Source organism: Tenrec ecaudatus, chromosome 13 (assembly GCF_050624435.1).
Source record: "Tenrec ecaudatus isolate mTenEca1 chromosome 13, mTenEca1.hap1, whole genome shotgun sequence".
NCBI classification, from domain to species: domain Eukaryota; kingdom Metazoa; phylum Chordata; class Mammalia; order Afrosoricida; family Tenrecidae; genus Tenrec; species Tenrec ecaudatus.
Window position 1 is genome coordinate 123,562,693 of NC_134542.1, and position 72,089 is coordinate 123,634,781.

The following is a 72,089-nucleotide window of genomic DNA, read 5'->3' on the forward strand; positions in this document are numbered from 1 at the left end:
ATGAACAAGAACCAATAGTACTAATTGAAGAAGTTCAAGCAGCACTGATGGAATTAGGCAAAAACAAGTTGCCATGAATTGACTGAACACGATGAAAATGTTTCAACAAATTGATGAAGCACTGGAAGTGTCAGTGAAATGATGCTTTGGAGTCCAGGGACCCTGCTGGAATGATGCTCTAAGGGATCTGTGATCCCACCAGAACGAGGCTCTGGGTTCCAGGACCTGCCGGGAAAAAAATTCTTGCGCATCTGAGACGTTGCCAGAAAGATGCTCTGAGAGTCCTGAAACCCACCGCAGAGATGCTCTGGTGGACAAAACACCTACGGAACTATCACACACCCGGAGCATGTTTCTATGGGGATGCCAAAAACTCCCTTCCCCAAAGCACACTTCTTGCGGGATTCCCGCTCCACAAGGCCCCATCCCCCCACTGCCAGCATAGACTGATGCCAACAAAAATTAAGAAAAATTATTGTTTGTAAGCATTGTTCTCAGCCCTCGATAATCTTTATAGTAAAATACTTACTTGAAGCATAAACTCTACCAAGGAAGACAAACTATTTAGATTATAATAAATGTGAAGTTAATGAATAATATGCTGTCATGGAGTAGAGGAGTGAACTTTACATAAGATGTGAGAAGGCTTGACATTTAAACTGAGACCTGAGCAAAAGTGAGCCATGTAGAAAGCTGAGGTTTTCATGGATTGGTAGAATGATTATCATCCAGAGGCAATATTCTACAATTGATGTACAGACTCAACCTAATTCCTCTCAAGGTTTTCATTTTTTCCAGAAAATGACAAGCTGATTCTAAAATTTCTATGGACATGTGATGGTTTAAGTGTAGCCTAAATAATCTTGAGAAACAATAAAATATAGGTGGAGAATGCACATTGCCGGATATGAAAACTTACTAAAAAGCTATAGTAATTAAGACCGTGTATTACTGACATAAAGGTAGCTAGAATATAACTGAGAGTCTTAAAATTCAACCTCATACATCCATAGCTAATTGATTCCAAAAGAGTGTCCAGAGAAGTCACTGTGCTTTTAGCAAATGCTGTCAAAACAACTAGATAACTCACAGGAAACAAGAATGGGCTTTGACTCCTACCTTGCACCACATAAAAACACTAACTCAAAATAGATCTGAAGACCTAAATGTAAGAGCCAAATGTATAAAAGCCTTAAAAGGAAACATATACATAAATATTTGTGACCCTGGTTTAGGGAATGGTTTCTAAAGATATCTTCCATTTTAGGCAATAATGACATCTTAAGTATAAGCAGCCCAAGGAAAATGTGCATAAATTGAACTTTGTCAAAATTAAAGTCCCTTACGATCAGAAAGACACAATCAAGAATTTCGTGAGATATCTAACAATCTAGTATTCGGAATATATAAATAAGTTTTACAAGTCAACAACTAAAAGACAATAAACTAAAAATTATTAAAGAAGTTAGTCAGTAATCTAAAGATATAAGTATTTTAAACATAAACCATTCAACTCTGGTATAGATTTAGTCTAAATTTTTGTACATTGTTTGAAACAGAAGAATATATAAACAAGTCCACGAGAGCCAAAATAATATTTTGAGGCTATCCGATCTGAATTTAGGGAACATTTCAAGAACAGACTTAATGCAATGAACACTAATGACCTGATGAGCTGGGGTGGGTAGGGGGGCCGATATCAAGAACATCATATGTGAAGGAAGCAGACACCATTAAAGACAGAAAATGAAGAAAAAAATGAAAGTGGATATCAAGTAGCTAAGGCAAATGGAAGAAATGATGAAGAGCTGAACAGATAATCCGAAGCACAGCTCAGGAAGACAAAGTATTTAAGAATTCATGATTTGGCAAATGCAAATCAAAATCACAATGAAATGCCTGTGGTAGTCTGGGCACTTTAGAGAAACAAATCCATAGTAACTCATGTATAAGAGAGTTTTATATAAAGGTTAAGTGTGCTTCAAGAAAACATCTCAACCCAGTGCTGCCTAAACCCACAAGTCCAACATTAACCCCTTAATCCTCATGTCCAACACCAATTCACAAATTCCTCCTCCATCTCACAAAACAGACACAATGACACCGACTGCAGGAGGAAAGCTGAGTCAGTGAATGTGAAAACATCTAAGCTCTGGCAGTGGTCTCCACGTGGGTGCTCTAGCACCCAGGGCTGCACTGGGGTAGGTCCATGTGGCTTCTCAGGGATGTCTTGCAGAAAGTGAGCTTGGCCAGCAGAAGCAGGAAACTGGTTAAGGCAGTTGCTCCCTGGTCTGACCATCACAAAGCCAGACACCCAAGAATTAGAAAGTCGATGCTTACTGAGCCATTTATCCCTCCACCCTCCAATTAACTCCACATGTGTTTATCAGCCAGGTTGGCATTATAAACTAACAACCTCAATGACACTTACAGACACAAGAAAGCTATAATAAAACAAATAACATAAATTGTCTAGGATGTTGAAAAATCAAGTGTCCTCATGCACCGAAAGAAGGTACAGCCTGTTTGGGAAACAGTCAGGAAGTTGTTCAAAATAGTAAAGATACCACCACGTGGATGTTGTTAGATGCCATCCAATCAGTTCAGACTCATAGCAACCCTATATATAATAGAAAGAAACACTGCATGATCCTGAACCATTTCATCTTGTTGGGGGTATTCTTTGTTATCCTTCTAGCAAGCACGATGTCCTTCTCCAAGGACTAATAACGTATCTTTCTGATAACATCTACAAAGTATGAGAGAAGTGTTCGCATCCTCGCTTCCAAGGGCCATTTAGCTGTACTTACTCCAAGACACACGTTAGTTCATCCGACACGCTATTGTAATTTCAATATTCCTCACCAACACTTAGTTCAGATGCAGCATTTCTTCTCCGGTCTCCCTTACACATTGTCCATTTTAAACATCCATGAGGTCACTCTAAATACAACAGCTAGGGTAAGGAGCACCTTAGTCTTCAAAGTGGTGTCTGCACTTTTAACACTTAAAAAGATAATTTGCAACACAATTCCAGGCAGCAGTGTTCAGGCAGAAGATAAATGCAATGCCATGCCTCTTCAATATTTAATTCCCAGCATAGTAAACCATGACTGCAGGATTCAAAATGGCCAGTAGCAATCCATTTTTGATGACTTCAAATTTTCCAAGACTTTTATTTCGCACATTCCACACCCTGATTAATGGATGTTTCAATGGTTTCTACTCAGTTTGCGTTATGCCATATTAGCCAATGAAGGTCCCCCAAGACTTGCTTCATCCAGATCACTAAGGTCAACTCTACTTGGAGAGAATATTGGAAGTGACCTGTCAGAAGAATAACCCAAATCTGTCTCCGAGGAAGAACAGCCAGAATGCTCCTAAGACGTGAGGTTGGTAAGCCGTAGTCTCACGTATTTACACATGTTGTCAGGAGAGACCACTTACTGGAGAAGGATATCACACTACGTAAAATGGAGGGTCACTGAAAAAGGGGAAGATCCTGAATAACAGGACTGGCACAGTGGCTGCCACATGGGCTCACGCACAGTTTTACGGATGGCCCAAAACGGACCAGTGTTTTTTACACAGTGACTGAGTGGGAGACAACTTGAGGATCTCTGAGGACCTATCTTTTGAGGAGGCAACTCGTCCCTAATCCTAGTTTGAGTGTCTTCCTACCTGATGGACCATCTTCTGGCACTCTATCAAATGACGTGCTGCTGCTATTTGTGATGTTTTCAGTAGCTAATGGTTCAGAGCTGGTCTGCCTCTCAATCTTTGTCCGTATGAGTCTGAAAACCCTATTGAAGCCTGATTACCATGGGTGGTATTTGAAATACCAGCTGGTCTAGCTGCCAGCATGACACAAACCACCACAATCTGACCACCTGACGGATGAACGGTGACATCCACTCTGATTGTGTATATGCCCAAAAGACTTGAAAGCAGATCCTCGAAGAGAGACGGGAATGCCAGTGTTCATTGCAGCAATGTCAACAATAATCAGCTTCAGTAACATTAATGTTCAACAGATGAACATACAAAATGTGATAAACACAAGTACTGCTCTGACAGTAAAAGAAATGTAGTCTTGATACAGTACAGATAGAGCTTGAGGTCCTTATGCGGAATGAAACAAGCCAATCACAAAAGGGCAGATACTGGATATCTACACTTGTAAATAAGACAAGTAAAGGCAAATGTATAGATATCAAAGTTTATTAGTGGTCACTAGGGTCAGTGTACAGAAAGTTGGGATGGAGGGTAGGGGTGATGGTAAAACTATAAAGATCGTGGAATGTTAGCTTGCAAACAGATTCTTGTAATTGCTGTCAATAAGGCTTAAACCTGTAAATAACTGAACAGGCAAAAGTTGTGAGACAGATACACATGGAGGCTTCAAAAAGGTTGTGGGAAACTTCCATTATTTTCAAATGTATTTAGTCATCACTGGGGCTCTTTCTTGCTGCTGGTTTCTCTGCTGGCCTGCTCTTCCACCTGCATGACCAGGACCGGGGCCTTCTTGAAAGTTGGAATGACATGGTCCACTGGGGTGAGTGGTGTCCCCCAGGTCCCATACTCACCCAATGCACATCTGGCAACACCTGTAGTTGTCCAGGAGCCAGCAGAACCCCACCCCCACTCCCCAGCCCTGAAACCTCCAACCTCCCTGCAGCCAGCCCACCTTGCAGGTACTTGGGAAGCATAGCTATGGTGGATTCTGCTTTGCTCTCAATTTTCTCTGGCTGCTTGGCCATCTTGGGAGAGTTTAAGTCAGGTTGGCCCTTGCTGAGTCACAGAGGGAAAAGACCCAGCCAGTTCATTAACTGCCAGTCAACTTAGCAAGTTATTCCTGGGCCCTTCCTCAGGTAAGCAACACAAATGCCTGCATAAGATGCCCACATCCTGCCTCCTGATCCACATCCAGGAGGTCCCCAAGCTTTGCCTACATCACAAAGCTGAGTGTCAGCTTTTTTTTTGGACCCTATATGCTACCACATCCTGCCAGACACCCCTCTCCACCATTTTGCCCCAACCCAAAATGGCTCTGGTATTTCCTGTCAGCCCCAATACAATCCCTATGCCACCACCACACCTCATTCTTGAACTATCCCAACCACCTCATACCTGCTCTCCCTGCATCCACACCTGCACCCCTTCTCTAAGTACCTGCACCAGGCTCCACACTGAAGCCCAGTGATAAACCTAATGCTGCCATGAGCATGTCACTGCTCTGCTCAACTTCCTCCAAAGGTACCCTGCACTCATCAGGAAGCCAGACATGAGTTCTGGGAGGTCGGTTAGCACCAGAACCTGGCATGCGGTGCCTAGCTCCTTGTCCATTCAAATGCCTGTTCCCTAAGGCATTTGAAAGGGAGGACAGGCACAAACAATTTCCCTGCACCATCATGCTCAGGTTTAAATCTCCCATAACCTTCATTTCCACTCAGCCCATCATTAGGATGTGTTTGCATGCCTCTCGGCAGCACAGACCACAGCAGAAGCCACTGATTGCCTGGCAGACCCTGCCCTGAATCACTTAACCCTCAAGTGCAAACATGTGGCCCACTTGAGAGACAAACCAATAGAGGCCCAGTGAGGCTCAAAGACTTTCCCAAGAAAATTACCTAATGAATAGAAACACAAGAATTTGATTTCAGTTCTGACTGTAGGGCCTATCAGCCTACACAGACATGTTGGAGGGCTTTGGTCTCTACACAGGAGCTGGCATCTAGAAAGTAGTGTGAAACTTCATGGAACGAACAAGAGCACAGGTCTCTGCACATGAATCACCCCCTCCAAACTCAGGCAGGGACTGGAGCAGAACTTCCCCCTGGCCAGGGGGCTGTAGGAAGTCCCGTGTGCTGTGCGTATTAGCTTTCCTAACACCGCTAGATTGCGAAGTGGAGAATGAAGACTACAGTTGCGAGCAGGTGTCCTGGTAGTCTGGTGGGTTGCATGCACAAAGTCATCAGCTGGAAACCACTGACTGGAAAAGATGAGGCTTTCTACTCCTGTGAATTGTTACAGTCTGGGAAACCCAGAGTCAGTTCTACCCTGTCCATATGGTTGCTGGGTCAGAGTCGCTGGCAGGGAGTTCGGAGGGGAGTACTGTCACATGTCCTGCAAGCATGTGGTCAAGGAATGGTGTCGAGCACCAGGCCAGCTGCTCAGTCCCTCACTGGCCAGAGCCACACCCACCTGGATGATCTCCTTGAGCTACTCTACGGCCTCCTGCAGCTCCTGGATCTGGTGGCTCATGGCTTCGTTAAAGCGGGAACTTTTTCTAAAATCTTATTCAAAAACAAAACCAAACTGAAAAGAACCCCCCCAAACCAAGCAACACACTCAGGGAATTCTCATTAGAAAAGGGATAAAATGATTCCAGGTGGGAAAACACAGTTGAAATAGAGTTGGCATAGTTCTAAACATAGGACAAGCTACTAGAAACTTCTTCAGAGGCAATAAAAACAGAAATTTCCCTTTGGGCAATAAGCAGGAACAGCTCCCCCACACTAACAAATTTGCTGAAATAATGGATCCAGGTCAATTCCCTGGCTGTCGTTTACTGGCTACTTTGTTTGCATGAAAAACAATTATTGGTGGCAATTCTCTCCTGTCCCTCTTGAAGAAACCTTCCCTCCAGCTGTCTGTGCTCCAGTAAGAAAGCTTTCCTCCAGCTTCTTTCTCCTGTTAAAATAACAGGGTTTTGTAAAAATGAAAGAAACAACAGGCAAAATTTCTGAAGAGTGTATGTGGGAACGGGGCATCTTTTGTAGTGGAGGGGTCTTGCCCTTCTATGGAGACCTATTAATTTTCCAAAAGAAAGACTGGCTCTCACTTTGGGGGACTTCCTGCTCACTGAACCCCATCTTTGTACAGCTGGGCCTGCCTCATTCTGCTTTTACTTTCCACCTGCCAGACTGCTGACGGATAGCCACCAAACTGGGCCATCTCTGTGAGGTCCCCAGTCCTGGAAGGACTTAGCCCAGCAACCTGGAAATGCCTATGATGTCTCAGTGCGCGGTGGGTGCGCGGGAATGTCACTTCAACACCCTCAAGGCTGAGTATGCTCCCTGCAGAGGCCCAACCAGCTGTGAAGGAGCCAGGCAGTTTCCAGACCTGTAACTTAGGTTCACCCAGCTCCTGGGGGAAGTTACTTCTCAGGCAGTTTCTGGACTGGGTTCACCCTGCACCCCCACCTCCCTGTCCAGCCCCCAGGAAAAGGTGACAAGACAGGACAAACCTCAGGAGGAAGTCCTAACGTTTTGTTAAGGTGACCAGATTTTAACATTGGTAAAGCGGGACACCATTGATGGAGGGTGGGGGTAGGATATTAGGGGGTTCTTGACCAAATATTTGGTCTATATGGAGCAACAAAAATTTCCACAGAACGCAAAAATAGTATTGTAATATATATATATTTTTAATTTCAACGTTTAGGTACAATTTACAAATATAATACATTTTTAAAATTATGCATAGTAGTTTATTCTTTAGCATCTTTCTCATTTGAGTGAATTTTTTTAGCAGATTGTTGTCGTTGTTTAAAAGGCCATGAAATTTTCACAAGAAGTTGTTCAATTATATTTCACACATAAAATGGCTTTCAAAGTCTCAACACTTAATTGTGATTTTTCTGATGTCCACACTTTATTTACCATAGAAAGAAAACACGTTCAGTCGCAGCATTAGTTCCTGGTAAGGACAGCGCATATTCCACAATTTTTAGTGCATTATTGTATGGAACATGGGTTGTTTCAAAATCATGAAATATTTCCAACCATTGGTTCTCTATAGTGATTTTCGCTGATACCCAGATTTAACCTTTTCCTTATCAATACATTTCATGATATCTGCACAATTTATTGCATCTTGTTCTTCTAGCTGGCTTATCCTATTATGGATAGTTAATGGAAGAAAATTATTTTCTAACCGCTCCTGACATTGAAATTTTAAATTATTAACTTCATTTGCTACTTCGATTACCAAAATTTTGTCATCTTCAATAAGTTTTATAGCATTTTCAAAAAGAGCTGCTTGATTGTGTACGAACTCTAGCCAAATTTTTGAAGATTCTTTTTCAAAAAACTCTTCTAAAATTCTAGGACAGTTTTCCTGTGATAGAAAGTAGGATTTAAAAGGATTGTATATTTTCAAAATTATTTCAACAGCTGGCAAAAGACCTAACCAGCGCGTTTTACTGTATACATGGTTCTCATATTCAACTTCTGCAGTTTCACAAAATTCTTTAAACATTCCAATGCACACAGTGTATATATAGAATAAGAATATATTTTAATAACAATATTTTCCACATTTACGGGCAACCAATCAGCAGCTGTTTGAATGGCGCTATGTATTATGTGCGCTGCAAAACCAACACCAATATTTTGATTAAGGTTTTTGTTTAATAATAAAAATATTATTTGTACCTCTTCTCACTTTTCCTCCAAAATTTGCATTTGTGCTGCCTGCACAATATGCAATCATTTAATGTTTTAAATTTTCTCAAAATATTAATCGAACTGAAAAGTATTTCAGAAGTTTGGCCAGACACAGAAACAAAATCTAAAATTCTAATTTTTATTCCAGTTTCCAAATAAAAAATCTAATAATGGTTTGAAATAACTTTATATCCTTATGATTAGATGTGTCAGAATATATGGATATAAAATTAATTTTCTAGATTTTTGTTTAATTCTGAAAATGCAGATGGGGAAAGCACGTTACACAGAATTGCCTCGGATTTTGCTCTAGCAACGGCAAAATTTTGGTTGATTAACTTTTTGACAACTTGTGATGTACAGGCCACAGATCTGAATGATTGTGATTAATAGGCATGAAAAGACCTAAGTCCTTCTGCTAATGCTAATTTCTTCGTCTCCATAAGTTGTTTTCTGAAAAATGTCCCTTATTTTGGAGGAAGATGCAGCAGTATGTTCTATGTTTTATGTTTCCTGTCTCCATGTGCTCTGAAATACCATTCTTCCCGCCGTGCGACACAAAACATTCACCATTACATTTCCCACATTTTACCATGTAATCGCTTGTTTTTTAAAGGAAATCCACTTCTTAAATCATTTAATTTGCATCCTCTTTTCTTACTCATTATGTTAAAAACAAAAAAATAACTTAAAATTATATTATAATTATATACCTATTGCTTCAAAACAAAGCAAGTAGGTACAAAATTACATGAACACATTTTATTGTTAACTTTATATATTAAATTGATAAAGTAACTATATATATTAAATTATTTAAATTTTAATCTTATATTTCTTTCTAAATAATACAAACTTGCATCATTTTTTCTCTGAATTTGCCGTAAACACAAGTCGTGTCACTTTCAAGGCCAGCACCAGACTTTTTGCGGCCACTATAAAATATAGAGCAGTCTGCTAAATTCAAGAAAATGTATGTATTTATGAACTAAATTAATAAAATTATTTAGCTAAATTATCGGATAGCTGATTTCTTGCCATCACTTTTTTATTTTTTTATTTATTTTTTAAAACTTTTTATTTTTTTATTTTAACAATTTATTGGGGCTTCCATCACTTTTTTAACCAGCACTAGCACGCAGTACGATGTGTATCGTCTGAGAGACATTTACAAAATGTTTTCGTCGTTGCCAATGCCAAAAAATGCCATTGTTCATTAAGTCCAAACAATAGTGGCGAACTCTAACAACTGGTCAACAGTGCGAACTTTGATAAGCAGTTCTCGATAATCAGTTCTCAACAACTATTTGTTATTATTAAAGTTTAACATTATAAAATTAACAAAAATATAAAACTCATATCCTGGCGAAATAGCCACATGGCAGACGAAAACCATGTATTTCCTTCCCAGTCTCCCGCCGTTCCCTAGTTTGTTGGCATTCTTTCCAAAAATCGGGACTTTTTTAAAACGCTGCGGGGCGCGGGGCGATTTGTTAAAAATCGGGGCTGTCCCGCCAAAAGCAGGGCGTCTGGTCACTTTAGCGTTGGGCTCCAGCTGCAGCCACTCGCTTCCTGATCGCATTCATCCTTCGTGGTGAGAGAAGCACCTGTGAGCTGCAGACGTGCAGAGACTCCGGGAGGGGGCGCCGCTGTGCGAGAGGAAACAAGGAGGGGGGTGAGGGGAGACCTGCAAGGCGATGAGGGAACCCCGACGCCCAAAATGCCAGTCTGGAATCCCTCTTTCTCCAGCAGGGAGTCTCCCCACAAAGCCCTACCAATCCCAACACTGAGGGATGGGACCAGTCTCTGGGACACCCCACCACATCCCAACACACTGCTGCTCGGGGAGGGGGGGAAGGGCGCTTGCACCCCAGCCAGGCTGCTGTGTGCACCAGGGTCGCCCCAAATGGCCCGGAGCGACCCCCACCTGGGCGCGCCCACTACACACGGCTCCAGCTGAGGGCGCTTCTCTGGCACCACGCCCTGAGAATGGCAAGTAAGACTCCCACTCCGACCCTCACTTCCGGCTAGGACACCGCCACTTCCGGCCCATCTCAGCGTGACCCGGAATGGGAGGAGCACAGTCATGAAACCGTGTAAGTGAAAAATCAGTGCGAAGATAAGACTTCATTAAGCATAGGCATTTAGGAAAACACGTATCGTCCGTGATGTGGAAGAGATTAATGTCACACAAACAGCAGTGCCTAAATTGCCACCACCATATTTGAAAGTTTGTTCTTCATAATACTGGCCATCCAGGAAGGGATTCCAATGAATTGTAAATAATACAATGTGTAGGTCTTAGAAAAAACAAACACCCAGATTCTTATCCTGACAAACGGTTAGATTATTATCAGATGTATGATCAAAGTCACATACCTCAGTGACTGAGCTAAAGGCATCAGCCTCCTTATGTGACACTGAATATCCACGTCATAAAGGGTGACACCGGAGTCACTTTGATCATGGATCAGGATATCATTCTCTTACAACCAGAATCTGACAGCTGTGCTCAGGGTCACGCAAAACAATTGACAAAGTACTTCTACCATATCAACACAATTTTAATGTTACACAAAACAAACTGAATGTTTTCTTCATCTCTGGGATATTCAAGTAAGCTTTAACTTCCATGTGGTGTTGATCCATGTCTGAGACTGAGAAAATAAACCACTACATCACCTGTCTAATTTTGGACTATTGTTTAAGGACACTACCTGCTATGCTAAAGATGAAACCGTATGTTCTATAAAATGGAAAAAACAAAAGCCTAAGGAGCTTTTACTCTGCTCTCTATGGTTCTATGAGTCAGAAATCATATAAAAGTTCTGACTTTATTGTTCTTATTTTAAATACATTTTCTTATTCCATATAAGTAAAACCTTAGAGTGTTTGTGTATTTGCAAACCAGAGGCAAATACAAGAGATACATCGCTTCAACCGTGGTGCTATGTAACATAGAGGGGCAGCAAACAAGAGGAAACCTTTTTAGATAGTCAAAGGCTGAAACCACGGGTACACAGGGAGAAACATGATTTGGAAGTAGTTTAGTGACACCTAACAACCACCTCCCTTGTACAGGGACTCTATGTACAATAAGTACTGAAATGTTAGAGTGTATCTTTTTAAAATAAGCCGTAAAGTAATTATCATTCTAGAATCATTGTTGAAAATATATAATCATAGTTTTAATATATATACCTGCTAGATGAATCAATCGTCAAGGACAAAATTGAACAATGGTCGGTTTGTTTGAGAAACTATATTTATCTATTACGTTAATGCATTAGAAACTTTATAAGAAAGCTTTAAGACTACAGGGGGTAAAATTATTTATAAAATACACTACAACAGGATATATTATACTGGTGTTTTAACAGTAAAGTAATATATTTGATGCTTACATAACTCTATTGCTTTAGGAGAGTGATTGGATCATACATCACAACAGTTTATCTTTAGATTTGTGGAAATGGATGGATTGAGTTAGAGAGCACCTATCTCCGCCTTTGAGTTCATATTTTAATTTGACTAAGAAGGATTATTACCAGGGATGCAAGGATCTTTCAATATTAGTAAAACCAACCACATAAATAGGACAAAGAATAAGAACCATATGATCATATCCGTAGATGCAGAAGAGGCATTTGATCATATCAAACACCCATTCCTGATGTAAAAAAAAACACTCAATAACATAGAAACAGAGAGACCTCAACACATGAAATGTGTTAAAGGAAACACAGTCCACAAAGGACAATTAGTTGAATGGAACTTGCTGAAAAGAAAACACTTATTCACAAAGAAAGGTTTCATCAAAAGAGCAATAGAGAACCCACAGATTGGGAGGAAATAAATCTGTAGCAGTGAGGAGAGAGGACGAGAGCAGGGGAGGAGAAGAGGAGGGGGAGAAGATGGCAACTGAAGGACGGTGGCTTTTTCAGGAATTCCCCATCTCCATGCTCACCTGCACATGCACAAGGAAAAGGAGCCTTGAGTCTGGGTGCTGAGGCACTGGGAGCAGAGCCTGAAACCCGTGTCTGAGGATGAAGCAGGTTGTGAAGGGTCTTCCCTTTGTGGCTCTTGATTCTACAAGGGTCGGGCCTCTTCTTCGACTTGGGTGGTTGAGGAGTGTTCAGGCTGAAGCCAGGAGAGACGTGGTCATGGGGAGCAGATGGCATCAGACGCTGTCAGCGTGGGTCTGTTGTCCTAGCAGCTGGATTGTCTCTTGGTGAAGTTCCCATTTGGGAAGCAGGCCTTCCACCCACCACGTTCCTTTCAGTTTGTCTGTGTGTCTGGGCTTGTGTGTTGTTGTGATTCAAATGCAAACGCGTCCCAAATGCAAGCAAGGCCTCCCAAAGAGGACAGGTTTCAGCAGGGTTTCCAGACTAAGAATGAATGAATCCATTGCCACTCAGGGCCCTGAGCCTCACCTCCAGGCCCCGCCCTCCCCAACTCCCCCATTATCTCCAGGTCCCGCCCCTTCGCACAGGCACCGCCCCACTATCCCCACATGATGCAATTTCCTGAGGACCCCGCTTCCTCCGCCTGAGCAGATCCGAGTGAGCGTCCCACGTGTTTCTACGGGTGAGTGGGTTTCGTGTTTCTGTGCTGGGCCCAGGTGCGGAGTCCCCGCAGGCCTGGCTCCCCAGCTGTGTCCGGGGTCCTGCGGACGTTACGCTTCCCGCACCCCGTCCGCCAGTGTTCCAGGTCGCCGCCAGCCCCTGGGACATTTCCAGTGAAATCCTTTCGGAGCTGGCTACAGGCCTCTGCCCTGGGCCCGGGAGTCCTCTGGCCGCTTTTCTTGCTCAGAGCTCCGCCTGCACCCTCACCCCTCCCTCCCGAAAGGCGTGGGTTCTTCCTGGGGCCGGTCCTTTCCGTGTCAGGTCACGGGCCTGAGAGCATGGGGACCCCAGAGTGGCCTTACTAAGAGTTTCACTTCTCAGCACCTTGCTTTGCAAAATGGTACCATCGCAGCACGGTCCCAAATCCCCGCATAGTTTAAGTCCTCACAGAGATTGCAATCTCCCCACAGAGTAAACCTCCATTGAGTGCTTTCTGCCCGGGAAGCAAGATCGTAGCTAATATGACCGCCAGGCAGAGGGGGCTTTGGAGTGCGGCCAGCTCCAGGAAAGCTTTTCATTTGGACCTTTTCGGTGTGGACCTGAGTAATCTTGAGACCTGCATAGAAGTTTCTTGGAACCAAATTCTAAGTATGTAAATTCTTTTTTCCTTTTGAATTATTTTTTTCATATGTTAACTGTTTCTCCAATTTGTTTCAATTTACTGGGTAAGAACTGTGTCCTAATACTAGCTCCTCATTTTAAATATGTGTCATAATTATTTCTAATACAAGATAACATCCAGATATATAACTCTTACATATCGTAAGATAGGATCTTATTAAAATAAGCTACCATTTTCTCTATGCCCCCACTGCATGGTAATGCTGGAATGCGCTAGCCTTTTATCAAAGTGTTCTTGATAGAGGCTTGTGTGACCCTGTGCACTGCAGTGGATTCTGGGAGTGATGCCATAGCACCTTAAACTCCTCCTTATTGTTTCTAGAATATAATCCATGTGGTACCAGATGGCCACCTCATGGGACACAACTGCTTTCATTTCATGGAGCTGCCAGTCCTGTAACCACTGGAGCAGTAGGGCTTCTTCACAGACTAGTTTAGATAGGCCACGCTGACATGTTTTTCAGTATAGACATGGTGATTCATTTTGGGAATTATTTTTGTTATTTTGATTTGGTCATATTTTCAACATGACATCCATGTGCATACATAGACATGAATATGTGAGCTTGTTAAATTTCCCCTTTGGTTAGGTGCCATGGAGGTAAATCCATCTCGTGGCTACGTCATGTGTTACAGAGCAGAACAGTTCCATTGTGTTTCTGGAGCATCATATTGGTGGAAGCAGATCTGATCTTCCCCGGTAATGCAGATTGTTTACCCCATCAAGGCCAAGGGAGCAGTCTAGTGCAAGCTGTTTGTGCCTCCTGGAAACGTTGATTGTCCCTGACCCACCAAAACAAACTCACTGCCACAAATCAATTCTGACTCATAGTGTTCCCCTGTAGGTGTCTAAGATTAAAATCTACACAGGAGCAACCAGCCTCGTTTTCCTCTTGCAGATGTGCTGGTGGGGTTGAAACTGCCAGCCTGGAGGGTAGCAAAAAAAGCCAGAATCCATTTCTTTCCCCTTAAAATGAGCCAAATCAAGTAGACACCATCAAATCCACACCAACTCCTGGAGACTCCATGTGTGTCAGAGCACAGCGATGTTGCTGAGGGGTTTCAGTGACTGCTTTCTCAAAGTGCATCACCCAGACTTTCTTCCCTGGAGACTCTTGAGTAGACACAAACTTCCAATCGCTCCATGAACAATTATCCATGGTAACCATCTGTAATGCTCAGGGACATCAAAAACAAAGCAAGGTACCCATGTGTGCGCATACACACACTTTGAAAAGCCAGAACCTGTATAAGTTGGAAATCTTTCAGAGAAGGAAAACTCAAAACTATAAAGTGAAGTTGAATTTCTAACTATAACATGAGAAACCACACAGTTGAATTTGTAAAATTTGCAGGTCCCAGAAAAATAGTCATTCTGTTAATTTTCAGCTATCAAGTTTTTATATGAATCATACAAATATACTGTAACCAAACTGGACTTTTTACAGTAGCTAGAGAGTAAAATTAATATCAACTCTAATAGATCTTCAAGAGAAATGTTATATATAAATAGCTTAATGTTCTTTCTGGGTTTTCATGGAAGATGAACAGGTATCCTAAAGATTTATAAGATGTACAGTATTTGAGGAATTAAAAAAGATTCATTACATTCTATTTAGCATAATATTGTACTGTTTAGAATAATCTCTTAGGAACAGATCTGCAGCGGCTTGAAAAGGTTCATGAATAAATTCCATTATCTTTATTCCATTTTTCCATGACCTTTTTGAAAGCCCCTTGTGCATTCAAGGCATGAATGATTGGCTACCAATGAGCTCCTTGTATCTCAATTCGATAATAGTTGGATAAATATCAATCATTTTTCCTACCATATGATTCCCCATGGTGACCATATGTGGTTTCAGAGTAAAACTATGGTCTGTAAGATTTTTCAGTGGCTACCTTCAGAAGTTGGTTGATTTCTTCTAAGGTACTGCTACTTTGTCTTCAGTCTCCAGTCTTTTGTTTGATAGCTGAGCACTCAGTTGGTCGCATTACTCGGGACTCCACTTAAGGACCTACATCTTGAAGTGTGAGTTCTTGCAGTCAGAGCCCTGTATTGCCTGTTGTGTCATGAATTAGCTTCCCTTACAAATTGGTGAGTGTTTTCTCTGGGGCTGCTTTTCTTTTTCTGTTGGTCTTTCATGTGTTACTACAATGGTACTTTATTGTATGTGGAATATATCAACAAAAGCACCCCTTTGTCACAGTGGGTTAAACTTGGGCTGCTGACTGCAAGGGCAGCTGTGCAAACTCGGCAGACATGCGCAGAAGATGAGTCTGCCTGCTCCAGTAAAGATGTACAGTCGTGGGAGTCCCATAGGGAGTTCTACTCTGATAGTTCTGCTGTGAGTTGGACCAGATGTGGTGGCAGGCAGTCCTGTGTGGACAAGTCAATGGCTTATTCTTGACCACTTACTGGCTATTTGACACTAAATGCAGTTAGATTCACATTTTTGTGCACTCTTTTGTGAAGTGCAAAAAAAAATTGTAACAGTTTTGGGAACTGATCTATTTGTGGAGGAGAGTTGTTTTGGAAATGCTACCTTTTTATTGACTTCAGTCTTTTTGTATATCTTCATTGATGAGTCAATGACACACCTTTCTGACATCCTTTATCCTTATTAAAATTCATTTGGTCAACCTGCGGCTTAACTATTCTTAAAACATGTGAAGTACACTCCTTCCAGATGCCCTGTGGTCTGGTATTTTCTCCTCTAGGAACAAACTCTTGGTTAATTCCTTAGTTAATTCCATCAACAAACTCTTGGTTAATCCCTTGGTTAATTCCATCACATCCTTCAAATCACTGTTATCAATGAGTTCAATTAATTCGAATACTAAGCACAGAGGACGAAGTTCTCCCCTAAACAAAAGTGTCCCATAAGCAGACACGCAGAATGGTTTCACTGTAGAAGTCAGCTGAGAGAGTACCTGTGTGTCCTTCCCCTGTTTTGAGGACAGATGTTTGCTCTGGGTCATAACTAGATGAATTCATTAGCGGCAGTGAAAAGAATAGCTTTCTGGTTGTGAGCTGCCATCTAGTTTCCCCACTTTAGAACGACACGATGCACCCATGCAGTGGGTTATGCGTTGGGTTGCTAAGCACACATCTCAGCAATTCAAAACCACTAACTGGTCCCAGGAGAAAGAGGAGGCTTGCTACTCCTTTAAAGAGTTGCGGTTTCAGAAACCCACAGGGCCTGTGCTACTCTGCCCTATAGGGATGGTTTGAGTCCGAATTGACTCAATGACAGTGATTTTTTTTAAATATACAACAGAACGAAACCCTGCCTTGTTCTTTAAGAATGGAATGGTGAATTTGGGCTCTTCACATCTTGATCATTAACCTGAAAGCTCCCATTTGCATTTCTTATTCATTGTTGCTTGTTTTGTTTTATTTTCTTGCTAGTGTGTCTTCATGCTCTTTTTATTTTTCCAGTGTGGGCATTTCCATGTATTCTTACTGCTAATGAGCTTTTCATTTGGTGAGTGAACATGGAGCTTCCCTTTCCTGGCCATGAAGACCTGAGTGCTCTTTGACTCCTTCAGCCTGTACATTGAGAGTTGAAGTCTTTGAGTAATTGAAATCTGAGCATTTGCAAACTCATCACAGGACCCTCCCATGTTGTTAAAATCTTGATCGTGCCAGGGTTTGCTGTTCCCTAAAGTGATCATTTTTGTTTCTCCCTACACTAGCTCACGACATGTAAACATGATTGTGTTACTGCATAGATTCCACCTCTGTTGCATTTCTCATAAAAGTTAGGACCATTAGACCTTGTGTTTTTGTTCTTGTTAGTTGCTGTGGATTCATTTTCAACTCATAGCCACCTCATGTGTCCAGGGTAGAACTCTTGGTTTTGGAATGGTGTGTCCTCTCAGAACATATTTGCCTTGTTTTGTTTTGATTTGTTCAATGTTGTATCTGCTTTGCCTGGTGTTTATATTCTCTCAATCAATCTAATAAATGAAAGAGCCGGATATATGGGCCTGAGGTAAGCAGTCTTTGTCTGAGACTCATGGCTTTTGGGGGAAAATGAGTTCCAGTTTGCTGAATTCAATTGGTTGATTTTTTCCATCTCCTATTCGTACTACACAGAAGCTCTCCAGATCACCTCTGTAACTGATGACTGACAGACTAACAAACTCATGGCATATGAACGGAAATGTAGCTGCCAGGCATTTAGCTGTACACTCATGGACCTGCATGCCGACCTCTTTCAACAACGCCCCATTTGAGCACTACGGAAATGTACTTACTGGTTGGGGACTTTCTTCAGCTGTGTCCTATTGAAAAGAACATCTGCTTAAAAGACACAAGAGGACTAAATGAGCCAATGTGAACAAATCTTTTTGGAAATTGTTTCAAAATTGTGGTTGTGGGGTAAATGCACTGTGTTACCATGAACATGCTGTGTGAGAGACCCTAGTGGTCATTGGTGTAAATGATTGGTTGCTGACCATGGCCTCTGTGGTTCAAGCAAACCGGGCACATCAAGGGAGGTCGATGAGGCAGTTTGCGCCCATAAAGAATGAGTCTTGGAAACACTACTGAGCAGTTTCAATCACTGTTTTATATTCAAAATGGGTTAGAATTGACCCAAAAGCACTGCATGTGGCTTTTGTTCATCATAAAGGAATGGAACTTAGACTTGTGAAGGCTTTAAAATACGTCACTTGGTGCACTGTGCGGATGAGACTTTTGAGAGGCTAATTGGATTGACATTTACATTCCACTGTCAGAGCAGAATTGTAGAGTGACCGTGGCCACTCGTGTCACTGTACATTATAGCTGTGCTGTGAAATTTTAGCATCAAAGTACAGCCTTTTCTATGCTGTTGTTAGGTGTCATCGTGTCCACTCCAACACCTAAAACACTATAGCAGAACGAAGCATGGCCCTGTCCTGCACCATCCTCACAAATGTCCCCATGTTTGAGCCCATTGTGACAGCCCCTGGGTTGGTCCATTTTGTTGAAGGCCTTTCTATTTTTTGCTTCTCTTTTCCTTTACCAAGCATGATGGCCTTCTCCAGGGACTGGTCTCTCCTGAAAAAAGTGGGAACAAAAGTATGACAAGTCATAGAGGACAGCCTCACTGCTGAGAGAACGCTAGCGGTCATCATGTTCAGCTAGTCTGCTTTCCATGATCTGTAAATGTGAAAAATCTTGGAGTGGCCCATCTCAAAGCCTGGTGTGTAAGTCCTTGCACAGTTTAACAGTTAAATACAGTGAAATTCAGTCAAAGTAAAAGAAAATTGAAATCTTAACTACTTTTTGCCAATCAGCCAAAAGAAGGGTATGTTATACAGAGTTCTTTAGAGAAATAAAACCAGGACCCTTAGAATTTTATGTATATTTATATAGGTAGATAACCTAAGAAATAAACAACTAATTAATCTACACAGCAATACAAATGGCTCCATGCAACTCACTTCCAATAGACAGTTAGTGCACTGGCAGTCCTTTCAGTCTTGAGGGCCACCGGGTGCAACTCAAGGAAGCACACAGCTGAGTCCCATGTAGAACAATTCAGACTGTCCAGCCACAGGCAGCAAACAGCAAGGCAGGTCACTAACAGTCAGCCAGATGACAGGGTCTGACAGTCTCCAGCCCAAACGAGGTGTACTCCAGTAGTGTTGCGAAGCAGGTCTTGAAGGAACCTCAAACTACAGCGACACATTCCACAGGTTAGGTGTCCCTCAGGTAGTGTAGCTTGCAAATTGAGGCAGAGAACCAGCTAAGGCAGCCACACACTGGTCCGATCATCAAATAGCAAGAGAAAAGAAAGGCGAGACTTGCAAAACCATTTATCTCTCTGCCCTTCAATTACTCCCACACGTTCATTTGCCAGGTTGGCACAATAAACCTACCTATCACAAAGGGCATGCTATTATGATACTTCACATATTGTGCTTTTTTGTCAGTATATCCTGTGAGCTTAGTGTGGATTTATGTGAGGATCCAGGTCGTTTTGATGGGAGCAGTCCATAATAATTACATGACAGTAGCTTTACGTCTCAGAGTAGGAAACGTTTTGTGAATACCTATATTCTATGTTTACCTTTCACTCTCGCCCTATTTCCCTTTTCAATAGCCTAGTCTATCCATGAAGGTACAAAATACACAAATGTGCAACCATAGAGTGACTGAAAAGTAAGGGAGTAACATAGAAGCACTACAGAAAATGTCATAATTTCCCCCCAAATAATGACCTGTTTCAGTAGGTAATATGCCAGCTCTTCATCCAAGAGAATACCATGAATTCAGGGCTTTGGGTTGCTACTTTGTTGGTTCATATCAGTCGCTCTCCAATGGCTAATGAAGAGTTACAAGGAAAAATTTAAATTCTGCAGTGTTTCCCAGTTGCTATCTTGCTTTCACCCTGTACTTCATGTTCTGATAAATATTCTAGGTGGTCCTGTGCAAGGAGGTGAATTTCTCCCTCCTTCCAGTGGAAGAGGGGATATAAATCTCGAGGCTTATGTTTCTGATCATTTGTCTGGTTTATGTGATCTGACTGTTCTCTTCCTGAACCGTAAAAAGAGAGAGGAATAAGCTTGCACTTGGTCACAGACAAACTGTCCAGAGATAAGCTCATTGTGCTAGAAGAATGCAGTCGTTGGGATAGCATGTCATTAGTGAGGAAGTGTGTGTAGTGAGTGAAGGGATGAGGCTGCTAGCCAAACCCTGATGGTGATCCTTAATAGAACAAGACCCCTGTGTCTAGTCGCCATGTGAAGTCCCAGTTTCCCAGAACTGTCCTCTTCTCCCTTTTCACATATTGCAGTGAATGGTACCTTGCTGAACCAGATAGATGGGATGTTTTTGGACACCGTGACAGTTGAACAGGTGGCCGTGGACTTCTAGGGAGAATAGGCATTGCTGGATCTTTCTTAGAGGAAACTTCTGTAGACATGTGATGAAGGAAACTTTTAGAAACCTGGCCTCAGTAGGCATGAGTATTTTCATTGAAAAGACAATGTCATACTCATCGATGCTACTCTATATATGGACTGAGTAAGGGGAATACCTGGTTAAATGAACTGGTGTAGCAATCTCTTCTCAGGAGCATGCAGGTCATGCTTCCCCCATGAATATAAAGCTGTTTGTATCATACTAGTGACATCGAGTGTCACTATGAGTCTACTGTAAAGTTTCCTTACATGTTATAAATGTGAGTGTTGACTTTTGGTGCAGAGAGAATATGTATATTGTGCCATACAAGTGCTCTGTTTTTTACAAGGTGACCATGATTCTTTTAGAAATAGATTCACACCCACCTAAAACCCACAGACCTAGAGGAACAGAGCATTGACGCGGTGTCAGGGAAGTGTTGGTTATCTTTTCAGATTTTCCTTGTGATGTGCCTTTCTCCAAGAGCAGCTTGTCAGATTCACATTTTCGCCATCATGACACAGTGTGGTGGGGACCTTAGTTAGCCTAGCTTGTCTAGGACAAAACTATAGACACTGACATATGCATATGGAAGAGACCAGACCAAAACCAGGGATGTACATGGTAGACAATGGTGGAGGAGGTGGGGAAAGGAAAACAAAAGGATGAATACAAGGAAGAAAAGGGTATTGGGGTCATGGGGCATTAATCCACCCAAGGGGAGGGTATTGTTAATATCTCCACAGGGAAAGTGGGACCAGACTTCAAACCAGTGTCGCAAGGTGTGAATGCAATATCCCGGCGTGGAGGAGGGAACCGGTGGAGAGGTCTGGGAGGCTGGCCCCAGCACCATAAATTAAGTGGATTCCTGCCCCTCCCCCGAGAAGAATTTGTTCCAAAGGACGACATTGACTCTGCAGCTCTGGGAGATGGACATATTTGATCAGAGCACACGGGAGCAGATGAAGGGCATGAGGAGAGAGTGGAGCACTGCCTGGCCCACCAGGCCGTGATGATGATGTTCCTAAGTAGAGTAGCCAGTCCACAGAGAGAACAACATGGCTGGCCCCACTATGAGACATGATGCCCCTCAGTGACTAAGGGCGATACAGGGGACAGCACCGGAGACACAGTGTGGGAATTGCACCTGACCTGATACCAGCACACTGAGGCAAATCACTGGGGGAGTGCAGCGGAACAGCAAGGGAATGGAGTGGCAAGGTCCCCAGGGAATGCTGAAAGTGGACTTTGGGGCCAGGGCGTGGTGCCCCAACAGACTGGACTGGAAAACGCTCCTAAGGGCCAGCAAACGATCCCTGAACTAACTACAAGCTTTTCTCTTGTGAACTGTTTTGTTCTGTTCTTTGTCAGTGGTTTGTTTTTGTTGTTTTGTTGTCTGGTTGTATACTGTTGCTTTGTTTTCCTCTGCCTAGTTTTCGTGCATGTTAGTGACTCCACAGGTCTGTCTGAATAGGACAGGCTGGATGAACTATCTGGAGGAAAAACAACGGGACCGACAGTTCCGGGGGGACTTGGGGTGGGGGGGGTAGTGGAGGTAAGTGAAGTGGTGTTAACAAACCCAGGGACAAGGGAAAACCATAGGACCCCAAATGGTAGAGAAGTGGGAGTGGCAGGCCTGGTGGGAAATGATCAAGGGTAAGGTTGCTTAGAGAAGAGGTATACTCTAGCCCAGGTGGCGATGAAGCATGGTAGTAGGGCAGGAGGAAAGTCAAGGGAGATGGAGGAAAGAGCTAGGAGTCAAATGGCATTCATGGAGGTCTAGACAAAGACATGTACATGCAAATATATATAGGAGGATGGGGAAATAGATCTATGTGTCTATATTTATAGGTCAAGTATTAAGGTGGCGGAAGGACTTGGGGCCTCTACTCAAACACTCCCTCAATGCATGAATACCTTCTTTTATTAAATTGGAACTCTATGATGCTCACTCTCCCGACACAACGGCTGGAGCCAAAGTGGGTGAACAAGTAAATGTGGTGAAGAAAGCTGATGGTGCCTGGCTATCAAAAGAGATAGTGACTGGGGTCTTAAAAGGCTTGAAGATAAACAAGCGGCCATCTAGCTCAGAAGCAACAAAGTCCACATGGAAGAACACACCAGCCTGTGTTATCGAGTGGTCCCAAAGGGATCAGTTACCAGGCATCAAAGAACAAAAAAACATATCATTGACTGCACACCTTCATGATAGGATCGCTGAAGACAAATGGGTGCATAAGCAAATGTGGTGAAGAAAGCTGATGGTGCCCGGCTATCAAAAGAGATAGGGTCTGGGGTCTTAAAGGCTTGAAGGTGAACAAGCGGCCACCTAGCTCAGAAGCAAATAAGCCCACATGGAAGAAGCACACCGGCCAGTGCGATCACGAGGTGCCCAATGGACCAGGTATAAGGCATCATGCAAAAAAAAAAAGATATAAGTGTGTGTATGTATGTGTATATATGTGTATATGTATATATGTATGTGAATATATGTATATATATATATATATCATATTAAATGAAGGGGGAAGTGCAGAGTGGAGACCCAAGGCCCAAGTGTCGGCCAATGGAGATCCCCTCATAGAGGGGTTTAGGAGAGGAGATGGGTTAATTAGGATGTGAGGTAGTATCGATGAAGAACACAGCTTTCCCCCAGATCCTGGATGCTTCCTCCCCCCAACTACCATGATCCGAATTCTACCTTGCAGGGCTGGATAGGACAGAGGCTGTACACTGGTGCATATGAGGGTTGGAGGTACAGGGAATCCAGGGTGGATGATACCTTCAGGACCAAGGGTGTGAGGGACGATGCTGGGAGAGTGGAGGGTGAGTGGGTTGGAAAGGGGGAACTGATTACAAGGATCCACATGTGACCTCTTCCCTGGGAGAGGGACAGCAGAGAAGGGGGGAAGGGAGACTCCGGATAGGGCAAGATATGACAAAATAACGATGTATAAATTACCAAGGGCACATGAGGGAGGGGGGAAAGGGGAGGGAGGGGAAAAAAAAAGAGGACCTGATGCAAGGGGCTTAAGTGGAGAGCAAATGCCTTGAGAATGATTGGGGCAGGGAATGTATGGATGTGCTTTATACAATTGATGTATGTATATGTATGGATTGTGGTAAGAGCTGTATGAGTCCCTAATAAAATGTAAAAGAAGAAAAGAAAAAAATGATTAGGGCAAAGACTGTACGGATGTGCTTTATACAATTGATGTATGTATATGTATGAACTGTGAAAAGAATTGTATGAGCCCCAATAAATTGTTAAAATAAAAAGAAAAAAAAAGAAGTAAACTCACCCACCCCCATCATGATCCGAATTCTACTTTGCAGGTCTGACTAGAGAGGATGTACGCTGGTGCAGATAGGAGTGGAGGCACAGGGAATCCAGGGCGGATGATACCTTCTGGACCAGGGGTGTGAGTGGCGATACGTGGAAGGTAGAGGGAGAGTGGTTTGGAAAGAGGGAACCAATTACAAGGATCTACGTGGGACCTCCTCCCTGGGGGACAGACAACAGGAAAGGGGGTGAAGGGACACATCGGACAGATCAAGATGTGACAAAATAATAATTTATAAATTATCAAGGGCTCATGAGGGAGAGGGAACGGGGAGGGATGGGGAAAAAAGAGGACCTGATGCCAAGGGCTTAAGTGGAGAGTAAATGCTTTGAAAATGATGAGGGCAATGAATGTACAGATGTGCTTTACACAATTGATGTATGTATGGATTGTCATAAGAGTTGTATGAGCCCCTAATAAAACATTTTTTAAAAAGGTAAACTTTATCAAGAGAATATCCAACCCAGACGCCATGGGCCCAATGCTAACTGGAGCATTCATGGCTTGGTGTGTTCCAGTCCCTAAACTTTAGTTTTGCAGTGGGAATCAACCCTTTCTGCTGTCCAGCTCAATACATGTGTATGTATCATATACATATATGTGTCTATATATGTAACTATGTAGTCACTATGTGCACAGAAATTCCTTGTTTTAGTTCACAAATTCATCAGTATATAAGTAGCTTCAACACTACAGAAAAATATAGGACTCTAAATCCATGATTCATCATAAAATGGGTGGAAAGAAATTCCTTGTTTCAGGGTCCTAATCTCAATAATTTTGTACGTCCTTTTCTGTAAGTTAAATGCTGTAATCTTTATCATGCTGTATTTTCTTCAATCATGTTTAAAAGAGTTGTTTTATTCTGAAAGGCAACTCGCTTGCAATTGTGTGCCCGTCTCTTCGGTATGGGTTTAGAGTACAGCTTGATTATTGCAATTTCATTGTCTATCAGTCAGTACACATACGTCTTCACTGTTTGAAGGGTGTTCACAGCTGTTAGGGAACCTTCATAGAGCTGGAGTAGATCTTGTGACCTTGCTGTAGGACAGTAACATTTCCCTATTGCACATGTTATATTCACAGCTATGAGAGATAGGCGCAGAATTACAAGACACGTTCAGCACTCCTCTAAGGCAGCTGCTTTTCTAGGGTTTGTTTACAACCTAAGGGAGATCCCTCCCTTCAGACCTGCAGTTAACACCTTCTTTTCTGGTCATCGATTTCTATACTTTCTCTTAAATGAAAACTGGCTCTGACCGAAGTGATGATCTCTAAAGACAAATAGTTCACATACAGATTATTTTAACTTCTAAGGAAGCCCGATAGATGAATTCATAGATCTCAGGGCTTTGCAACATAGTCATACAGATAGAGATGTTTTCTTGGGGAAACTGAGAATTCCAAGACTACAACAGGAAACCCACCCTGACAACCCATCTCTCCCTGCCTCAGAGCCTGGTTCTTGTGCTCACTTGATCATAAACATCCCTGTAGCCCATTCCTGAAGGTGAGGTTTGTCCCTGGGTTCACACTGACTTCCCTCACTGTGTCTCACACAGTGCTAGCTGGCCATGTCCCACATTCCAGCTATGGATTTGCAGTTATAGCTCATCCTTGACACCTCTGTAACTGGTCAGTCAGCTCTTCCTGGAGTCTGCATATTCTTAGCACAAGCATCAGGTTATATTGGGCAGTCCACTGCAAGCCTTGCCGTGGAGCCTGACACACCCAGGACATCAGTGATTACTGAAGAGGAATGCAGAGGGGGCACAGCTCTGAGGCTGCCCCAAGTCTCCCCTAGGCTCCTCCAGAGTCATGAGTATACACTTATTTGATGTTAAATAGTTTCCATGGTCTCTTACTTTCACTCGGCTTCGCTTAGGTGTAGTTCGTATCTGCTACCTGTTTAGTGCTTCCTGTGTGTGTCTGTGATCAAAGGTGTTCCCAATGCTGCCCAGTGTTCTCTAAGAACACCCCCCAGAAGCAACCTACCGTCATCAACCTTGGGTCTACTCTAGCTTCATCTGGACTAACCCAAGCATGGCTGTTCCAATAAGCAAGGTACTGGAGAATAAATTATATTGATTTGTTGATCATGCTGACGTAATTTCTGGGTAATCACCATTTAATCTGTCCCTCACCACCCCTTTACTTCCCAGTTTGTGCTCGGAACCCAGGTGAGCCTGGAGACAGATAATTCGAGGTGCTGAAAAGGGGGCAGATGTGGATCTTAGATCAGGCTATGATGTGTGGGAAGGTAATAGATCGTTCTTGGTTATATGTTTTGTGCTGCCTGGAAGGTAACAGATCCTGGAACCTGGGCAGAGGGCCTTATCCTAGGCCAGGTACCCTCAGCCAATAGGTATGGATGACAGGCTCAGGGAGGAACTCTGCCTTTTGCCTCTTGAAGCCTCTGGGAATGCGCTCAGAGGTACTCAGCCCTGTGCCATTATCCGGATTTTGAAACATCCACTAGTGACTTCTTATTTGCTGATTTGTCTACACCAAGGCCTCACTTTCACTGCAGAGTTTATTGAGATATCCATGTGCCCAGGGAGCCTGGTCAGCATTTCACAGGGAAAGTCAGAGAGGGGTTGGCCTGCTGCTGTTATCCTGAGACAGTCTTTGAGGACTTACTTCTCCATGAGTGAAGAACCCCAGTGTGCTCTGAGGGGGAGTTCCTGTCACTGGACACAGAGGGTGTCCATAGGATTGACACGTTTCAAGTATGGGGGTGAAGATAGAGCCCCACTTGCTGTATGTCCTGTGTGGTTAAGTTATTGGCTCACACCAATCTAAAGGACGCAGGGAGCCAAATAGTTTAGGGCCACCAGCTAACGCTGGTAGAGGGGGTAAACAAAATCTTTCTCTGGACCTTTCCCTAGGTCTGGGCCAGTGTTAGTTTTGAAACATGGATACAGTGGTTTCAATGCATGCACCTTAAATTTTCTCCGTCCTACATCTCTTGTGACATGAGTGTCCACTGGGAGTGAGCAGCAGGAGGGGACAATGGCAGAACAACAAGTAATGAATATGCCTTATTTAACATGGGTTTTGAAACTGAGATTTACAAATTAGTAAATAAATACAACTGAACCCTCCGGTACCTTGCTTACTGGTTAACACATCCCTGCATTTGTGTAAGGGCAGAAAAGGCTGCTTGAGGCCAGGACACAGTAGAGGGGAGATCCACAAGAGACCTGTGATAGCCCTTGGACATACTATTTATCACATATAAACATTTATAAGCCACTTTATTTTGCCAACTACCGTGAATCAGACACAAATGATTTAAAAGTTTGCTGAAATTTGCTTGTGATTCCTGGTTAGTTCCTTACATGGACGTAAAATCTGAGAGAGAAGACTGTTCCACATACATAATTAGCAATGTGAGTTTCTTGATGGGTTAGATTTGGGTTCGGTGTAGGGTTGTAAAGTGCTAGAGGCAGAGTCTGTAGGTAAGATTGGATTCTAGATCCTGGGAATAATGTTCCCTGTTCAAAAACGCGAGTCAATGGATAGAAATAGAACAAAAGTGTCATGAGGTAAGAGTCAGGTGTTAGTGGACAGTTTAAAGGGCTTTATGTTTAGGATTGTCCTGCCTAACAGCCTATATTTGGAGTTGAGTTGGGTTTATGTGTTTGTAAGTTTGGCTTGTGAATTTGAGACATTGGATCTTAAAGTTAGGATTCAGATAATAGAATATATTCAAAGCTGTGTTCCTGATTTTAAAAATGGGATTAAATGAATAAGGCTAGTTTTAGAGTGTCTGGTGTTTTATTTTTTTTCATTGGATGTGGGTATCAATCAATGTTCAGGGTGTGATAGACATTCCAGATGGTAAGGAGCTTTTCCGGTAGTTAGGGGTTCAGTGTTTTAAGAGATTATCAGTGTGTTGTGAGGATGTTCAGCATGCTAAGGTGTAAGGTTTAATGGTTTGGGAGTTTTTGATTAGCACTTATTGGTTAGTGAGCAAAGTACCAAAAGTTATTTTTATGTGTTGAAATATATCTTACTATGTTTTTATATTTATTAGCTGTTGATGGCATATCTTGAATATTTTATGGATATGATCATTAATTTATGATTAGAGGAATTTTAATTTATTTTTGGAAGCCCCTTTTCTTCCTTTGAAAAAATCTCATTGTGATTGCTCTAGTTAGAACATACAGTCATTTTTTAATATCAGTAATGAAATTGGATATCTATGTTTGTCCTTTTTCTGAGGTGGGGTTTTTCTCTTTCCTTTAAATGTGACATTTTGACTTTTCAAAAAATAAGAATGTATATTAGCATATTAACATATTGAACTATATCTGTTTCGTGTTAGATTTATAGAGTTGTGTTTTTTTAACATGAAAAGCCTTTGATTGGTATGTTTCATGTATCTATTTAGATCATTAATTTTTTGCATTATTTGCTATATCACAGTGCTTATTTTCTTATGTTAAATCAACTCTTGGACAGATTCCAATTAATCATGGTATATTAATTATTTTAATGTGTTGTCTCACTCAGTTCCCAATATTTTTAAGAACTTTTTCATGTAGATCCATTTTCAATCTTGGTCTATAGTTTTCTTAAAGTATTATTATCTGTCCTTGGTATCAGGTTATTACTGGTCTCATAGAAAATGTTAGTAATGTACTCTCACAACCATTGTCATGTCTGCACCAATAACTTGAACTTAAACAAACAGAAAAAGTGAAGTGTTTATTCATACTGTGTGAATCCTTTGTTGTCTAGCTACCAGAACCTTCAACTTTAATCTGTCTTACAGTTAGCCTTGATGTTTCCCATGGAGTTTCATCTTGATTCAATTGATCATAGACCTTCTTAGCATCTTGCAAGCCATTCAACTCTCACAGATCATTTGCTCTGCTTGGATCCTCTTTTCTTACAGTTGACCACTCAGTGTAGAGTGATAAATGATTTACACAAGTTTTGACAGGCACATCGTCACTCACACCTGAACAACTGTGTGCTGCCCTCACACTTGAGTCTGTTTGGGAAATACTGAGCCATAAGACATGCTGTGTGGATCTTAGAGAATTTCATTCAGCTTACCTCCAGGAGAATGGTGTAAATCAATGACACAGGAATTCCTCAGTGATTTTTGTCATCACTTTGTTCTGTCATTACTATTATTGTTTAAATCATTTTATTGGGGGCTCTTACAACTCATCACAATCCATACGTCCATCCATGTGTCAAGCACATTCGTACATTTGTTGCCATCATCATTCTCAAAACATTTGCTCTCTACTCGAACCCCTGGTATCAGCTCCTCATTCCCCCCACCCCATGAACCCTTGATATGTATAAATTATTGTTATTTGGTCATGTCTTTCACTGTCTGACGTCGGCCTTCACCCACTTTTCTGTTGTCTGTTCCCAGAGAGGGGGTTACATGTAGATCCTTGTAATTGATTCTCCCTCTCTCCCTCCTTCCCTCCACCCTCCCCGTATCATCACTCTCACCAATGGTCCTGAAGTTTTCATCTGTCCTAGATTCCCTGTGTTTCTAGTTTCCATCTGTACCACTGTACATCCTCTGGTCTAGGCGGATTTGTAAGGTAGAATTGGGATGATGATAGTGGAGGAGAGGAAGCATTGAAGAACTAGAGGAAAATTATATGTTTCATTGTTGATACACTGTACTCTGACTGGCTCATCTCCTCCCTGTGACCCTTCTGTGACCCTTCTGTCCAGGTGCCTACAGATGCACTTTGGGTCTCCACTGTCCACCTTGCCCTCATTCACAATGAGGTGAAGTTTTTGTTCTTTGATGCCCGGCCCATCAACACCTTGTGATCTCAAGGCTGCTGTGCTTCTTCCATGGGGGTTTTGTTGCTTCTCAGGTAGATAGCTTCCTGTTTATCTTCAACCCTTTAAGACCCCAGACACTATATATTTTGATAGCGAGGCACCCTCATCTTTCTTTACCACATTTCCTTATGCACCCATTTTGTCTTCAGCGATCATGTCGGGAAGCTGAGCATCATGGAATGCCAGTTTTATAGAACAAAGTGTTCTTGCATTGAGGGAGTTATTAAGTGGCGGCCCAATGTCCATCTGCTACCCTAATATTAAACCTCTACATAAATGCATGTAGGTCTATTTCTCAATCATCATCTTATAAATATATTTACATATATACATTCTTGTATTTAGACCTCTATAAATGCCCTTTGCCTCCCAGTTCTTGCCTCTATTTCCTTTTATTTTACTCTTGTCCCACTATCATGCTAAGTCTTCATTTGAGTTTCAGTAATTCCTCTAGGTTACATTGCCCTTGATCAAGCCCTACCAGGCCTCTTACCCCCTCCTCACCATGGATATGTGTTTACTATTAAGCCCTGGTGTTGACATGTGTTAAGAGTTGGACTGCTAACCTCATGGTCAGAAGTACAAACCCACTAACTGTCTGTCATGGCTTTAGAGTCTCTGAAACTCTGTAGAGCCGTTCTCCTGTGTCCCATTGCCTGCTTATCCATCTAACTCTACTTGTTGATGAGCTTTAAAGTGTCTCTAAAGTGATTGTACAATTTATATTTCCTCTAGAAAATAATCATCAGTTTATAATAGCTCTTTATACAACCCACTTAAAATGTTCCAGATGCTTTAATTAACATAATCATCTTGAAGGTTCATTAATTTTTTATTCTCCTTCATAGTCACACAGTAAAGAATTGATAATTTTGTGTGTTGTGAGGTAGGGATCCAGCTTTTTTGTTTCTTCTTTTTGACATGTATATTTGATTGTGCAATCTATTTACTTAAAGTCATATTTTACTCACATGTCTGAAAAGTATGAATTTTAGATTTTATTGCTCATTGTGCACACGTGTTTTCTGTCACTCAATAAGGAACCGTTAACAGTATTGGGGACTTTGTGTAAGAAGAGAAACAGAACTGTAACAGCATCTGGACGTACGGGTTATGTATTACTCACATTGTATTCTCCCATCAGCCTTCAGGTTTTGAATCACCAGCAGCTGAGATGGAGGAGGAAGACGTGCCTGGATTGGGTGTTACTATTTCTGGGATGTCCTCATGAGCGATTGAAGTTTGTGAACATCATTCGCGCTGATCGAGATAAGACAAACATAGAGCTTCCCAGTTGCCGGCTGTGTCCTAAAGACCAAAGAAAATGACCAAGACTCAGGTGATCCTTTTCTGTATTTCCTCCTGGAAGTGTAGTAACCTGAATTATACTGATTCGGTTCCTTGGAAAAGTAGAAATGTGAAATAGTAGAAGTTAGAGATAAACTTTGACTCTGACTTCAGCATTGGACTTGAGAAGATTAGGAATATATTCGTCATAGGATTAAAACTAAGGGAATCACATTGACTATAATACGTCACTAAGGATTTTTTGGATGTCATTATCTTTCAACTCATATTCATTGTTCCTTTTTTTTTCTTTCATTTTATTGGGTTCTCATACAACTCTTATCTCAATCCATTCATTCATAAAAGCACATTTGTACATTTGTTGCTATCATCATTCTCAAAACATTTGCTTTCTACTTGAGCCCTTAGCATCAGTTCCTCATCCCCCCACCCCATGAACCCTTGATAGTTTATAAATTATTGTTATTTTGTCATGTCTTATACTGTCCGACATCTGCCGTCACCCTCTTTTCTGTTGTCCATCCCCAGGGAGGGAGTTACATGTAGATCCTTGTAATCTGTTTCCCCTTGCTCCCTCCTTTCCTCCACCTTCCCGGTGTCACCACTCTCAGCACTGGTCTTGAAGAGTTCATCTGTCCTGGATTCCCTGTTTCTAGTTTCCATCTGTACCAGTGTACATCCTCTGGTCCAGGCGGATTTGTAAGGTAGAATTGGGATCATGATAGGGAGGGCAGAAAGCATTGAAGAACTAGAGAAAAGTTGCATGTTTCATCATTGCTACATTGTACCCTGACTGGCTCGTCTCCTCACGACCCTTCCGTAAGGGGATGTCCAGTTCCCTACAGATGGACTTTGGGTCCCCACACCGTACCCCTCCCCCCCATATTCACAATGATATGATTTTTTGTTCTTTGATGCTTGATAACTGATGCATCCAGACCTCGTGATCACACAGACTGCTGTGATTCTTCCGTGTGGGCTTTGTTGTTCTGAGCTAGGTTGCTGCTTATTTACCTTTAAGACTCCAGATGCTGTATCTTTCCATACCCAGGCATCATCAGCTTTCTTCACCACATTTGCTTATGCACCCACTTTGTCTTCAGCAATCATGTTAGGAAGGTGAGCATCATGGAATGCCAGTTTAATAGAACAAACTGGTCTTGCACTAACGGAGTACTTGAGTGGAGGACCAATGTCCATCTGCTACCTTAATACTAAACCTATAAATAAATACACATAGGTCTATATCCCAATCCTATGTAAATATATTTACGTATATACATTCCTGTATTTAGACCTCTATAAATACCCTGTGCTTCCCAGTTCTTTCCTCTATTTCCTTTTACTTTCCTCTTGTCCCACTGTCATTTATTTTCCTTGATAATCCCCACCAGTCCTCTTACTGCTCTCCACTGATATTGGATCACTTGTTGATCCCTTGTCCCTGGTTTGTAACACTACTTCCTTTCCCCCAGCTTCCCTTCACCCATGTCTCCCCAGAACTGTAGGTCCCGTTGTTTTCTCCTCCAGCTAGTTTATCTAGCCCCTCTTATCTAAATAGACCTGCAGCAAAGCAACAGTGACGAAAAGAAAAGCTTGTAAATAGTTCAAGGTCTCTCTGTTGACCTTTAGGAGTGTTTTCCCCTCCCCACAGAAGAATTTTCTTCATAGGACAGCACTGAAGCTACAGTTCAGGGAGAGGGATATGTCTGATACAAGCACTTAGGAGCAAATGAAGGGGGAGGAAGAGAGAGTGGAGCTCATCGTGGCCCACCAAGCTTTAAGGACGATATTCCTGCTCAGAGCAGCCAATGGACAGAGAGGACCATATGGCCAAACCCACTATGAGACATGAGAAACGTCACTAACCCATAGCCCTACAGGGGACAACACTGGAGTCACTGGGAATTGCACCTGATCTGGCACCACGACACCGAGTCAAAACACTATGTGCATGCAACAGAACAGCAAGGAGAGCAGAGCAAAGATGTCCCAAGGGAGGACCCAAATAGACCTGACAACCCATCAGACTCAACGCTAATGCTTAGTTTTTTTTGTTTTTAAACATTTTATTAGGGGCTCATACAACTCTTACCACAACCCATACATATACATACATAATTTGTATAAAGCACATCTGTACATTCTTTGCCCTAATCATTTTCAAAGTATTTGCTCTCCACTTAAGCCCTTTGCATCAGGTCCTCTTTTTCCCACTCCCTCCTCGCCTCCCCCCTTCCCTCATAAGCCCTTGATAATTTATAAATTATTATTTTGTCATATCTTGCCCTGTCCGGCGTCTCCCTTCACCCCCTTTTCTGTTGTCCATCCCCCAGGGAGAAGGTCACATGTAGATTCTTGTAATCGTTTCCCCCTTTCCAACCCACTCACCTGCTACTTTCCCAGTATCGCCCCTCACACCACTGGTCCTAAAAGTATCATCCACCCTGGATTCCCTGTGCCTCCAGCTCCTATATGCACCAGTGTACAACCTCTGCTCTATCCAGACTTGCAAGGTAGAATTCGGATCATGGTAATTGGGGGGAAGGAAGCATTTAGGATCTGGGGGAAAGCTGTATTCTTCATTGGTGCTGCATCGCACCCTGACTGACTCATCTCCTTCTCTGGACCCCTCTGTGAGGGGATCTCCAGGTAAGGCCTAGTGTTTAAGGACAAATAAGATAACTTCTTTAGGAGAGTTTAGTATTCCATGGGATTTTTGTCTTTGTAAATTTCTTTCAGGCTGTCTGAGGTGATGTGTTACATATTCTCCCAAAGAGCAGCCTTCTCATTAATGCCTCTGAAATGGGCATTGTAGCAATAGGAGTTCTAAAATGGTTGACAGCTTCTCGCCTCCTCAAACTATAGTTGTAGGACAGAGTCAACCCTCAGCCTCAGCCCTGATTCATGCGAGGCAGAACTTAAATATACTGATACCCTCCAGTACTTTTGCACTTCTGACACCAGTTATCTCTCCCACAGTCCTCTCCTTCTCAGCTCATTAATTGTTGCAGTGGCCATGTACAAATTACATTCCAGGGTCACAGGTACAAGTTTTATTAAGTAGCAGAATATAACTTGGTATGAGAATCAATAAGGCTACATATTAGGATTCATATTGAAGAATCATGTAGGCAAATCTGCTCTTCTTCAGGGCAGGCCTGTTCTGTCTGTCCCTCTCAGACATTTTGCCCTAAAGGTAGGCTCATTTCTCAATTCTATCTGTGTAGGCTCCTCTCATCCCCTTGGGGATCTCCTTCTCTTGATCTAACCTGCCTGTCCCACTATCTTGCCTTAAAAGCGCTTTCTGGACCTGTCATCTTTGGCTCTGTCACTATGTCCCTCTGCCCTGGTCATTATCTCCATTGATACAACTCTTGACCCCTGATTATTACAGTTCATTGTGCAGGAGCAGCAGTAGACCAGTCCCTATGAGGTAGAGGTTCAAGATATTCTATGATTTGCCCTCCAGCATCTCACAAAACCAAATAGCCGTCAAGTAAATAAGTCTGCAGGATGTGGAGACTGGTGAGTCTCAAATCTATAAGTGAGGTGTCAGCCTGGAGGTTTGTCCTCATGGATGTGTTTCCAAAGGCTGATGAACCAGATCATTAGGTCAGACAACAGTCCACTTCACTACAAGGTGAAGTTGTAGTATCCGGTCAGAGAATAGGTTGCAGGGGCTGAGGGACCCACATTGAAAGGTCCCCCAGCAGGCTGTTGGTTCCTAGAGTGGAGGAAACTCTCAAATCAGGTCACATGTGTGCCTCCTAGTTGCAGGGATATCAAGGACATGGCTCATGCATTTCTGGAAACTGGCAACCCATGGATTCATTCTGAACTCTGGCTCCATGGCAACAAAACCAAATCAACAGGTCAGGTGACAGGCCAATGTCTCACTGTTTCTTCTCAACCATGCTGGCAGGCAGTTCTCTCTCTCCCTCCCTCTCGCTCTTGATATGATGGCTTCTTTGGCCAACCTTGCACCTTCTGTGCCCAGGCAAGACTAGGAGGGCTCCAGAGGTCGAGCCAATGGCAACAGAACTAGGAGGGGCCCATTGGAGAGCATGTGATGAAATATGGCAGGTCAAAGATTTTGTCTATGAGCTTTCTGATCTTGGTCCTGATCTATTGCTTCTTGGTCCTGATCCTGAATTGTCCTATTTCATCAATGAACCACTTTCATCTATGAGCTTTGTGTGGCCATAGAAACGGATTATCACATCCAGAAGAGAGACAAAGAGTGGTGTAGGTGGAATGACTTGTGTAAGAAGATCTGAGGTATGTTTGACCTCCCACCTATAAACTAAGCCTGATAGCTATTGCCACGGAAGGTTCAGAGCCTTGCATAATGGTAACAATGCTAAGACTCCTGATTCCATTTCCCAGCGTACTGCAAACTTGTTTGTCAATATAAACTGGTGTCGTTTTATGTATTGAGTACTACTTCTAGCTCTTTCAGATCCTTTCACTGCTACTCAAAATTCTAATTGTATGAGTAGGTACATTATTATTGGGGTATGAGTGTCCCCAGCACTCAGCGGTCCACAGGAGTGACAATGATTGTGGGAAATATTAAATAGACACTGACAGCAGTGCACAGGACTTGAGAGAGTGAATATATATTTCTTTTTTTTATAACAATTTATTGGGGCTCATACAATTATTTTCACAGTTCATACATATACATACATCAGTTGTATAAAGCACATCTGCACAGTCTTTGCCCTAATCATTTTTTTCTCTTTTCTTCTTTTACATTTTATTAGGGACTCATACAACTCTTACCACAATCCATACATATACATACATCAATTGTATAAAGCACATCCATACATTCCCTGCCCCAATCATTCTCAAGGCATTTGCTCTCCACTTAAGCCCCTTGCATCAGGTCCTATTTTTCCCCCCCCCTCCCTCCCCATTCCCCACTCCCTCATGTGCCCTTGGTAATTTATACATCGTTATTTTGTCATATCTTGCCCTATCCGGAGTCTCCCTTCCCCCCTTCTCTGCTGTCCCTCTCCCAGGGAAGAGGTCACATGTGGATCCTTGTAATCAGTTCCCCCTTTCCAACCCACTCACCCTCCACTCTCCCAGCATCGTCCTTCACACCCTTGGTCCTGAAGGTATCATCCACCCTGGATTCCCTGTACCTCCAGCCCTCATATGTACCAGTGTACAGCCTCTGTCCTATCCAGCCCTGCAAGGTAGAATTCGGATCATGGTAGTTGGGGGGAAGAAGCATCCAGGATCTGGGGGAAAGCTGTGTTCTTCATCGATACTACCTCACACCCTAATTAACCCATCTCCTCTCCTAAACCCCTCTATGAGGGGATCTCCATTGGCGGACACTTGGGCCTTGGGTCTCCACTCTGTGCTTCCCCAGTCATTTAATATGATATATTTATATATATATATATACATATACATATACACATATATACACATACATACACACACTTATATCTTTTTTTTTTACATGATGCCTTATACTTGGTCCCTTGGGCACCTTGTGATCGCACTGGCCGGTGTGCTTCTTCCATGTGGGCTTATTTGCTTCTGAGCTAGATGGCCGCTTGTTCACTTTCAAGCCTTTAAGACCCCAGACACTATCTCTTTTGATAGCCGGGAACCATCAGCTTTCTTCACCACATTTGCTTGCAATATCCCGGCGTGGAGGAGGGAGCCGGTGGAGAGGTCTGGGAGGCTGGCCCCAGCACCATAAATTAAGTGGATTCCTGCCCCTCCCCCGAAAAGAATTTGTTCCAAAGGACGACATTGACTCTGCAGCTCTGGGAGATGGACATATTTGATCAGAGCACACGGGAGCAGATGAAGGGGCAGGAGGAGAGAGTGGAGCACAGCCTGGCCCACCAGGCCGTGAGGATGATGTTCCTGAGTAGAGCAGCCAGTCCACAGAGAGAACAACATGGCTGGCCCCACTGTGAGACATGATGCCCCTCAGTGACTAAGGGCGATACAGGGGACAGCACCGGAGACACAGTGTGGGAATTGCACCTGACCTGATCCCAGCACACCGAGGCAAATCACTGGGGGAGTGCAGCAGAACAGCAAGGGAATGGAGTGGCAAGGTCCCCAGGGAATGCTGAAAGTGGACTTTGGGGCCAGGGTGTGGTGCCCCAACAGACTGGACTGGAAAACACTCCTAAGGGCCAGCAAACGATCCCTGAACTAACTACAAGCTTTTCTCTTGTGAACTGTTTTGTTCTGTTGTTGTCAGTGGTTTGTTTTTGTTGTTTTGTTGTCAGGTTGTATACTGTTGCTTTGATTTCCTCTGTCTAGTTTTCGTGCATGTTAGTGACTCCACAGGTCTGTCTGAATAGGACAGGCTGGATGAACTATCTGGAGGAAAAACAACGGGACCGACAGTTCTGGGGGGACTTGGGGTGGGGGGGTAGTGGGGGTAAGGAAGTGGTGTTAACAAACCCAGGGACAAGGGAAAACCATGGGACCCCAAATGGTAGAGAAGGGGGAGTGGCAGGCCTGGTGGGAAATGATCAAGGGTAAGGTTGCTTAGAGAAGAGGTATACTCTAGCCCAGGTGACGATGAAGCATGGTAGTAGGGCAGGAGGAAAGTCAAGGGAGATGGAGGAAAGAGCTAGGAGTCAAAGGGCATTCATGGAGGTCTAGACAAAGACATGTACATGCAAATATATATAGGAGGATGGGGAAATAGATCTATGTGTCTATATTTATTGGTCAAGTATTAAGGTGGCGGAAGGACCTGGGGCCTCTACTCAAACACTCCCTCAATGCATGAATACCTTCTTTTATTAAATTGGAACTCTATGATGCTCACTCTCCCGACACAACGGCTGGAGCCAAAGTGGGTGAACAAGCAAATGTGGTGAAGAAAGTTGATGGTGCCTGGCTATCAAAAGAGATAGTGACTGGGGTCTTAAAGGCTTGAAGATAAACAAGCGGCCATCTAGCTCCGAAGCAACAAAGTCCACATGGAAGAACACACCAGCCTGTGTGATCGAGTGGTCCCAAAGGGATCAGTTACCAGGCATCAAAGAACAAAAAATCTTATCATTGACTGCACACCTCCATGATAGGATCGCTGAAGACAAATGGGTGTATATTTTTCAATGGATATATATAATGTAGCTTAGAAATCATTGATAAGGCATACATGTCACACAGTTAAACATATACATAGTTGATGGATAATGTCATAAGCAGGTAATATAGTAAACAAGGAGGCAAGTCACCATCTGGACCTAGTGTTAGTTGACCTCAAACCCCCTATCCCCACCCTGAGCCATGCCCAGGAGTTTACTATGTTTATGGTGGCTTGACTAGTACCTCATTGCTCTCATCTACAGATAACCTTCAGGCATAGTGAAGTAGCCAGACCCAGAAATGATTCTTCTACTGTGATAGCTTCTTTAAGGCTGCTCCTTAATGGAGTGTGTTTGGGCTAGGAGGGGGCGTTTAGGGTGGGAAACACACACCCACATTATTTGGCATGGAGAAAATGTATTTCAAAACATTTGTATCTCAGAACCATGGAGATCTTTCTCTAAATAAGGCTTGTTTTCCATGCTATAGTTGAAATTTAAAAATAAAGTCAAATACTCTGTATCAAATCTTCAGTTTACCACACATTGTTGAATGCACTGTCATAGAATAGTTTTTATTACTGTAAGATATGTTTTTAAATCTTCAACCAGAAAATACTGTATTAAACAGACTACTCTAACTACAGGAATCGCTGACATTCAATGATGTGGCTGTAAAGTTCACCTTGGAGGAATGGCAGCTCCTGAACCCTGCTCAGAAGACATTATATCAGGAAGTGATGTTGGAGAACTATCGCAACCTGGTTTCCATTGGTGAGGAGAATACTACCTTAAGTGTTAAAATCTTTGCATATAATTTGGTTTTCTCAAAGAGGGCGATTCTCATTGCATTCTTGTTATGGTGCTAGGTTAGTGGTACAGTCTTCTACCCTTGAGAGAACACCCTATACTTTGTTGCTTTGAGCATTATTATCCCATAAATAAAACATTTTGCAGACTTCACAAACTTAAGCTTAATTTTGGTGTCTGAGGTTCTGTAATTTCTCATCAGCTGGTTATCTAGTTGTCTCCACAGAAGCTTTCTCCCAATTAGAACAAGGAGAAAACTGTGGTCTGTACTAGAAAAAAGCCATAGTGCAGTTTTTCAGGTGCGTGAGCAAAAAACCTTATCACATCCACAGTAAGTGTCAGATAGTACATTAAATTGTGTACTTCTTTGAATGTGAGACCTTACTTTGCCTAGAAGTTTTGCGAAATACTCCTCTAAGTCTTTTGAGATTAGATTTCCATTTATTTAATTTACACTATTGGTTCCAAATTTTTCTTGATAGTAGTTCGTACATCCACCTGTCAATTATTAGTGGATGCTTGCAGCTATTCTCATTTTCAGTCATGCCTTGTCACACACTGAAGGTCCCAGAGCATTGCTGCATTCACATCATTGCTGCTGTCTGTACGTAAGGAAGTTAAAACCTGAGGTGCTCTTGTTCCAAAAGTAGATCAACAGGTTCTCTTCCCAGTCTGAATTTCTGGAGATTCCACTAATCCCTGTGCACCATGGGTGACCCTGCTTGTATTTGAAATACCGGATGGCATTGCGTCCGTAATCACAGCAGCATGAAAGCCACCACAGGACTATACTAGAATACAGGCTCCATAAGCATAAGGAATATGTTTGTGTACCATAACGCCTTTCATAAATAGCTGTAAAAATGGAACATTCTGCATTTTTCACGTTCCCAACGTTGTGTAGTACTGAGTTGTCTTTCATTGAAGATTGATAGAATACAACTGACCTCTAGCAGTTGAAATTAGTAGGTCTTATTATCCCTGTCATCTTTGGGTCTCAGTGTCTTGCATATATTTACATTCTTAGTATATTTTCATGGTCCTATTTAAGCAATTACCAAATCAATGTTCATTCATTATTTTCACATTCAATCTGGTTTCTACAGTCATTGCTTTTACCATTTGTATTGTTTACACAATTTTATTTCCACCATTGTCCAAGAAACATTAAGCATAGTGTTTTATTTGCATTCATTAAGAGTGCTGTCACTAAAGAGCTACCTTGTATCAATCAAGGGGTGTTTTCAAGGTTGCATTGTAAATGAAAATAATGAAGAGTTTCAATGTTCTGTTCTTTTATAGAGATCCCAAAAGTTGATGATCATTTGCTGGATCAGTCACAACATGGAAGGAACATCGACAGAACCAAACAGTTCTATACATTTAATACGTTGGAAAATATTCTTCATCAGCACAAAAACAATTTTCCTCTAAAGGAAAATTATGAGATATTTGGCATACATGAAAAATCAGTCAAACCAGATTTAATCATTCCAGTCTTAAATCAAAAGAGTAGTAGCCAAATTAAGAAGTTAATTGTGCTCAATGGAGATGAAAAAACTTTTTTGATTGTTGAAGAAGACCAATTTGGCACTGAAGTGAAATTCTCTGTGTGTGAAAAATCCAGTAGGATGAAGTCACAAAGCATTCAGCATCAGGAACCTGACAAAGTTGAGAAACCAGGCATAGGTAATAAATGTGGGAAAAACTTCATCAAGGAGTGGTTCCTCTGTGAGGTTGTACAAGATAAGACCTATGAATGCAGTCAGTGTGGGCAGGAATTCGACAAAGTGTTCAAACTCACTGCACATTGTCGACAGCTCATAAAGGACAAAAACCATATACATGCTTGGAATGCGGCAAAGCTTGTCACAGTAAATCATACCTCCAGGAACATCAGAAAACTCATGTGGCAGGGATGCCCTGTGTATGCAGTGAATGTGGGAAAGGCTTCACCAGGAACAGTGATCTCAGTGCTCATCAGCGAACTCATAGTGGAGAGAAAGCCCATGTACGTGGTAATTGTGGTAAAGCTTTCAGCCGGAAGCAATGCCTTACAGCACAGCAGACATTTCACACAAGAAAGAAACCCCATGTATGCGGTGAATGTGGGAAAGCCTTTATCAAGAAGCATGCTCTCACTATTCATCAGCGAACTCATACTGGAGAGAAACCCCATATATGTGGTGAATGTGGAAAAGCCTTTAGCTGGAAGATTGCTCTCACTGTTCATCAGCGAATTCATACTGGAGAGAAACCCCATGTATGTGCTGAGTGTGGTAAAGCCTTTAGCAGAAAGGATGGTCTCACTGCTCATCATCAAAGTCATACTGGAGAAAAACGTTATGTATGCGGTGTGTGTGGTAAAGCCTTAAGCTGTAAAAAATCCCTTATAGCACATCAGACATTTCACACAGGAATGAAACCCCACGTATGTGGTGAATGTGGAAAAGCCTTTAGCTGGAAGACTGTTCTCACTGCTCATCAGCGAACTCATACTGGAGAGAAACCCCATGTATGTGGTGAATGTGGAAAAGCCTTTATCACAAAGAAGGAACTCACTACTCATCAGCGAAATCATACTGGAGAAAAACCTTATGTATGCAGTGAGTGTGGTAAAGCTTTCAGCTCAAAGAGATCCCTTATAGCACATCAGGCATTTCACACAGGAAAGAAACCCCATGTATGTGGTGAATGTGGAAAAGCCTTTATCTCAAAGACTGACCTCACTGTTTATAAGCGAACTCATACTGGGGATAAACCCCATGTATGTGGTGAATGTGGAAAAGCTTTTATCACAAAGAATGAACTCATTTTTCATCGACGAATTCATACTGGAGAGAAACCCTATGTATGCGGTGACTGTGGAAAAGCCTTTATCAGGAAGAATAGTCTCACTGCTCATCAGCGAATTCATACTGGAGAGAAACCCCACGTATGTGCTGAGTGTGGTAAAGCCTTTATCAGGAAGGATGTTCTCACTGCTCATCAGCGAATTCATACTGGAGAAAAACCCCATGTATGTTCTGAGTGTGGTAAAGCCTTTATCAGGAAGGATGTTCTCACTGTTCATCAGAAAATTCATACCGGAGAATAACCTTAAAAAAGGGGTGAGTGTGGTAAAGCTTTCAGCTGAGACAGATCCCTTACGGCGCATCAGAAATTTCACACAGGAATGAAACCCCATATATATGGTTAATGTGGGAACACCTTTATCTTGAAGAATGAACTCACTATTCATCAGCCAACTCATACTGGGGCAAAAGCACATGTGTGTGGTAAACGTGGTAAAGCTTTCAGCCAGAAACTATGCTTCACAGCACATCAGACATTTCACACAGGAAAGATGCCTTTTGCACTACATAAATGTGGGAAATCATATCTGGAATTCAGGTATCATTTAACATGAGAAAATTCTTAATGAGAAAACCTTTCAATGGTGTAAGTGTAACAAAGCTTTCAGCACAGGAAAAGGCAATATGGTTTGGCCCGGGCTTTAGTGGGGGACCAAACGATTGTGACTTAAAATGTGGCTACTCAGTTTCTGAATTGCTGTCCTTCTATTGACGACCCACCATTGTGGTGAGGGGGAGAGGAGCATCCAGACCTTCCCAGGGCACATAGGCACCTCATTTCTCTTCCAGCTTCCAGTGCCTGAAAGAGCTCGATCTCCTGTTTCTGGATCACAGCTATACCAAGCAGTAGAGTGCCCACCCAGATGTCCACCTTAATGCTCTTTTTAACCCCCCATCCCCCAGACAGAACAATAGTAACAGAAAATAAGAATGAAGGAAGTAGACGATTGAGAACAATTAGTCCAGATGAATGGACCACAGCAAACCTCAGCCTCCACAATCTTGAGACCAGGAGAACTAGATGGTGCCCAGCTACCACTAATTACTTGAAAAGGATCACAAAAGAGGGACCTGAGGAGAGAGGGAGCGCAAAGTGGAACAAAACCCCAAATCATAGACTAGGCTTACTGCTCTGATGGACACTTGCAATCCCCACAATGGCATTTAGCAGCTTCACTCCTGGAATTGGACTTCCTCCTCTGACTCTCCTTTCAGCCAAAAAACATACAGGCATGGAGGGGAAGAATAACAATCGAGGGGTACACCACAAAATTACCAAGTGTACAAAATCAAAAGGACAGCATTTGCTAATGGATAAAACTCTTGAAAGCAAGAAGGGACAGGAAAGGATGAATAATTATGAGGGGAAAACGGAGAGGCGGAAGTGGGAAGAGTGCTGGTATATCTTGGGAACTGCAATCAATGTATGAATTGTTGAATGTAAAATCAATTTACTCTAAAATTTTAAATTATAATTTATTAAAAAACAGAGCTCAGGTGTCATCGATTATATGTAGGACAGTTACAATGTAACTCTAATGATTTTTACCTGTGTTTCTAAGTTTTCTTGACAAAAAGAAATACAGAAAAATGAAAAAGTTCTAAATTCCATCAAGGTGGGAAAGCTGTCTCTAGGGAGTTATGTCACATACCAGTGATCTCCTGCAGATGGAAAGCTCTGTGTATATAGTGACTTTGTATAGGCCTTCTCTGGCTTCTCGTGTCATTAAACACCACTGGGATCCTAACTAATGTAGTTGTGGTGGGACGGCCTTTAGCCAGAAGGGAGTCAAGTGACAATAGATAATAGAGTACAACAGAGAAACCATGAGTACAGTGGTTGTGGAGATACATATGCATTTAGTGACTTCTGGCATCGAATTGTGTTTTGTTTTACAAAGCCCATAAGTTAAGCAGTGATTCACTAATTGGATATGAGGGTTGGGTTGAACAAAATGTCTTCCTCATTGTATGACTACACTGGGTATCCTGCAGGAATTCATGAATATAGAGCCTAGGAAATCTTGATAAGACTAATCCTGTGTGTGTATACACATTGATATCAAGACAAATCTGATTTTACATTTGATGTCCCTTTTGATCCATGTTAATGTACTTTAACTCTTAAAGGAACTGAAGAAAATCTACTCTCACTCTAGACCAAGAATGTGAATGTCTTTGCTGTATCATGTAGAATGCACTGGAAAGTGAATTGTTTTAGATGCCGTTAGATTAAATTATAACCCTTTACCCTCTGAGTTCCTTTTTGACTCATTTTAAATCTATTGTACTTTCTAATCTTTTTTATATTGAATTTTATCTTTTAATTTGTTATTGATATATATATACACACACATATATAATCCATGAAGCCTAATAGTGGTATTGTTGGATCATATGGAATTTCAATTTCTGGTTATTTACGTAACCCCATATCATTTTCCACAGTGGCTTTGTGTATTTATAAGTCCGACAGCAGTTCATATGTGTTCCCATCGCTCCATGTCTTCCCCATTATTTGTTTTCTGTTTCTTTGATTTGGGCTGGCACTGTGGGAGTAAGGTGCTATTGTGTTCTAATTTGCATCTCCCTGAAGGCTAATGATTGTGAGCATTTTATCTTGTGTTACTCAACTGTTTTGGTGAATTGTCTGTTTATACCTTTTTTCCCATTTCTTGATGGGGTCTCATTATTGAGATGCACAGTTTTTATATTTTCATAATTAGACCTTTGTCCAATGTGTCATTGATAAAAATTGTTTCCCAAATTGTGGTCTTGCTCCTGATGCAGTGTTTTTGTTTTTTAATGATTTTATTAGGTGCTCATACAACTCTTATCACAATCCATACATAGACATCAATTGTGTAAGGCACATTTGTACATTCATTGCCCTCATCATTCTCAAAACATTTGCTCTACCTAAGCCCCTCATTTTCCCTCCTCTTCACTCCCTGCTCCCTCATGCACCCTTGATAATATATAAATTATTTTGTCATATCTCGCCCTGGCCAATGTATCCCTTCACCCACTTTTCTGTTGTCCGTCCCCCAGTGGAACAAGCATGTAGATGCTTATCATTGTTTCTCCCTTTTTAACCCATCCTCCCTCTACTCTCCCAGGATCGCCACTCACACCACTGGGCCTGAAGGGATCATGGGCCCTGGATTCCCTGTGTTTCCAGTTCCCATCTGTACCAGTGTACATCCTCTCGTATAGCCAGACTTGCAAGGTAGAATTGGCAACATGACAGTGTGGGAGTGGGGCGGGGGAGGAATGATTTAGGAACTAGAGGGAAGTTGTATTTTTAATCATAGCTACATCACACCCTGACTGGGACGTCTCCTCCAAGAGACCCTTCTATAAGGGGATGTCCAATGGCCTACAAATGGGCTTTGGGTCTCCACTGCGCACTCTTCTCATTCACTATGGTAAGATTTTTTTGTTGTGATGAGGCCTGATACCTGATCCCTTTGACACCTCATGGTCACACCGGCTGGTGTGCTTCTTCCATGTGGGCTTTGTTGCTTCTGAGCTAGAAGGCCGCTTGTTTACCTTCAAGCCTTTAAGACCCCAGACACTATCTCTTTTGATAGCCGGGCACCATCAGCTTTCTTCACCACACTTGCTTAGTCACCCACTTGGTCTTCAGCATTTGTGTCGGGAACGTGAACATTATAGAATACCAATTTAATAGAAGAAAGTATTGCATTGAGGGAGTACTTGAGTGGAGGCCCATTATCCGTCTGTTACCTTAATACTAAACCTATAAATGTATGCACATAGATCTATTTCCCCATCCTCATATGTAAATATATTTGCATATATACATGTCCTTATCTAGACCTCTATAAATTCACTTTTCCTCCCTGCTCTTTTATCTCTTTCCTTTGAATTTCCTCCTGTCTCACTATCATGTTCAGTCCCCACCAGTGTTTCAGCAATTCCTCTTGGTTACATTACCCTTGATCATGCCCTACCAGGCCTCCCATACCCTCTCAACCACTGATTTTTATCACTTGTTCCCTTCTCCCTGGGTTAACACCACTACCTTTCCTCCCACCTCCTCCTCTCCCATGTCCCCCGGAACTGTTGGTCCCATTGTTTTCTCCTCCAGATTGTTCTCCCACCCTATCTTACTTAGACCTGCAGAGATAATAACATGCACAAAAACAAGACAGAGCAAAACCAAGCAACAATACACATAACAAGAAACCAATGACAAAAAAACAAACAAAACAAAACACAAGAAAGAAAAGCTTGTAGTTCAAGAATTATTTGAGCACTACACCCTGGCCCCAAAGTCCACCTTCAGCATTCCCTGCGGATCTTGCCACGCCATTTCCTTGCTGTTCTGTTGCACCCCCTTAGTGTTTTGTGTGGTGTGGTGGGATCCTATTGGGTGCAGTTCCCACATTGTGTCTCTGGTGTTGTTCCGTGTTGCGCTATGGGTCATGAGGGGTGTCATGTGTCATAGTGGGGCTGGTCTTGTGGTCTTTTCTGTGCTCTGGCTGCTCTATTTAGGAACATTGTCCTCACGGCCTGGTTAGTTGGTGCAGTGTTTTGATGTGCATAAGTGATGTCATTTAAGCATGTACAAGTGGTCTATCTTTTCTTTGCTGAATGTACCTCTTCCTCCATTATACTTGGTAGTCGATGCATGCCCTGCAGTAAGATTGTTCTGTGGCGTGCAGTGTCGATATGGGTCGTTGCAAACAAACAGAACTAATTTGGAAAAAAATGCTTCTTTGAGGAAAGGGGGCAAGGCTTGTCTTGCATATTTTGGATATATTGCATTGTGTGTCATCAGAAATTAATAGCCACTATAATGCCATTTATGTACAAATTGGGCGTCTTCATTCTACCTGGGGGCCTTTGGGAGGTTTCAAGTCTCAGAAACTCCCAGAGGCCCAAAATGATACTTAGGCTGAGTTTATAAGGACAAAACTGAAGCTGGTTTGGCAGTAAGGAGGGTATTACATTATTTTCAGTGGGTAAGCAGGGAGGGGTTGAGGCCTCAGCATTCCTTTTAGGGAGTGGTTTACAGAGGGTGAGATAAGCATTCATCTTTTCCTAACTTTGGGAGGCAGGAGAGAATGGAGTAAGGGACAAAACTACAAAGGATTGGTCTTATGGGTCACTGTTAGTGCCTCTTTCAAGACCAAAAGGGATGTTCTGAGGATTTTCGCTATGGGTGTGTAGAGGAGACAAAGCCTGGTTCTTTTGATTCTGCAGGTGTTAATCGGTCACTTGCTTCCTGCAAGGGTTTGACAGGTAGGGGAAGGTCTGACTCCTTGGGAAGTGCAGGGTAGACTGCCTTGGAAGACTGGCTTCTGAGGGCCTGGGCTAGGTGGTGCACTACCCTTAGTTTTCAACAAAGACCCTGAGTGTGGATTTTGTAACAGCCTGGAGACGTGCCTTCTTGGCACTTTTTTAACCATACAAGGTGTTCTAAAGATTTAGATTGGGGCAAGGAACAAAGGGCACTTTCTGAGAAGAGGATATTGGCATTGGATAACACACTGAAGGGGCAAAATCAACTGTGGGGTAGAAAGAGGTTACATACTTCTAGCATGAAAGAGACTTGGACAACATTTTTAAAGTTCTAAAATGGGGTCACAGGAGTCAAGGTTGGGAGAGGTTCTTACAGCACTGAACTGCTAATCAAATGACTGGTTATTCAAACTCACCCAGGATGCCTTGGAATTCAGGTTTAGTGAATTCTCAGAGGTCTCAACCTTTAAAATAGTAACTCAGTTCTACCTTGTTTACAATGGATCACAGCGAAGCAGAATCACCCTCATGGAATCTCAAACAATACTAGAATGCTTTGGTTTTGTTTCATTTCTATGAGCATATTGAAACCTTGGTAGCATGGTGAGTAGGGTATTGACCACCTGAAACACAGCTTCTATTGGAATTGACTTGGTGACTGTGTTTATGGCCTAATTGTAAGATTTGAGTCGGAGCATGTACCTCCTATTTTGTGGAGCTGGTTTAACAGCCCCCAACTGAAAATATTTCACAAGAAGTGAAATATTACTTTTTTTATCTCTGCCTTTCAATTAACCCCACATGTTTATTGGCCAGGTTGGCACAATAAGCTTTAACTGTGTCAATAGATTTAGTATTAAGGTAGCAGTTGGACATTGGGCCTCCACTCAAGTACTCCCTCAATGCAAGAATACTTTGTTCTATTAAATTGGCATTCCATGATGCTCACCTTCCCGACATGATTGCTGAAGACAGAGGATGCAGTCCCCACTCCAGTCACTGAAACTTCTCACCACTGTTGGCTACAAAGCCATTGACTAATTCTGTGTACACGGCAGTCTAAACCATCACTGTAGTAAGTCATATGAAGCCCCCTGAAAGCATCCTTAAAAGTAACGCAGAGAAGGATCCCCTGGTATCCTACAAAAGAATCAAGGAAAAATCATCAGACCACATCACTCCCAACAACAACAACAACAACAAAAAAACAGACAAGCACAGTAGCCTACCTAATGTCTCTCATAGAAGAATCAGACAGATCTGTCAGGAGGAAATCTTCCGAAGTCTAATCCCAGTAATACAGGAGCGGAGGGAAGCAACGCACAATAAGGATGTAATGGTAGAAGAGATGAAGTCCACAATAGAGGGGAAGAAGTTCACAATAGAGGGGATGAAGTCCACACCAAAGGTAATTACAGGAGGTAGAAGAAGCCACACACAAGCTCACCGAATTTACCATTAGGCTTTAGGAGGCAGAGTACTGTATCAGTGATCTCAAGGACACTCAAACCGACCTAAGCAAGTGAGAAAGACAGGAAAATTAAAGAAGCATAAGATAACCTGAGATCAATGACAGATGCTATGAAGAATAATACTCCATGAATTGGTCCACCTGATCACAACACACTACACAAGTCAACAGCCAAGATAGTGAAGGAGTTTCTGGAATAAAACTTTCTCACCCTAACGAGTGAGAACCAGGCACTCACACATGAAGCAGAAAGGACCCCAGCTAGATTAGACCCCAAGAAGAACACGCCAAGACATATAATAGTAAAAATATCCAATATCGAGGAGAAAGAGAACATTTTTAGAGCCGCAGGAGAAAGGAAGACAGTCACATACAAAGGAGCTCAGAATGTGCTCAAACCTATCAGCAGATACCATGAAGAGGAGAGAGTGGAGCAGCATCTTCGAAAAGCTGAAAGAAAAAAACACCTCCCCCAAATCCTTTACCCTGCTAAGTTAACCATTAAGATAAGGGTCTTCCAGAACAAGGAAAGACTCAAAGAATATGCTGCAAGACACATGACCCTGAGGAAGATACTGGCTGACATTATGGCCCGAGGATTAACCTCCACCAAGAACAAACAGGAGACAACCATGTAGCCCATCTCCATCTAGAAGCCAACGCCTCAGCAACAATTACCAGGACAACAGGGCCTCAGAGGTAAAAGAAGACAAAATAGAAACTACACACACAAACACAGCACACTGATATGAAGAGAGAGAGATAGGAGAACACCCAAAACACAAGATAGGGTATGACAACTATGAATCCACACTTAAATCCAATGGACTCAATTCACACATTAAGATAAAAAAGCTGGAGGACTGGCTTGGAAAACAATCCATCAGTCTGATGCCTTCAAGGCACAGTTTAAGCACGCAGACAAAATTAAGCTAAGAATACAAAACTAACCGGGAAGATGGCGAGAGAGTAACACATACCAGAGGGACTCCGCAGAATCCAGCCCAGGAGAGTTGTTCAGAGGGAAATTCAACGCCACTGGATCGCAGGAGGCGCATCATAAAGATAAGTAGGCTCAGATCCACGGGGTTTTGAGAGACTGAGGGCTTTTGGCTTACCTCAGTGGAAGCCGGCTGGGGCTCGACCCTAGCCTAGCCGCTGTGTCTGCCCAAGCCAGGACCATTCGGAGCCTGTAGCAGGGCTTGGCCTCCGCGCAGCCACAGTTTTCCCCTGCCTGCCTCAGGGCAGGGACAGGGCCCTTGAGGCTCCACCGGCAGGGATTGGTGTTCAGCTGCATTGTTGCTTCTGTTTGCGTCTCTGCTCTATATTCCCATGCAGCCTTGGAGGGCTGCGCAGGGGTTTTTTCGGGGCACAGCCACAGCTTGCTGCGCCGCCTGGGCTGAGCAGGGACTGAACCCAAACCCCCACATCTCCATAGGCAGGGATCAAACTTCAGCTACATTGCGGTGCCAGTTAACATCTCCGCTCTCTGTACCCCCACTTCTCTGGGGGCTGCTCAGCAGCTTTCTTTTGAATCTTCTTGGGGCTCAGCTGCGGATTGCCGCTGGGGCTTGGGGCAGGGAGTGGGCCCTAGCAGGTCCACAGGCAGGGAGTGGGACTCAGCTGCATAGTTGCTTTTCCTTCCCTCGCTTCCCTGTACCCCGGCACAGTCCGGTCTCACTGTTTAATTTTGCTCCCCCTCTTGTTCCTGAACTGCTCTCTCACACTCCATTGCAGACTTGCGGGACACTCCCATTGCCCTAGGGTATTTGCGCCTGGGCCACACCCAGCTAGGTGAGCTCCACCCTCCATAGATAGCCCAAGGCTAGGGAAAGGCCTGCTTGCTCTCCAGGGGCTACTCCTCTGGCTCCTCACCAGGGAGTTCCTGCCTGTGTACCTGGGGACATAAGGCAGCTCAGCCAACACTTATCAATATTCAAACCAACAGCAGGAACTTCAGCCAGGCCCTGCAACACTGGGGCAGGCAGCCGACCTGCCATCTGGGGCATTCCCCTGATAGGGAAGCCACAGGAAGATAAAGTGGTAGGTTAATAACCTAGCAAAATCAGCTGTAGGCAGTTCAAGAAGCATTCCTATAAGTCTTCCAGAGAGAGACTAGAAAATGGCACCTGGTCCCTCAAAAACAACTCAACGCAAACAGCCATCAGCCCCAACGACTTCAATGAAAAAACAGGAGAAACAAAAGACAAAGGCAGAAGATGTCCTGAACATAGCAACATACATAGAAGAAGCAGACATTGAGAAGCCATACAAAGAAACTCTCAGAATGCTGCTTGGAGTCATGCAGGAATATGAAGGAAACAATACAGAAAAAGGATGAAACGATAGAGGAGATAAAAGTCATACACCAAAGAGAAATACAGGAGCTTAGGGAGGAAATAACGAAAAACAATAGCAAAATCATGTTCCTTGAAATTCGACTGGAGGAATCAGAGAACCGCATCAGTGTCTTGGAAGACAACCAAGCAGACTTTAATAAACATGAACAAAAATCTAATAAGAGCATCAGAGAAGCCGAAGAAAACCTAAGAGCTATGTCTGATGCTATGAAGAGGAACAACATTAGAATTATTGGCCTACCGGAGGAAGACACAACAAAGAAGTCATCTGCAACAGTAGCGAGAGAATTCTTGGAGGAAAACTTCCCCAGCCTAATGAATGAAAACCAAGCAACCATCCAGGAGGCTGAAAGAACACCAGCACGACGGGACCCCAAGAAGAAATCACCAAGGCACATAATAGTTAAACTATCCAACTTTGAGGAAAAGGAGAAAATCATGAGAGCAGCTAGGGCAAAAAAGCAATCACATATAAAGGTCACCACATAAGGATATGTTCAGACCTATCAGCAGAAACTATGAAAAAAAGGAGAGAGTGGAGTAACATATTCCAAAAGTTGAAGGAAAACAACGCAAATCCAAGAATACTCTACCCAGCCAAATTATCGATCAAGATCGATGGAGAAGTAAAAGTCTTCCCAGACAAGGAAAACTTCAAAAATACGTTACAACAAACCCAGCCTTACAAAAGATCCTCGCCGACTAAGTATGGGCAGAAGAACAACACTCACCAAGCACAAATAAGAGACCAACACATAGAACAACTTCACCCAGACCACAACAAAGAGAAAAGAGGCCCCAAGATAGCAATGGCTTAAGGATGGAAAGAAGTCAAGAATGAAACACACACAAAACACATACTAATGATAAAAGAAAGTAGGAAAACTCCCAACACAAAAGGTATAAAATGGCATCACAGAGTCCGCACATTGAGATAATAACCCTGAATATCAATGGCCTGAACTAAGGCATTAAAAGACTGAGACTAGCAGAATGACTTAGAAAACACAACCCATCAATTTGCTGCCTACAGGAGACACATCTCAAGGCTACAGACAAAAGTAGGCTGAGAATCAAAGGCTGGAGAAGGACCTACCAAGCAAACAGCAATACAAAAAAAGCAGGGGTTGCAATCCTTATCTCGGATAAAATTGACCTCAAAGTGCAAACCATAAAAAGAGATAAGGAGGGACACGATATAATGCTCAAGGGAATCATAGACAATGAACCACTATACATTGTAAACATATATTCCCCGAATGAGAGACCAGCTCAATACATCAACCAAACACTCCAAAAGATTAAGAAAGAAATCACAGACTCGACAATTATAGTGGGCGACTTCAACACACCACTCACTGAGAAAGATAGATCACAGGGAAAGAAACTCAACAAGGAGACTAGGGAGCTAATCTCCACAATTAGACAATTTGACCTAATAGATATTTACAGAGCTTTTCATCCAAATAAAAAAATTTTCACATTCTTTTCAAGTCCTCATGGCACATATTTGAAGATAGACCACATGCTGGGGCATAAGGCAAATCTACATAAATTTAAGCACATTGAAATAATACAGACCTCTCTCTCTGACCACTGTGCCATAAGACTGGAAATCAACAAAAAGAAGACAAAGAAAATAAGAGCAAATAATTGGAGAATGAATAACTCTCTACTGCAAAAGGAGTGCATACTGGTGCAGATCAGAGATGAAATCAGGAAATTTCTAGAAACCAACGAAAATGAGCACACGACATACCAAAACTTATGGGACACAACAAAGGCAGTCATCAGAGGAAGGTTCATAGCAATACAAGCACACCTAAGAAAGGAAGAGAGAATCATGATGGATACACTGACACAAAATTTACAAAAACTAGAGCAGAGTCAGCAGGACAACCCTACTAATAGCAAAAGAAAAGAAATTATAAAAAATCAGGGCTGAGATTCAGGAGAGGGAAAATAAAAAAACTATGGAAAAAATTAATATCACTAAAAATTGGTTCTTTGAAAGAATAAACAGGATCGATAGACCATTGGCAAACCTAACCAAAGAAAGGAGGGAACAAATCTCAATAGCAAGAATAAGGGATGAAAGAGGAGTCATTACAACAGACCCTAATGAAATCAAAAAGATAGTTACACAGTACTATGAAGAATTGTACTCCAATGAATTCAACAATTTGGAAGACATGGATAAATTCCTGGAAAAACAATCCCTCCCTAGACTATCCTCGGTGGACATCAAGAATCTCAACAGACCCATAGCAATAGAAGAAATAGAAAAGGTTATCAAGGGATTACCAACAAAAAAATCCCCTGGACCAGATGGATACACTGGAGAATTCTACCAAGCATTCAGGGAAGAACTAATACCAATCCTACACAAACTTTTCCAGAACATAGAAAAAGATGGCAAACTGCCAAACTCCTTCTATGAAGCTAGTATAACTCTGATACCCAAACCAGGCAAGGATCCCACAAGAATCGAGAACTACAGACCAATATCCCTAATGAACATTGATGCAAAAATCCTTAGCAAAATACTAGCCAACAGAATACAAAAGTATATAAAACAAATAATTCACCATGACCAAGTGGGATTCATACCAGGGATGCAGGGATGGTTCAACATACGAAAGAGCATTAGTATTATTCGTCACATTGACATGAAAAAGTATAAGAATCACATGATTATATCAATAGACGCAGAAAAAGCATTTGACAACATCCAACACCAATTCCTGTTTAAGACACTAGCGAAGATAGGAATGGAAGGAAAGTTCCTCAAGACAATACAAGCTATATATGAAAAACCAACAGCCAACGTGGTAGTCAATGGAGAAATGACTAACACAATCCCACTGAAAAAGGGGACCAGACAAGGATGCCCCTTGTCCCCACTCCTTTTTAATATCGTGCTGGAGGTTTTAGCTAACAGCATAAGGCAAAGAAGTGACATCAAAGGTATACGTCTGGGAAAGGAAGAGGTGAAACTATCGTTATTTGCAGATGATATGATTCTATATATGGAAAATCTCAAAAGTTCCACAAGGGGAGTACTGGAAGCAATAGAGGAGTTTGGCAGAGTGGCAGGATACAAGATCAACACACATCAGATAAGACCACGGAAGAAGAGATCAAAAAGGTGGTACCCTTCACAATAGCCAAACACAAATTGAAATATTTACGGATACACCTGACTAAAAAAACAAAAGATCTATATAGGGAAAACTATAGAACACTATTACAAGAAACCAAGAGCGACCTCAACAAATGGAAGAATATTCCATGCTCTTGGATTGGGAGACATAATATAGTTAAGATGTCAGTTCTGCCAAAAGCACTATATAAATTTAATGCCATCCCGATACAATTACCATCATCTTTCTTCAAAGAAATGGAAAAACTGATTACCAACTTCATATGGAGAGGGAAGAAACCCAGAATTAGCAGAGAACTCCTCAAGAAAAAGGACACCGTGGGAGGGCTTGTTTTACCTGGCTTTGGCACATACTATGCAGCCACAGTTCTCAAAACTGCATGGTATTGGTACAATGACAGATACTCAGACCAATGGAAGAGAACTGAAAACCCAGAAATAAAAGCATCAGCATACACACAGCTGATCTTTGGCAAGGGCCCCAAAAATATCAAATGGGAAGCAGATGCCCTCTTTAACAAGTGGTGCTGGAAAAAAATGGATATCCACATGCAGAAAAATGAAGCAAGACCCTTATCTCACTCCATGCACAAGAATAAACTCAAGGTGGATCACAGACCTTGAAGTTAAACCCCAAACTATTAGGGCCATCAATGAGGGAATTGGGACCAACTTGAGAACTTTGGCGCAGGGAATACACAGGCTATCAGAAATAGGGAAGGACACAAACACAGAGGAGGCACAAATCGGCAAATGGGATATACTAAAGATAAAACACGTGTGTACATCTAAAGAATTCACCAAGAGAAAATAAGAGATTCCACAGACTGGGAAAACATCTTTAGCAATGACACATCAGACAAAGGTCTTATTACTAAAATCTACAATACTCTGATAGCATCCAAAAAGAAAAAAACCAATACCCACTTGAAAGGTGGGCAAAGGACTTGAACAGAAATTTTACAGGGACAGAAATCCGAATGGCCAACAAACATATGAGAAAATGTTCCCGATCTTTAGCCATAAGAGAAATGCAAATTAAAACAACAATGAGGTACCACCTGACACCCTCAAAGGTAGCCCAATTCAAAAAATCAGAAAGCAACAAGTGTTGGAGGGGCTGTGGGGAGACAGGAACTCTCATCCACTGCTGGTGGGCCTGTAAGTATGTACAGCCACTATGGAAATCAATCTGGCGATACCTAAAACAGACGGAAATAGAGTTACCATATGACCCAGCAATTCCCCTACTGGGCATATACCCAGAAGAGGCAAGGAACAAACCAAGACCAGACATCTGTGCTCCAATGTTCATTGCGGCACAGTTCACAATTGCAAGGACTTGGAAGCAACCCATATTTCCATCAACTGACGATTGGATTAAACAACTGTGGTATATACATACAATGGAGTACTGCGCATCACTAAAAAGCAGTGATGAACGTATGAGGCACATAGCGGCATGGGAAGAATTGGAGGAAATCATGCTAAGCGAAGTAAGTCAGGCACAAAAGGACAAGTACAACATGAGCCCGCTGAGGTAAGTATTAAAAAAAATTTTAATTAAAAATTTTTTTTTAATTTTTTTAATGCAAAAGTGGCATAGGGGAAAAAACTGTATACAAACATTTCTGGGGTGAAGACTGTGTAGTATGGCAGAGACCAGATCAAAACCAGGGCTGCACATGGTAGATAACAGTGGAGAAGGTGGGGAAAGGAAAATAAAAGGATGAATAAAAGGAAGAAAAGGGAAGTGGGGGCATGGGGTACTAATCCACCCAAGGGGAGGGTATTGTTTATATCTCCACAGGGAAAGTGGGACCAAACTTCAACCCAGTGCCGCAAGGTGTGAATGCAATATCCCGGCGTGGAGTAGGGCCCAGCACCAAAAATTAAGTGGATTCCTGCCCCTCCCCCGAAAAGAATTTGTTTCAAAGGATGACACTTATTCTGCAGCTCCGGGAGATGGACATATCTGATCAAAGCACGCGGGAGCAGATGAAGGGGCAGGAGGAGACAGTGGAACACAGCCTGGCCCACGAGGCCGTGAGGATGATGTTCCTGAGTACAGCAGCCAGTCCACAGAGAGAACAACATGGCAGGCTCTACTATGAGACATGATGCCCCTCAGTGACTAAGGGTGATACAGGGGACAGCACCGGAGACACAGTGTGGGAATTGCACCTGACCTGATACCACCACACCGAGGCAAAGCACTGGGGGAGTGCAGTGGAACAGCAATGGAATGGAGTGGCAAGGTCCCCAGGGAATGCTGAAAGTCGACTTTGGGGCCAGTGCGTGGTGCCCCAACAGACTGGACTGGAAAACGCTCCTAAGGGCCAGCAAATGATCCTTGAACGAACTACAAGCCTTTCTTTTGTGAAGTGTTTTGTTCTTTGTCAGTGGTTTGTTTTTGTTGTTTTATTGTCTGGTTGCTTTGTTTTCCTCTGTCTTGTTTTCGTGCATGTTAGTGTCTCCACAGGTCTGTCTGAATAGGACAGGCTGGATGAACTATCTGGAGGAAAAACAATAGGACAGACAGTTCTGGGGGGACAGACAGATCCGGGTGGGGGAGGGGAAGGAGGGTAAGGAAGTGGTGTTAATAAACACAGGGACAAGGGAACAACATGGGACCCAAAATGGTAGTCAGGGGGGAGTGACAGGCCTGATGGGGAACGATCAAGGGTAAGGTTGCGTAGAGAAGAAGTATAGCTGTAGTCCAGGTGGGGATGGAGCATGGTGGTGGGGCAGGAGGAAAGTCAAGGGAGAGGAAGGAAGGAGCTGGGAGTCAAGGGGCATTTATGGAGGTCTAGACAAAGACGTGTACATGCAAACATATATATGAGGATGGGGAAATAGATCTAATTGTCTACATTTATAGGTCTAATATTAAGGTGGCGGAAGGACCTTGGGCCTCTACTCAAGCACTCCCTCAATGCATGAATACTTTCATTTATTAAATTGGTACTCTATGATGCTCACTCTCCCGACAAAACTGCTGAAGCCAAAGTGGGTGAACAAGTAAATGTGGTGAAGAAAGCTGATGGTGCCCGGCTATCAAAAGAAATAGTGACTGGGGTCTTAAAGGCTTGAAGATAAACAAGCGGCCATCTAGCTCAGAAGCAACAAAGTCCACATGGAAGAACACACCAGCCTGAGTGAGCAAGTGATCCCAAAGAGATCAGTTAGCAGGCATCAAAGAACAAAAAATCATCATATCATTGGCTGCACACCTCCATGATAGGATCGCTGAAGACAAATGGGTGCATAAGCAAATGTGGCGAAGAAAGCGGATGGTGCCTGGCTATCAAAAGAGATAGTGTCTGGGGTCTTAAAGGCTTGAAGATAAACAAGCGGCCATCTAGGTCAGAAGCAAAAAAGCCCACATGGAAGAAGCACACCAGCCAGTGCGATCATGAGGTGCCAAAGGGAACAGGTATAAGGCATCATGCAAAAAAAAAAAAAAGGATATGTGTGTGTGTGTGTATATATATATATACCACATTGAATGAAGGGGAAAGTGCAGAGTGGAGACCCAAGGCCCAAGTGTCGGACAATGGAGATCCCCTCATAGAGGGGCTTAGGAGTGGACATGGGTCAGTCAGGGTGCAAGGTAGTACCGACGAAGAGCAAAGCTTTCTCCCAGATCCTGGATGCTTCCTCCGCCCAACTACCATGATCTGAATTCTACCTTGCAGGACTGGATAGGGCAGAGGTTGTACACTGGTATATATGAGGGTTGGAGAAACAGGGAATCCAGGGCGGATGATACCTTCAGGACCAAGGGTGTGAGGGGCGATGCTGAGAGAGTGTAGGGTGAGTGGGTTGGAAAGGGGGAACTGATTACAGGGATCCACATGTGACCTCCTCCCTGGGAGAGGGACGGCAGAGAAGGGGGGGAAGGGAGACTCCGGATAGAGCAAGATATGACAAAATAACGATGTATAAATTATAAAGGGCACATAAGGGAGGGGGGAGGAGGGAGGGAGGGGAAAAAAAGAGAACCTGATGCAAAGGACTTAAGTGGAGAGCAAATGCTTTGAGAATGATTGGGGCGGGGAATGTATGGATGTGCTTTATACAATTGATGTATGTATATGTATGGATTGTGATAAGAGTTGTATGAGTCCCTAATAAAATGTAAAAAAAGAAAAGGGAAAAGAAAGAAAGAAAAGAAAATGATTAGGGCAAAGAATCTACAGATTTGCTTTATACAATTGATGTATGTATATGTATAGACAGTGATAAGAGTTGTATGAGCCCCTAATAAAACGTTTAAAACAAAAAGAAAAAAAAAGAATAAAAAACTAGTGGAAAGTATGCCAAGAAAATGGCAACTTAAAAAAAAACAGGTGGCTAATTTAATCTCTCACAAAAAGGACCTCAAGGTTCAGACCATAAAAAGAGACAAGTAGTAGAAGGCAAATGTGAAGGAGAATGATGGTGGCAACAACTACATATGTGCTTGACACAATGGATGTATGTATGGATTGTGATAAGAATTGTACAAGCCCCCAATAAAATGATTTTTTTTAAAAAAAAAAGAGACAAGGGGGTACACTGCATAATGCTCAATGGCTTAATAAACCAACAGTGAGTTGGTAATTAGGCAACTGGGCCTAATAGACGTTTATACAACTTTCCATCCAAACTCCCCCCCAAAAATTCATTCTTCTCAATCACACGTGAATTGTTTTCAATAATAGACCATCTGCTTGGACACAAGTCAAGTCTGAGTAAATTCAAACACATAGATACATAGAGATTACTCAGACATCTTTCTCAGATCACCATGACATAGAACTGGACATTAATATGAGGACTTCCAGAAAAGCAAGGGCAACCAACTGGAGGATGAATAATGATTTTCTGCGACATGAATGGGTACAGGCCCGTATTAGAGAGGATATTGGGTAGTTTCTAGAAATTAATGACAACTAGAATACAATGTATCAAAACTTATGGGATACAGTGAAGGCAGTTATCACAGGTAGCTTGAAATCAAATGCATATGTGAAAAAAGAGGCTTATGATAGATAAATTAACACAAAACCTCCAACTATTAGAACCCAGTCAGCAGAACAACCCCTCCAACAGAAAGAGCAAAGAAATAATAAAAATCAGAGTTAAGCCAGTTGGAAGACAAGAGAACGAAGAAAAGATAAATGCAGCTAAAAGCTGGTTCTATGAAAGGATCAACAAAATAGACGACTGTCACGTCTGACCAAAGATAGGGAGGAGCAAACATCAATAGCCAGGATGAGGGAGGAAACGTGCAATTTCAACAGAACCCAATGAGATTAAAGGGATAATCACAAAGTACTATGAAGGTCTATAGTCTAATGAACTCAGAAATGTGGAAGGCATGGATAAATACTTGGAAACACAGTCCCTCCCTGGATTATTTTACAGAGATCAAGAACCTCAACAACCCCCATACTGAAAGACGAACTAGAAAAGGTCATCAAGAACCTACCAACAACAACAAAAAAAACTAGGCCAGATGGCTTCACAGCAGAATTCTACCAAGCATTCAGGGAAGAGTTGACGCCGATCAATCGCAAAATATTCCATAGCATAGAAAAGGATGGCAAAAATAAATAAATAGATAAATAATAAAAAAGGAAAGGATGGCAAACTCCCAAATTCATTGTACGAAGCCAGCATAACTTTGATACCCAAACAGGGCAAAGACCCCACAGGCATAGAGAATTACAGACCAATAACTCTAATGAACATAGATGCAAAAATATTTAACGGAATATTGGCCAATAGAATACGAAAGTATATAAAACATATCATCCGCCACGACCAGGTAGTTTCATCCCAGTGATGCAGGAATGGTTTAATGTCCGAAAATCCATCAATATTATACACCACATCAAGAAGAAAAGGATAAAAACCATATGATCATATACATAGACACAGAAAAAGCATTTGAGAACATCCAACACCCATTCCTAATTAAGAACAAAGATAGGAATAGAAGGTAAATTACTGAACCTGATACAAGCTATCTACAAAAGGCCAATGGCCAACAGAATAGTTAATGGAGAAAAGACAAAAACAGTCCCACTGAAAAAGGATACAAGATAAAGATAACCTTTGTCCCAACTTCTATTCAATATTGTTCTCGAGGTTCTAGCTAACAACATAAAACAGCGGAAGGCCATCAAAGGGATCCACATAGGAGAGGAGGAGTGAAACTATCGCTATTTGCAAAAGACATGATCCTGTACTTTGAAAACCCCAAAAGCTCCACAACAAGAGTACTTAGAGTGGCAGGGTAAAAGATCTACAAAGAGAATTCGGTAGGTTTTCTGTACACATCAGACAGGGCCATGGAACAGGAGATCAAGAAGGAAGTATACTTCACAGTATCTAAGAACAAACTGAATTACCTAGGAATATATTTAACAATTAAAAAAAAACCCCTAAAGACCTATACAAGGAAAATACAAGACCCTACTACAGGAAACCAAAAGCGAACTGGCCCAGGAAAGTCATAGACTTATTGCAATAGGGAAGGGTACGCACACAGGTGAACTGGAAATCGACAGATGGGATTTAATAAGAATAAAACGCCCGTGAACCTCGAAAAACTTCACCGAGAGGATGCCAAAAAAACCCACAGAGTGGGAGTGGATTTTTAGTAATGACAAACCGGACAAAGGGCTCATTACTAAAATCTATAACATCCTCATTGATTTAGGTAGTTTATTGTGCCAACCTGGCAGATAAACATGTGGGATTAATTGAAGGATGGGGGATAAATGGCTCAGTGAGCCTCGCCTTTCTAGTTCTCGGGTCTCTTGCTCTTCCATTATTGGACCAGTGTGCAGCTGCTTTGCTTGTTCTGTGCCTCAATTTACAAGCTACACTACCTGTGGGACACCTAACCCATGGACTGTCATGGTAATTTGAGGTTTCTTCAAGACCTAATTTGCCACACAATTGGAATTTACATTTCTTGAGCTGGGGACTGTCAGACCCTGTCATCTGGCTGACTGTTGGGGCCCTGCCTTCCTGTTTGCTGCCTGTGCCTGGATAGCCTGAATTGCTCTACAGAGGACTGACTACCTGGCAGCCCTCAAGACTTGAAGGACTGCCAGTGTCTCACAACTGTCTCACGGGAGTGAGTTGCACTGAGCCATTTGTGCTGTTTTATTATTTAACTTTTATTCCTTGTGTTATATATCTTAAAGACTTGAAGGTAAACAAGCAGCCATCTAGCTGAGAAGCAACAAAGCCCACATGGAAGAAGCACACCAGCCTGTGTGATCACGGGGCATCAAAGGGATCAGGTATCAAGCATCAAAAACCAAAAAAGTCATATCATAATGAATGAGAGGGAGTGTGGGTTGGGAATTCAATGCCCATCTGTAGGCAACTGGACATCCCTTGATAGAGGGGTAGCGGGGAGGAGTCACTCAGGGTGTAGGGTAGTATCGATGAAACACACAACTATGGTCTAATTCCTAAATGCTTTTCCACGTCCCCCATCCCCCAATATCATGATCCCAATCATACTTTGCAAACCTGGTTAGACGAGAGGATGTACAGTGGTGCAGATAGGAACTGGAAACACAGGGAAGGGAATCCAGGACACATGAACCCCTCAGGACCAGTGCTGAGAGTGGCGAAGGGAGGGTGGAGGGAAGGTGAGGTAGAAAGGGGGATCTGATTACAATGATCTACATATAACATCCTCTCTGGGGTTTGGACAACAATAAAGTGGGTGAAGGGAGAAGTCAGGTAGTATAGAATATGGTAAAATAATAATAATTTATAAATTATCAAGGCTTCACGAGGGAGGGGGGAACGGGGAAGGAAGGGAAAAAAAGAAAAACGAGGAGCTGATTCCAAGAGCCCAAGTGGAAAGAAATTGTTTTGAGAATGATGAAGGCAACGAATGTACAAATGTGATTTACATAATTGACGTATATAGGGATTGTGATAAGAGTTGTAAGAATCCCAATAAAATGATATTTTAAAGTCATCATCAAGAAAGAACAGTAGGATACATTTGAGTCACACTTCCTAAATTGCGTATGTCTGAATGTGTGCCTGTTTGCAAATCTCACTCTTTATTATTTCATTCCAGCTCGTTAGATAATATAACCCATTCTCGAGTGTTTTTTTTTGTTTGTTTTTAATCATTTTATTAGGGGCTGGCACCACTCTTATCACAATCCATACATACATTAATTGTGTAAAGCACATTTGTACATTCATTGCCCTCATCATTCTCAAAATATTTGTACTGAGTTAAGATTTAAATAGAGGCCCCAAATCCATCTTTGCATTTGCTCATATATACATGTATAAACAAATACACATATATTTGCATATATACATATATATCCTTCTTTCCTCTTTTTTTTTTTCTTCTTTTACATTTTATTAGGGACTCCAACAACTCTTACCACAATCCATACATATACATACATCAATTGTATAAAGCACACCCATACATTCCCTGTCCCAATCATTCTCAAGGCATTTGCTCTTCACTTAAGCCCCTTGCATCAGGTCCTCTTTCCCCCCCCCCTCCCTCCCTTTTCCCCCCTCCCGCATATGCCCTTGGTAATTTATACCTCGTTATTTTGTCATATCTTGCCCTATTCGGGGTCTCCCTTACCCCCTTCTCTGCTGTCCCTCTCCCAGGGAAGAGGTCACATGTGGCTCCTTGTAATCAGTTCCCCCTTTCCAACCCACTCACCCTCCACTCTCCCAGCATCGTCCCTCACGCCCTTGGTCCTGGAGGTATCATCCACCCTGGATTCCCTGTATCTCCAACCCTCATATGTACGAGTGTACAGCCTCTGTCCTATCCAGCCCTGCAAGGTAGAATTTGGATCATGGTAGTTGGGGGGAAGAAGCATCCAGGATCTGGGGGAAAGCTGTGTTCTTCATCGATACTACCTCACACCCTAATTAACCCATCTCCTCTCCTAAGCCCCTCTATGAGGGGATCTCCATTGGCTGACACTTGGGCCTTGGGTCTCCACTCTGCACTTCCCCCTTCATTTAATATAATATATATATACACATACATATATACATATACACATATATACACATACATACACACACTTATATCTTTTTTTTTTTTTGCATGATGCCTTATACCTGGTCCATTGGGCACCTCGTGATCGCACTGGCCGGTGTGCTTCTTCCATGTGGGCTTATTTGCTTCTGAGCTTTCTGGCCGCTTGTTCACCTTCAAGCCTTTAAGACCCCAGACACTATCTCTTTTGATAGCCGGGCACCATCAGCTTTCTTCACCACATTTGCTTGTGCACCCATTTGTCTTCAGCGATCCTATCATGGAGGTGTGCAGTCAATGATATGATTTTTTGTTCTTTGATGCCTGGTAACTGATCCCTTTGGGACCACTCGATCACACAGGCTGGTGTGTTCTTCCATGTGGACTTTGTTGCTTCTGAGCTAGATGGCCGCTTGTTTATCTTCAAGCCTTTAAGACCCCAGTCACTATCTCTTTTGATAGCCGGGCACCATCAGCTTTCTTCACCACATTTACTTGTTCACCCATTTTGGATCCAGCTGTTGTGTCGGGAGAGTGAGCATCATAGAGTTCCAATTTAATAAAAGAAGGTATTCATGCATAGAGGGAGTGTTTGAGTAGAGGCCCAAGGTCCTTCCGCCACCTTAATACTTGACCTATAAATATAGACACAAAGATCTATTTCCCCAACCTCCTATATATATTTGCATGTACATGTCTGTCTAGAACTCCATGAATGCCCTTTGACTCCTAGCTCTTTCCTCCATCTCCCTTGACCTTCCTCCTGCCCTACTACCATGCTTCATTGCCACCTGGGCTAGAGTATACCTCTTCTCTAAGCAACCTTACCCTTGATCATTTCCCACCAGGCCTGCCACTCCCCCTTCTCTACCCTTTGGGGTCCCATGTTTTTCCCTTGTCCCTGGGTTTGTTAACACCACTTCCTTACCCCCCCCTACCCCCCACCCCAAGTCCCCCCGGAACTGTCGGTCCCGTTGTTTTTCATCCAGATAGTTCATCCAGCCTGTCCTATTCAGACAGACCTGTGGAGTCATTAACATGCACGAAAACTAGACAGAGGAACACAAAGCAACAGTATACAACCAGACAACAAAACAACCAAAACAAACCACTGAAAAAGAACAGAACAAAACAGTTCACAAGAGAAAAGCTTGTAGTTAGTTCAGGGATCTTTGCTGGCCCTTAGGAGCGTTTTCCAGTCCAGTCTGTTGGGGCACCACGCCCTGGCCCCAAAGTCCACTTTCAGCATTCCCTGGGGACCTTGCCACTCCATTCCCTTGCTGTTCCGCTGCACTCCCCCAGTGCATTGCCTCGGTGTGGTGGGATCAGGTCAGGTGCAATTCGCACACTGTGTCTCCGGTGCTGTCCCCTGTATCGCCCTTAGTCACTGAGGGGCATCATGTCTCATAGTAGGGCCAGCCATGTTGTTCTCTCTGTGGACTGGCTGCTCTACTCAGGAACATCATCATCACGGCCTGGTGGGCCAGGCTGTGCTCCACTCTCTCCTCCTGCCCCTTCATCTGCTCCCGTGTGCTCTGATCAAATATGTCCATCTCCCATAGCTGCAGGGTCAATGTCGTCCTTTGGAACAAGTTCTTTTCGGGGGAGGGGCAGGAATCCACTTAATTTATGGTGCTGGGGCCTGCCTCCCAGACCTCTCCACCGGTTCCGTCCTCCACGCCGGGATAATGCATTCACACCTTGCGACACTGGGTTGAAGTCTGGTCCCACTTTCCCTGTGGAGATATAAACAATACCCTCCCCTTGGGTGGATTAATGCCCCATTTCTGTCATGCTGATTGTACTTACCTCAGGGGACTCATGTTGTACCTGTCCCTTTGGGACTGGCTTACCTCGCTTAGCATAATTCCTTCCAGCTCTTCCCATGAAGTAACGTGTTTCATGTGCTCATCGGTGCTTTTCAGTGCTGCATAATACTCCATTGTGTGTATGTGCCAAAGTTTGCTAATCCACTCGTCTATCGATGGAAACTTAGGCTGTTTCCAAGTCTTTGCTATTGTGAATTGTGCCGCAATAAACATTGGAGCGCATATGACTGGTTGTGTTTTATTTGCTGCTTCAACCGGGTATATGCCCAGTAGAGGGATGGCTGGGTCGTAAGGTAGATCAATTTCCATTTTCTTTAGGTATCGCCAGATTGCTTTCCACAGTGTCTGTACAAATCTGCACGACCACCAGCAGTGGAGGAGGGTTCCTATTTCACCACAGCCCCTCCAACACTTGTTGCTCTCTGATTTACTGATCTGGGCTAGCCTCAGGGGTGTTAGGTGGTATCTCATGGTTGTTTTGATTTGCATTTCTCTTATGGCAAGGGACTTCGAGCACTTTCTCATATATTTATTGGCCATATTGATCTCCTCTCTAGTGAAAGTTCTTCTCATTTCTTTTGCCCACTTCCTTAGGGGGTTAACTGTTTTCCTCTTTTTGCAGGTCATGATGGTGTTGTAGATTTTAGTAATGAGCCCTTTGTCTGACGTGTCATTACTAAAAATCTTCTCCCAGTCTGTGGGTTGCCTTGTCACCTTCTTGGCAAAGTCTTTCGAGGTGCACAGGTGTTTTATTCTTATTAGATCCCATTTGTCGATTTCCAGATCACCTGTGTGTGTCCCCTTCCCTGTTGCAGTGAGCCTATGTGCTCCCTGGGCCAGTGCTCTGAGATTAGTCCCGATTCCTTCCTTAATGGTCCTGATGGTTTGGGGTTTGACTTCTAGATCTGTGATCCACCTTGAGTGTATTCTTGTGCATGGGGTGAGGTAGACGTCTTGTTTCAACTTTCTACATGTGGATATCCATTGTTTCCAGCACCACTTATTAAAGAGGGCATCTGCTTCCCACTTGACGTTTTTGGGACCCTTGTCGAAGATCAGTTGTCTATATGCTGATGATTTTACTCCTGGGCTTTCTATTCTTTTCCACTGGTCTGAGTGTCTATCATTGTGCCAGTACCATGCTGTTTTGACCACTGTAGCTGTGTAGTAGGCATTAAAATCAGGCAGGGCGAGTCCTCCAATTGTGTCCTTCTTCTTGAGGAGTTCTCTGCTAATTCTGGGTTTCTACCCTCTCCATATGAAGTTGGTGGTCAGTTTTTCCAATTCTTTGAAGAAGGTTGATGGTAATTGGATTGGTATAGCATTGAACTTGTAGAGTGCTTTAGGAAGAACTGTCATCTTTACTATGTTCAGCCTACCTAACCATGAGCAGGGGAGCTTCATCCATTTGTGAAGGTCACTTTTGGTTTCCTGTAATAGGGTTTTATAATTATGCTTATATAGGTCTTTAGTATTTTTTGTTAAGTATATTCCTAGGTATTTCAGTTTGTTCTTGGCTACTGTGAAGGGTACTTCCCTCTTAATCGCCTCTTCCATGGCCCTGTCCGATGTGTATAGAAACCCTACCGACTTCTGTTTATTGATCTTGTATCCTGCTACCATTCCGTATTCCTCTATTGCTGTAAGTATTCCAACTGTGGAGTTTTGGGGGTCTTCAATGTATAGGATCATGTCATCTGCAAATAACGATAGTTTCACCTCCTCCTCTCCCAACTGGATCCCTTTGATGTCCTTCCGCTGTCTTATGTTGTTAGCCAGAACCTCCAAAACGATATTGAATAGAAGAGGGGACAGGGGGCATCCTTGCCTTGTACCCTTTTTCAGTGGTATTGTTCTTGTCTTTTCTCCATTGACTATGATGTTGGCTGTTGGTCTTTCATAGATAGCTTGTATGAGCTTGAGGAACTTACCTTCCAATCCTATCTTCATGAGTGTTTTGATTAGGAATGGATGCTGGATGTTGTCAAATGCTTTTTCTGCATCTATGGATATTATCATATGGTTTTTATCCTTTTTCTTCTCGATGTGGTGTATGATATTGATGGATTTTCGGGTGTTAAACCATCCCTGCATCGCTGGGATTAATCCTACTTGGTCGTGGTGAATGATATGTTTGATGTTCCTTTGTATTCTAATAGCCAATATTTTGTTAAGGATTTTTGCATCTATGTTCATTAGAGATATTGGTCTATAATTCTCTACACTTGTGGGGTCTTTTCCCTGTTTGGGTATCAAAGTAATGCTGGCTTCATAAAATGAGTTTGGGAGCTTGCCGTTCTTTTCTATGTTCTGGAATACTTTGTGGAGGATCGGTGTCAGCTCTTCCCTGAATGTTTGGTAAAATTCTGCTGTGTAGCCATCTGGCCCTGGGGCCTTTTTCCTTGGTAGGTTTTTGATGACACTCTCTATTTCTTCCTTCGCTATGGGTTTGTTGAGGTTCTTGATCTCTGTCTCAGATAATCTAGGGATAGATTGTTTTTCTAAATATTTATCCATGTCTTCCAGGTTTCTGAATTCATTAGAATACAAACCTTCATAGTACTTTGTGATTATCCTTTTTATCTCATTGGGGTCTGTTGTTATTGCCCCCGATTCATCCCTCATCCTGGCTATTGATGATTGTTCCTTTCTATCTTTGGTAAGCTTTGCCAGGGGAGTGTCAATTTTATTAATTCGTTCATAAAACCAGCTTCTAGTTGCGTTAATCCTTTGCATTGTTCTTTTGTCTTCCCACTGGTTTAACTCCGCCCTGATTTTTATTATTTCTTTTCTCTTGCTATTGGAGGGGTAGTTCTGTTGACTCTGTTCTAGTTGTTGGAGGTTTTGTGTTAACATATCTGTCATACGCCTTTCTTCTTTTTTCATGTATGCATTCAGTGATATCAAGCTACCTCTGATAACTGCCTTTGCAGTGTCCCATAAGTTTTGATATGTTGTATGCTCGTTCTCATTAGTTTCTAGAAATTTCCTGATATCCTCTCTGATCTGGACCTTAACCCATTCATGTCGCAGGAGATCGTTGTTTATTCTCCAATTGGTGACCCTTGCTTTTCTGGGTGCCCTCCTATTAATCTCCAGCTTTATGGCATGGTGGTCTGAGAAAGACGTCTGGATAATATCTATGTGTTTGAATTTACTCAGGCTGGCCTTGTGCCCCAGCATGTGATCTATTCTTGAGAAAGATCCGTGTGGATTGGAGAAGAATGTGAAACCTTTTGCTTTTGGATGAAAGGCTCTATAGATGTCTATCAGGCCCTGTTGCCTAATTACATTGTTTAGCTCTCTGGCCTCTTTGCTGAGCTTCTTTCCCTGTGACCTGTCTTTCTCTGATAGTGGAGTGTTGAAGTCCCCCACTATTATTGTTGTTTCCGTGATTTCTTCTGTCATTTTTTTAATAGTTTGTTTGACGAAATTTGCCGCACCATTATTAGGTGCGTAAATATTCAGTATGCTAAGTGCTTCCTGGTTTACTGAGCCTTTGAGCATTATGTAATGTCCCTCTTTGTCTCTTTTTATGTTTTGGATTTTGAGATCCATTTTGTCGGAGATTAAGATAGCCACTCCTGCCTTCCTGGAGTTACCATTTGCTTGGTAAACTTTCTTCCAGCCCTTTATTCTCAGCATATGCTTGTCTGCTTGCTTAAGGTGTGTCTCTTGCAGGCAGCAGATTGATGGGTTATGTTTTCTAATCCAATCCTCCAGCCTCTTTCTTTTAACATATGAATTGAGCCCATTTGTATTCAAAGTGATTATTACAATCTCTGGCTTCATGGTTGCCATATTCTGTTTTGTGTTTTGGGTCTTTGCCTATCTTCCTTCATATCAGTGTACTGCGTTTGAGTGGAGGGTTTCTATCCTGTCCTCTTTTCCATCTGAGACCGTGTTGTCCTGGTACGTGTTGCTGGCATGTTGGCTTCTAGATGGAGATGGGCTATATGGTGGTCTCCTGGAGGTTCTAGTTGGAGCTTGATCTTCTGGCCATAGTGAGTCAGCCAGTATGTTCTGCAGGGTCGGGTGACTTGCAGTATATTTTTTGAGTTCTTCCTTGTCCTGGAAGACCCTTATCTTACCCTCTATCTTAATGGATAACTTGGCAGGGTATAGGATTCTGGGGGAGGCATTTTTATCTTTCAGAATTTGGAAGATGCTGCTCCATTCTCTCCTCCTCTTCATGGTTTCAGCTGATAAGTCTGAGCATACCCTTACCTGCGCTCCTTTGTATGTGACTGTCTTCCTTTCTCTTGATGCTCGTAGAATTTTCTCTTTTTCCTCTAAGTTGGATAATTTTACAATTATATGCCTTGGCGTGTTCTTCTTGGTGTTTAGCTTAGCCGGCGTCCTCTCTGCTTCCTGTATGAGAGTCGGATTCTCCTTTGTTAGGTTGGGGAAATTTTCTTCCAGGAATTCCTTTGCTATCTTGGCGGTCGATTTGTGTGTTATGTTGTGTTCCGGTAGACCGATTATTCGAATATTATTCCTCTTCATAGCATCTGTCATTGATCTCAGGCTGTCTTCTGTTTCTTTAATTTTCCTATCTGATTGTTTTTCTCGCTTGCTTCGTTTGGTTTGAGCGTCCTCGAGTTCACTGATACGGTTCTCAGCCTCCTCAAGCCTAGATATAGCTTCTGTGACCTTTTGTGTGGCCTCTGCTACCTCCTCTGTTAGTTTCTGCAGTTCCTTTTGGTGGATAGTATTCATCCCCTCTATTGTGGACTTCATCCCCTCTATTGTGCATTTCATCCCTTCTATCGTTGCATCCTTATTTTGGTTTGCTTCTCTTAGCTCCTGTATTACTGCAAGCAGAGTTCTGAAGATTTCCTTTTGTGGCTGATCTATATCTGTTTCTTCTATGAGTGACGTTAGGTCTGTTAAAGTGCCTCGTTTTTCTGATTTTTTTGTTGGGAGTGATGTGGTCTGTTGATTTTTCCTTGATCCTTTAATAGGCCCCATGCTTCTGGGAGACAGGAGTAACCTTATTGTGTGGAGGCTCAGGCCACTGTGCCGTCTCCTGGGGTGGCTGGGGCGGGCTGCGGCAGGCTTAGGGCTGGCACTGGGGACACAACAGGGCCCCAGGTGGTGAGAGCTGGCTGGAGCTCACTGACGGCTCCTCAGGGACTGCAATGTCGAGACCCAGGCTCCACTGCAGGTGGAGTGTTTGATCTGCCCGGGCTGTGAGCGGGCGCGGGGAGGCCCCTTGGATAGCTGCACAGGCAGCTGCGGGACACTGCAGGGAACAATGGTGTTCGCTCTCCGCCCTTTTGGCGCGAAACCGCGGGGGGTAATGGCGCCGGCAAAGGAGGCTTGGCGCGAAACCGCAGGGGGCAATGGCGCCCTTCTTCTGCTCAGGCTCAGAGTCGCGGCTGCCGGGGTCCCCTCAGCACCCTGGGGAGGGCACCTACTCTTGTGCCTTGCGCAGGGGGGGCCCTTGGTGGGCAGACTCAGCAGCGCGGGGCGCAGCGCTCCGCGGAAGCTCAGGGTCCGGGACAGGCGCGGGTTGGGCTATGGCTCCTGTTGGCGGGAAGTGCTCAGCGCAGGGTCCCCGCCAGGAGTGGAGCTGGCGCTAGGCTGCCAGGGGTTGCCGGGGGCGGGCGGGGGTGGGAGTCCAGCGCACAGAGGGCAGGCGGAGAGGTCCGCGGCAGTGGTGGGTGTATGGTCCCCCGTGGGGGTCGCCAGACAATCCGCGGGTCCGCTCCCCTGAGCTTGGATGAATGGAGGGAGGGACGTGGGCCCGAGGGCAGATCGCTGCCCTGTGGGGAGAGGGGAACTGCGGGAGAGGAAAGCTTCTCTCCCAGTGGAGATCCGCGAGTGGGGAGTGGGGAGTGGGCCGCTGGAGTAGGCAGGGCAGGCAAGTGGCTCTGGGCTGGCGTCCGGTTTGGGGATGGAGCCTAAGCCGGTCGCCAGTGAGCTCACGGCAGCTTAGTGGCCAGAGATGTCCCACTAGTCCGGTCCTCTTTCACCTAGACCCCTGCTCCGGACAAATACGTGGGGTAGGACTGGGGTGCTGTCCCAGGGGGATATTTCACTCACCAGACTCTTACTATTCAGCTACCTGGTCGCCAATCCCGCTTTGTTTGGAGGAGCTCTCAGAGTATGCGGGTGTCCCTGTCGGCCATCTTCTCTTTTTTTCTCTCGAGTGTTTTTATAAGAAAGCTTACATTTAAAAAAATATAAGAATGAAATAGAAGAATCATAGAATAATTAATGCTTTTTGTATTGTTTTTTGACAGGTGTGACTTTTAGTTTCCCGGCCATTCCTCACCTCTCTTTTCTTTTCTTTCATATTAACCAAGAATTACCCCTGTGTGGCTCTTAGTGGAATTTTCTGAAAGAACTGGTCCAGTCCTGAAAGATTTGGGTTACTGACTCCTACCTGTGAATGACTCATGGTCTCAAGTCCAGCATCTCTACCTAAAAGAGCTTGTTGCCCTTTATATAAAAAAGATATTTCTAGTCATATAGGTCAGGTCACGGTGTACTACACGACCACAAAATCAGGGAATCGTTACATGAGGACGGACATTGACCTCTGGTCCTATATATGTATGAAATCTCTCGCGAGGAAATATAGTAAGGAACGGGAGCCCAGGTAGACAGACTGAGCATGTCAGAATCTATGCAATTACTTGGGATGATATTTCCCAGCAACTCCATCTACTACCAATGTTATTAACTCTTCCATCCAAGTATTAAAAACCCTTTTTTCAGGTTGGCAAGTCAACAGAGAAGTACCATAGAGCCAGATATGGAGGCTAATGTGTTAAAATCTCTCTCTCTTTGATTGTTAATAAAATTTCTGTACAGGAAGCCTCCCCCACCCCCCGCCAAAAAGGTCTTCATCAAAAGATTTAACAGAGAACCCACAGTTATGGGTAATTAGTAATCATACATCAGATCAAATTTAATCTCCAAGAGCTATTGAAAACGACATCTTAGGGAAGTGAATTAAATGGCGACCAGATAGGACTCATCCGTTCAGAGCTCCTGCTGGCAGACCAGAAAATTTGGGAGGTAAGGCAAAGGTAACGGGGAGGCAGAGTCCTGAAATTAGAACTAGGATACCAGGGTTTCTCCTGAACCCCTTTTTGCGTTGGATT

At 42.9% G+C, this 72,089-nt stretch overlaps 1 protein-coding gene across 1 annotated transcript; it reads left to right on the forward strand.

The window, feature by feature from the left end:
- The first annotated feature begins 12,949 nt into the window (after positions 1 to 12,949).
- Positions 12,950 to 44,572, forward strand: LOC142424693 (uncharacterized). Its single transcript, XM_075530085.1, is given in 4 exon segments — positions 12,950 to 13,037; positions 30,915 to 31,109; positions 38,814 to 38,940; positions 40,279 to 44,572. A coding segment is annotated over 1 exon segment (1,377 nt). The 5' UTR covers positions 12,950 to 13,037; positions 30,915 to 31,109; positions 38,814 to 38,940; positions 40,279 to 40,735; the 3' UTR covers positions 42,113 to 44,572.
- Positions 44,573 to 72,089: the final 27,517 nt, after the last annotated feature.